Source organism: Corvus kubaryi, unplaced genomic scaffold, assembly GCF_017639235.1.
Source record: "Corvus kubaryi isolate FWS band 111438036 unplaced genomic scaffold, C.kubaryi_AGA036_p1.0 130, whole genome shotgun sequence".
In the NCBI taxonomy this organism is placed as follows: Eukaryota; Metazoa; Chordata; class Aves; order Passeriformes; family Corvidae; genus Corvus; species Corvus kubaryi.
Window position 1 is genome coordinate 3,729,305 of NW_024580665.1, and position 64,454 is coordinate 3,793,758.

At 42.8% G+C, this 64,454-nt stretch overlaps 3 protein-coding genes across 18 annotated transcripts; 2 read left to right on the forward strand and 1 right to left on the reverse strand.

Moving 5' to 3' along the window:
* Nucleotides 1-15,976: 15,976 nt before the first annotated feature.
* LOC121664927 (phosphatidylinositol-binding clathrin assembly protein-like) lies at nt 15,977-45,049 on the forward strand. Of its 13 annotated transcripts, none has more exons than XR_006016170.1 (23): nt 15,977-16,400; nt 24,114-24,256; nt 25,447-25,522; nt 26,341-26,443; nt 26,638-26,731; nt 26,836-26,947; nt 27,982-28,088; nt 28,699-28,740; nt 32,095-32,180; nt 33,267-33,390; nt 34,033-34,169; nt 34,466-34,569; nt 35,394-35,540; nt 35,981-36,040; nt 36,139-36,249; nt 36,903-37,034; nt 37,151-37,181; nt 37,650-37,770; nt 39,687-39,710; nt 39,838-39,894; nt 40,224-40,379; nt 40,901-40,955; nt 41,150-45,049. XR_006016170.1 is itself a non-coding variant. In XM_042028662.1 (23 exons), exons 1-22 carry the CDS (start codon nt 16,268-16,270, stop codon nt 40,913-40,915), a joined length of 2,067 nt encoding a protein of 688 aa, XP_041884596.1. In that variant the 5' UTR covers nt 15,978-16,267; the 3' UTR covers nt 40,916-40,955; nt 41,150-45,049. The 13 variants fall into 13 exon arrangements, 11 of the variants coding, with proteins under 11 accessions (XP_041884570.1, XP_041884651.1, XP_041884661.1 ...); XM_042028662.1 differs by having other exon boundaries at nt 15,978-16,400; nt 40,224-40,331; XM_042028672.1 differs by having other exon boundaries at nt 15,978-16,400; nt 40,224-40,331; nt 41,153-45,049.
* A 1,138-nt stretch (nt 45,050-46,187) lies between these two features.
* VBP1 (VHL binding protein 1) lies at nt 46,188-55,672 on the forward strand. Of its 4 annotated transcripts, none has more exons than XM_042028775.1 (7): nt 46,268-46,315; nt 48,293-48,356; nt 50,308-50,432; nt 51,030-51,096; nt 51,561-51,659; nt 53,398-53,588; nt 53,701-54,541. In XM_042028775.1, the coding sequence occupies exons 3-7, from the start codon at nt 50,326-50,328 to the stop codon at nt 53,723-53,725; spliced, it is 489 nt and encodes a 162-aa protein (XP_041884709.1). In that variant the 5' UTR covers nt 46,268-46,315; nt 48,293-48,356; nt 50,308-50,325; the 3' UTR covers nt 53,726-54,541. The 4 variants fall into 4 exon arrangements, with proteins under 4 accessions (XP_041884685.1, XP_041884696.1, XP_041884709.1 ...); XM_042028768.1 differs by having other exon boundaries at nt 46,270-46,315; nt 48,293-48,376; XM_042028751.1 differs by lacking the exon at nt 48,293-48,356 and having other exon boundaries at nt 46,188-46,315.
* Nucleotides 55,673-56,870: 1,198 nt separating this feature from the next.
* RAB39B (RAB39B, member RAS oncogene family) lies at nt 56,871-60,486 on the reverse strand (the record flags this gene model as incomplete). Its single annotated transcript, XM_042027390.1, has 1 exon — nt 56,871-60,486. A coding segment is annotated over one exon (447 nt), but the record flags the coding sequence as incomplete, so codon positions are not given.
* Between the last annotated feature and the right edge of the window lie 3,968 nt (nt 60,487-64,454).

Consider the following 64,454-nt stretch of genomic DNA (forward strand, 5'->3'; position numbering starts at 1 on the left):
CCATAGGTGCAGGTGACTCCGTCAGTCACGTCTTAGGGTATGTTCATTCAGACTGTGAACAATTTATTTTAAAGCACTGAGCAAGCCCAGTGTACTGACACTGGCAAATGAAGTCCACCCAAAATGGTAGGGGCTTCCCAGCAGAAAATTTATCTGGCCTTTGGTGTATATTTTTTCCATGAAGATGAGGCAGGCAGCAGGACAGCAGGCAGGCTGTTTACAGTTCAAAAATAAGAGATGTCTTTTTAAAAGTGTTTTTAAAATAAAAAACAGAAGATTCATCATTTCTTTGGTTTAACTTCCTCCACAGTTAGTCAGAAATCATCAGGAAATGGCACCGAAGGAAATCCGTCCTGTTCTGCCTGGTCAGCACAAGGAATGTGCTCACGCAGACGACAGTGGGGGGGGAGCTCTGTCTCTTCCCAGGCAGAGCTGAGCAATGCACCGGAGACAGCTCAAAAGTGAACTTCCATGACATGTTAAGACAAAATGACAAGGAGACAAAATAAAGATGGATTTCCACAATCAGCACACCCAGAATCTGATTTTTGCACTAAATGAAAATTTGGAATGATTCCAGAAATGTCAGAAATTCGTTTTGCCATGTCTATATATAGAAAAAAAAAAAAGAAAAAAACAAAAAAACCCCCAGAAGCACACTTTACCATCCATACACCACTTCAGACTTTTTTCTAAACAGCTCTGAATCTTAAATGATACCCAACGCTCAATGAATAGATTCATTTTTACTGCAGACCTGCCCATCTCTCTGTGCTCTTCTCACAGTGACCACACCATTACTCCTTCCAAAACCCACAGCTGGACTGGACTGGCTCAAAAAGTGCATGAATGTAGTTGTTTACCTTCAGCCTCTGTGGATCAAGTTGGAAGGAAAGGGTGTTTATTAAGAAATGCCCTAGGGTATATCACATCACCGAGTCCTGCAGCCGTAGGGAGGAGGAGAGAAGATCCAGCAGGCAGGAATTGTGCAGCAAGATTGATTTATTTCATTATTTTACAAACTCTTTTATAGACTTTTTTCTTCATAGTCTAATTGGACAAAGGACCAGCCATCACCTTGGGGGTGATTGGCTAAAATCCTAAAACATCCATTGTCAAAATATTTTTCTACTGTACCATAAACAAGACTTTTCAATGCTGCAGGTGTTTGGTTGTTTACAGAACTCTGCTACCTCTTCTGTGAGAGAGAAAAGTCTCTCACGGACTTAGAAAATAGCAAGAAAATCCTCGCTAGCAGCATTTTTGTATCCACAGGTGTTTTAGTGTTATTCCACCAGGTATGGTTACCTGTACATTCGTGGCTGCAAAACCAGAGATGTGTAAGTGAAAGCCCCATCCTTTTCCATTGGCAACATAACGTTAATCCTCCTAAGGAGCTCTTGCTAAATCTGCTGACCACAGTTCACTGGAAAAAACAGAGGGAAGAGCACATGGAGTGGCTGGTGTCTACTGGGAGGAGGTGAGAAACAGCTATGCAGGAGCTGGGGGCGAAGAGAGGAGCAGCTGTATCCATGAGGATTATTTCAATCCTGCAGATGAGACACTGAGCAGAAAAGGTTGAGCAGGTGAAAAACCCCAAACCTCACTTATACAGGATAGTACAAACCTGTATCTTTTCTAGAAAGAGATCACAGAATCACAGAATAAGCTGAGTTGGAAGGCACCCACAAGGATCATTGAGTCCTGCACAGGACCATCCCCAAGAGTCACACCATGTGTCTGAGAGTATTGTCCCTGTTACTGTTCAGAACTGTACCTGCACTACATTGTTCTACACCAGTGAGTAACCTGTGCCAGGTAAGGCAGCAAAGCATCGTGCATTAGCTCTTCCACCACTCTTTAGCTCTCTCACTTGTGCTTTCCCTGAGGAGACAAGCACTGCCAGGCTGACCCTCATGGCCTCTTTGGTGTCACAGAGAGCACAGCCCCACACATGCTGGCAGGTCCTCAGGCTGCTCCAAGACAGATACGGAAAATACCCTCTACAGACAGAGAATCAGGTGTGTCCCAGACTGTATACAAAGCCTACACTCAGAAAGGGAAAACGGTTCTGAATTGCATCTTGTGTTTATCAGGATTATTTTTGCTATGGCTGCCTTTGATCTGCTTCCTGGGGAAGCAGCAGGTTCAAGGAGCTCTGTGGCATAAGGAAACCCCTGAGGTCCTTCTGCCAGGGAAAGGCTCAGCATGGAGCCCGTGCCTGGCTGTGGGAACAGCTCTGTGTGCCCACCAGCTCCAGCATGGGGAATTGGCTTTGCCTGACATATCCATAAGCTGCTGCTTTTGTGTAGAACCCCTGTGCAAGCTCATTTTGCTCTGTGGATCCAGAGGAAAACACACCCCGCTGCTTGCACCCTGGGGAAAAGTCTCAGTCTTGTACCTGGGTAAGGGAAAGCTGCAGCCTCAGGAGGAGGCAGAAAAAATCATATTCCACCAGAAGCCTTGCCAACAAGTACTATATCTTAGCAGATGGTGGGATGTACTTTCTCAATAACCTTTTAACTCTGAATGGTCAAAAAATACTTAGAAATCAGATTTCTCTGATAACTCTGACACTCGTACTGCAGCCAAGCAGAGTCCTCTGCTTGGAAAATGTTGACATAAAGGCTTCCTGGTGCTGCAGAGCAGCAGTCCGTGGAAGATGGGATCAGTAACTCCAACCCAGGGTTGAGCAACCTGTTTGTAAAATTGTGATCTGGCCACTTCCCCGGGGAGCTGCTCGCTTCCCCTCCCCATCAACCCTCCCAGTGCAAAGGGCCAAGGGCAGGGCAGGCGGGGGAAACCCAGCAAGGAAAGCTGCAAGGCACAGGGTGAGACAGCGCTGAGCAAAAGGCAAACCCTACCCTGCTGTGCCCAATGCCTACCTGCTGCTTCCATGGGGAAATTACAGCCCAGGAGCCTCCAGTGCATCCAATCCCACTTTGGTGGGAGGTTGGCAGCAGCTTTAGGGTGGGCACAAGGTGTCCAAAGATGTCTGTGGTTGAGTGTGTAGGAGCTCAGGGGAATACAACTTCCACATCCCAAAACATTACCTTTTATTTTGGCTTGGAAAGCATGCAAACAGCTGTCCTTTAAAAGGTCTAGAGATAATCCTTATCTGCTGTTCACATCATGTGTGCCCTGGCGGCCGTCACCCCAAACAGCAGAGGGGAGAAAAAGAGGAAACTACTTTGGTGAAAGAGAGCGCTTGGTGCTGGCAAAGGCTTTCCATAGTGGTGGGATCTACTTCGTGCTGTGATTGCTTTTTTTTAATAACCAGCCATGGTGATGAGCTCCCCTGCTTTCTGCTTAAGCAATAGCCACCAGTGGTGGTTGTGATGGTTTTGGACTCTGGGAAGACAGATAACGTCAGTAGCTAAGGGCCATCAGTCTTGCTCAACAGCTGAGGGCTGCTTGAGCATGTGCCAACCAAAATATGGCTGCTATGTAAATATGACCATAAGTCAGTCATCTTGCTCCATAAATAGTAGGCAGCCCAGGGCTTGTTGAGCTCTCCTGCATCACAGCAGGCTGCAGGACAAGAGCTGCCCTTGAGTAGGGACACCTACTCCTCGAGGCTGAGAGAATCCTTGTCACATCAGATGAAGTGAATTGGGAATAAGTGTGCTGAAACTTTGAAATCTTAGCTAAGTGATACAAAGAATTGGCTGGGCATATATAGTCCTTCAGACATAAACCATTGACCAAGTCTGTGTCTATGTCTGGATAAAGCTGCACACAGACTTCCCTGAGAAAGGAGTTTAGAATGCAAGGGGGTCCTTCTTGAGCCTTGTGTCTCAACAGGAAGCTCTCCCTGACGCTTCTGGCTGACCTGTCCTCTCTGCAGTAAATAATCAAGCATACTTTGCCATATTGCTACTTCTCTCCTACAGGTGAAGTGTGTCACTCCATCCACAACACAAATCTCAGGAAGCATCACAAGGCAAAGGCAGAGGGGAGAGAGAGCCAGTGGATCTCTTTTGGCCAGTATCTCCCTCTTGTCCTTGCAGCCAAGACCTGGGGGTGCAGGTAAACCCAAACCCAACCTCTGCTGCTATCAAGGCAGAGAAGAGGAACAGCTTCCACTGCCACCTTAAATGCCGATCTTCCATCTTGTGAAACCTTTCAGGGGGAAGTGGTCGATCTCGAGCTGTTATTCGGAGTCATTTTCATGGAAGTCTCCAAATAAATGTTATGCCTCAGTGCTAAAGATGGCATTTCTTAGGAAAATAAACAAAATGCTGTTGCCACAGACCACATTTAGTTGATGACAGTACTGAAGAGAATGAAGTTCAGCTGTATTCCTCTTGCTCCCTGCACGCCCACATGTGCCCACAGTAGAGGGAAAAAAGTCCAGCAATAACTTGTGGAGCCTTGGGCAAAGCTGAGGGGAAATCCAGGACTCAAGCCCTCAAGTTAAAGCAATTCACCTGGATTTCTTCTCATAAAAGGGCATTTTTCATCAACTGCTTGGTAATGAAAAAAGTTGATGTGCTATTTCGGCTGATGCTAAATTGACTGTAGAATCATTGCTGCAGTTGCCCATTCCCAGCCCTGCAGTGTCCACTGCCAAGGTCCATGATGTCCAGTCTGCTTCTACCAAGGCTGAGCAACCCAACTCTTGGATTTATTGAAGCCAGAATTTCTGGTATGGGTTGTTGTTTGTGACACCAAGTTAGACACACAGGGCAGAGCCCAAGGACAGCCATCAGGCAGGGCTTACCTCCTCCTTCCTATGTCTCCTGCTGTCAGACACCTTCCTCACCATGCTTGTTCTTCACTTCACAACCCATCTGAAAGACTCCCAGCCCTGAGGGGCTGCCAGTGAAATAGTACATACTGGAACTGAAAAACAAACAGACTTCTATCTGTAGAAAAGATTTTTATCTCTATAATATGTGTGTATATATATATGTATATATATATAGCTTGAGGATACATATATCTATATATTCTCGAGAAGCAGAAGACATCTGTCTCTCACACTGGGACACAGAGGCATGTGGGGGCCAGCCTGGAGCTGCACCGTTCCTGTGGGAAGACCAGAGTTTCCATTTCTGTGGCTGCCTGGCTGCCCAGTGCCTGCTCTGCTGGGCCTGTGCACACCAAAACCTTGGAGCCTGTGCCCACCCCCGCAGCTCCCTGTGCTGACTGGGAAAGGGACAGGAAAATCCCTGTCACCTTCTCCTGTGCAGAGCTGCCCCAGGGGCAGTGTCACTACCACCAGCAGCTTGTGCTGGGACAGGGATGATGCAGAACACCAGCCGTGCTGACTTCAATTTTCAGCTGTGTTTGTTGCTATTGGAAATGTGCTCTCTCATGCTCTCAGTATCTTGCAGTCTGAGCCCATGGTGTGGCTGCTGGTGTCAGGGTTTTAAGGGTCGGTTAAGATAAATAAGGTGCAGCCACCCGTAACAATTTTGCTCCTGTTCCCTGATCAGGTCAGTGATGGATGGCTACAGCCAGGTTGACTCATACCTGCTCACATGTTGCCTGTGGGATTCATTGCAATATTGGTCATCAGCTTTGGTTTGCCAGAAGTGGCCACTGCTGCTGCTTTGGGGTGGGATTGGTGACACCAACTCTGCAGCTCCTCATCACCAGCAGTGTCAGTGCTGCTGTCACAGCATTCTGGCACACAGCAAGACAGAGGTGTGAGCACTGCATGAGCTGGAAATGTGTTGGTACAAATATCTCCCCTCCAGTGTCTTGGGCTCCTTGTCCCAGGGAGATAACCAGCAGTATCTGGCTGTGCCCAGGCACAGGGCTGCTCTGAGCGTGGGTGTGCCAGTCACAGGGTGGGAACCTGCCAACACCCAGAGGCTTTAAGGTGGAAGGGGCCTGAGCTGCACCACGGCAGTCCACTCCATGACAGTTTTGCATGCAAGAAGCTTTGCAGTCCCTGTTTTTGTTATTTTTGCCATGTTTTACCTTCTGGAGCAGGCAGACAACTGTCCATGTCAATGCAGATGTTTTTACCCTGTGGCACAGGCACTTCTGCGGTTGTTGGACGGTTCCCCAGACACCCCACGGAGGGTGGTGTTCCTGGGCCCAGACATGGAGATATCCATCGCCCCAGGAGCACAGCGCCCCTCACAGCTAATCCTGGTCTGAAATTGGCCCATTGCTCCCCACTCCAAACCCACAATCTCCAGGGGTGGGTGGCACCCCGGTGAAGGAAGGCCCAACTGATGGTGTCTGCAATAAACACCCTCTCTGGCTGCCTGGCAGCCTCTGCAGCCCTCACAGCCCTACGCCCCGGAGAAGAAAGTGATGCCATTTCCTTCATGAGCTCAATTCACAGGTAGCCCTGCTGTGGCCATGCTGGCACTATCAGTTCTCGAGTGCGGTTTTGCTGCTCCCCCCATGCAGGGACACTGTGTCTTTCCTGGGGATGAAAGAGGGGACACAGGAACCACAGGAATCACCTTCTCTGGTGCAACTTCTGCTGGGTGTAGGGACACCTGCAGAAAAAGACTCTCTTTTCACGACACTGCAGAGCCCAGTGCCTGTGACTGAGTTGCCCTGTAACACCAACCCCACCACTGTGTGAGGAATGGAAGGCTCATCCATCACTAAGGTGGTGTGTGTACTTGCATACTAAACCCCACACTTGCATTCATCAGAGAAAAAAGCTGTCAGAAGTGGGGATTCATTAAGGGTTGCCAGGACTCCCTTTCCATTTTTGCTGATTAATTTTATACACAGAAGGGGAACTCTTGCAAAAACAGGACTGCAGTTGTGCTGTGATGTTTAAGGGCATAGGGATGGTGAGACCCATGGGAAGAAGGGATAATTTTGAATAGGCATGATGGTGTAGTTGGAGAACACAGTAAATGGCTTTTCAGCACACAAATGTCTCTGTCACTGCCTGCACACTGTTTCAGCTGGCACAACCTTAACACTTCAAAATACAATAGCTGCCAAAGCAACTTATGGTAATGCAAAGGCCAATCTATAGCTGGGAAAGTAATAACAGAAGGCAGCTAAGAAACACTTTAATTTCAGCTGATCACAACGAAAGGTGAAATAAACCCATGCTTGCTGAGAGCAAAGCGTGTGCACAGGCTTGAGCTGTTAACATGTCTGTGTTCCACACTTTGGAAATGTGCATGAAATTTGGCCACAGGGCTTTCAGCAGGAGCCAGAGCCTCCTTGTTCCAGCTGCCTATGGAGTACAGGGTGCTGTCCTGTGCTCAGCATTCCTGTGCCTGAAACGTGTCCAGCCCCTGACATTTTTTTCCTTCCCAGGCAATGGGGTGGATAACAAAACATCACCTCCCTAGCCATGCTACCTAGTGAAACCAGTTATTTTACAGCTGATACTTGGCACACCCATTCTCACCTCTGGGATGATGATGGCTTGTGTAAAAAGAAGGGAAGAGCACAGAAAGGAAAGTGGCACTGTCTGCTTGTCTGACTTCCTAAAAATACCACGCTCAGCTCTCTCATCTGCACAGTCAGCACAGCAGATTCTCCAGACCCTGGCAGGCTGATGGGATCTGATTTTCAACATGTTTTCCTCTAAGATCACACTCCATCCGTCCCCTCTGCAGTAATTCTTGAGCCCACTGCCCACCTTATTCTCAAAGTGAATGTCTTGAAAATATTAAGGTCTTGCAAATTTTGTGAGAGCAGGTAATCAGGCTGAGAAAAAAAGAGGCAAGAGAATGAATTAAACCCTGGGAAAAAAAACTTGAATGGGAGTCAGTGGCTATTAGACACAAAAAAAATCCACCCGTCGCTTAAGATTTCTCTCTCATGTGGATTCACTGGTGTTTAATAAAGCGTGAACTTCCATTTGAGTTTTTCCTGTGGTTAGAACATTCGCAATGTGTGGCTTCTCTGATGTCTTTTAAGCAATAGAGTTGTGCTGCAGCCTTGGAGAACTCAGTCTGCCAGTCCTTAGGCAAAAACCCATAGAAAATTATCTATTAGTTTATTTATTGGTTCTGTGGCACATGGGGCTGCTTGTTAGGTGCAGCATTTCCCACAGAAACAGGCAAAAGGACAAGCAGCAAAGGCAGGTTGTGTACGATGGGAGCCACCCCATCCGACAGTACCTGCTGCAACACCAGCTCAGGCTCCTTCCTTCACTGTGACCAGCCCTCATCTGTCTCTAGAGGTTCTCAGCGACCTCTGTGAACACCCCAGTTCTGGTTCAAGTCTTAGTGCTTGTACTAAATGCTAAATTCAAGTATCTTTATTCAGTTTATTTTAGTTTGTATAAAAAAAATTAATCCTGCATTTAAAAAAAATCCATCTCTTGGACAATTTTGAAACCACTGTGTTTCAATGGCATTGACTTGGTGCTCATTCCAGCAGCAAGGTATTGCAAACAGGCATTTCAGTTTCAAAACACTTGTGACTCTATTGTTTGCATCTAATTCTGTTTTTCCCTTTCAGGATCAGTTTTTCAGAGGCCTGTGAGCCCTTAGTAACACAGTGAGACGCCTTGATGGCATCTCACAAGTGCCTAAGCTCATCTGTCCAAGCCTTCTTCTGGTTTGTTTGGGGTTTTTTTCGCAAGTCTAGATAAAAAGTATGTGCTGGCTTTCCTTTATCTTCCATTTCACTGACACACTCAAGGAACTGAAATGGAAGCTTTTCTTTTATAAGCATCTGCAGCTTTGTCCCTGTTTATTCCTGCTTAGCCAAATGTCTCATTTTTATTGTTATTTCTTGTTCCTATTTATTTATTTGGTATGAAACTAATGCCCGATGGGTTGTAATTTCCAGGAGTGCTTTAAACTGATTTTAATACAAGATTGGTTTCCATTGGCAGTGTTATATTTTTTTGGAGGCTGTGCTGCTAGCTCCTTCCTCTGTTGCCATGGCACAGCCCTATCAGCCCCCCCCCACTCTCCCCAGATCCTTTTTCCCCAAGCCAGGTATGCTCCTTTTCCTTGGCAGGGACGGAAACATTGCAAATATGCTTTGGTCCACAATTTGTATAATTTTATTACGCCGATGATTTCAGCTTTCTTGCTTCTCCAGGTTTTATTGAGTCCATGGTTAAAATGATGAGTGTTAGAGCAGGGAATGGCTCTCCTGGTCCTAACCAAGGGTCCTCCAAGCCGCAATCTCTGATGCTTCCAAAACAGCTCCAGCACCTGCATCACACCTTGTCTTATCATCCTGAGTTGCTTCTCACAGAGAGGCCCCTGTAATGAATGCCAAGGTGATGGAAACAATGGATGAATACACTGGTCATTTGTCAACCCAGACCCTCTGGAATGTCTGGAGCAGGGCTAGCCGTGCCATTTCCTCAGGTGGCATTTACCCTTCCTTAGGTGTCTGCTAATGCCAGCAGTGACTGTCTGTATCAGAACTGCTCAGTGGACACACACACACACACAGACACGCAGGGTTCTGGAAAATAAACCAGGTTTGTCCTGGGACAGCCCCTAAATCAAAACTGAGCCCTCCCTCCTTAAACCAAGACTAATCTTCCAAGCCTAAACCTTGATCCTGAATTTGTATGAGATACCCCACTCAGCTCCTGCTTTTTAAAACCCTTCTCATAAACCTACTCAGGAAGCAACAGACCAAACCAGGACAGGCTGGAGTAATTATATTATACCAATTGCATCATATTGGAGTATTTATTTTGCTTTCCCTTTTAAAAAACTACTGAATTGTAATGTTAAACAGAGAAGTCAGGCAAAGGGGACTTCCACGAACCTTGGTCAATTGCTCAGTAGAAGGAACCAGAACAGTTTATTCACCAAATAGAAACTCTTTCACAGGGACGTACTTCAGAAATAAATGAGAAATCTTCTCAAATATGTTGTTATTGACAGCCATACACCTGCAAGGAACATGAGGAGCCTAAGGGCAGGAAGAGCAGCCAGCTGCCGCAATGGGAGCCACGGGAGTTCTGCCTTTCTGCCTCCCAGCACTTTTTGCAACTGTGGCATAGCTCCAGATTAGTTTTTCCTTCCCCTTCTTTCTTTTCCTCTTTCTTTTCTCTCTTCTCTAAACAAAGTCAGCAATTTAAACGTTCAAACTTTACCAGCAGTCAAGTTTGAGAGGCAGAAGTTGGAGATGGCTAAGAAGAGGAGGGACAGGTCCCAGGGCCAAGTCCTGCCCCAGATCACTGCTCCTTGGATGGGAGGGACAGAGGAAACGTGACCTTCCCTCATATGACAGGAGAGGGGAAAACCAGCGTGTGGCTTTTAGCACTCCTACACTGTTGAGCACAAATTTCATGTCTGCAGGGTGCTCAGAAAAGGGGCCTAAAGGCCCAGGGATTGTGTGCAATTTTTGCATCCTGTAGGCTCCAAAAACAGCCCTGTGGCAAACCTAGTCACAGCCCAGGGTCTCTTGAGGTGAGGTCCTGGGGGAAGGGGCTCATGATCTGATCTTCTCATATTTTGCTCTGATTGAATGAATCCAGCTATAAAGAGTCCCAGTTCTGGAGCTCAATTTCTTATCAACATTTTACAACTCAGAGAGAGGGAAACAAAGATCTTTAAAAGAGACTGGCAGAATATAGCACCCATAAATCCAAGCTGGAGAACAGTGCATGGAGTTTTTTCCTGTCATGTCTGTTCAGGTAAGAACTTCTCAACTAACATTGAAACTCCTTCTGGTATTAGGCTTTTTAGATGATACTGATGCCTTGTTTCTCTCCCAGAAACCTTCTCACCCAATTTCAACCACACCTGACAGCAGTAAGGATTCCCAAGGCACTCTGCTTTGGCCAAACCCATAGAAAACTGGGAGCTAAGAAGAAAGAACTCCCGGTGCCCCTGCATGGAGAAAGGCTGGGGCAAGGGTTCGCTCGTTGTTGGTGACTGGAGTGCTGGATCAGGAAATCAGCCTCAAGCCCCCATCTCAGCCCCCAGGAATCCCATGTCTGCTGCTGCCCTGGTTTGTTTCCTTCCCTTGCAAGCAGCGTGGAACTGAGGTGTTTCTCAGACACTTCAGTGGCCTGAACTGTGAGAGAAGCAGCCTTGTTTACAGCTCACTCTTCCATGCAGATGTCTTACTGGCCAGGAAAAATGCTAATGACAACAGTTTAACTCTCCTGGGTTTAAACTGGGATTGAACAAGCCTGAATAAATTTAGTTTTATAATTTTAGATCACAATCACAGTATTAAAAAAAATAATTCAGTAGTGATTTTTATCTCAACTCTATCAGCAAAACAACAGCCTCCACTAAGGTAGGTTGCTCTATTTTGGATTCAGTGCTACTGAGCAGATGGTATTTATTGACAAACCTGCTGCTAAACTGTTTGCATTCCCGGGGCTGTAGGTATAGTCAGCCTGCAGCACATTCACTACTCATTACTAAAATACTCATTTCCCTGGAAAACCATCTGTGTCATTCAGTCATGGCAGAAGCCCAGAAACATCCGTTCCCTCCACAGGCACTATCCCCCAGCACTATTTATATGCATCCAAGCCTGGACCACATTTCCTGTCTGAAGCCTTCATTACCTGCCCCACAGTAAAATGAAGGGCAGAAAAATGAGTGAGAGGTAAATTGTACATATAATTTCCACTTTTCACCTTTACAAGAATGAACTAAAGCATAGATGCAGGAGAGTGGCCAAGAGCAAGGCTTTTTGCATTAGCCTGGGCAGACACCAGGGCCTGAAGGGCAGTTTCTTCCCCCAGGTAACAAGGGACAGGACAAGAGGAAATAGCCTCAAGTTGTGCCAGGGGAGGTTTAGATTTGATAGTAGGAAAAATTTCTTCACCAAAAGGGTTGTCAAGCACTGGAACAGGTTGCCCAGGGCAGTGGTAGAGGCACCATTCCTGGAGATATTTTTAAAGCTGTGTAGATGTAGCATTTGGTGACATGGTTTGGTGGTGGATTTGTCAATGCTAGGTTAATGGCTGGACTTAATGATCTTAAAGATCTTTTCCAACCTAAATGATTCTGTGATTCTACCTGCAGCCATCCACGGGGTGCACAGGATGTCCTGAACCCAGAGCAAGTCAATGCACTGACTGAAGACAAACATTTGAACTCAGATTTGGGCCTGACCAGCACATTGAGTAAAGACAGAGCCATGGCAATGGGAAACACTCAACTCAGGCACTTTTATGTGGAATTTAGGCTTTCTGAAACAGAACAAAATAAGTGAGTCCCTGCTGGGGGAGGAGGTAGTACAGAATAGCTGCTGTGCTTCAGCTCACACCCTCCTTTATTGCAAAAGAGCTCCCCTGTTTAGACAGGCCCTGAGAGATGTACACATTTTTAATGTGTATTTAATCTTTACATCTTTTCTTGCTGTTTTGATGTTCCCTCAGGCTTTGAAGATTCAAGATCATTTTTTCCCCAGAAACTACAACTCTTAAAACAAAAATCAGGCAGTTGGAAATTGCCTGCTGCCAGTCAGACTAAAGCGGTTGTAACTTTTTCCAGCAAAGGAAATGTTCAATAATTTAATATCAGTGACCATGTATTAATGCATTTATGCCCTTAGGTCTATAGAAATCCTTCATTCACAACATTACACACCCCAGTTCATAGGACCACTAATATTTGTTCAGTGTTATTGTGCTTTTCAATGGTATCAAAAGAGACATCTCTGCTGCTGACCCTGCTTGCCTTTGTTGTTCTCTTTACACTTTATCGGGTCAGGCTGGAATGGAGTTAATCTTCCCCACAGCAGCCCTTATAGGGCTGTGCTGTATACTAGTATTCCATTTCAATTTTTTCCCCATCCCTCCAGCTAAGGAGGGGGAGTGATACAGCAGCTTGGTGGGCATCTGGTGTCCAGCCAATGTAACACACCACAGCCCTTTTTGGTGCCCAACATGGGCCCAAGACAAGGGCAGCTTTGTGTGACGCATGCTGCAGTTACAGCAGTTAATAAATTACAAGGTTCTGTGTGGGTCACGGAGTCTGTTGGCAGCTTCCCTATTTTGCTAAGCTTAGGAACGAGCTCTACCCAACCGCACAGGTATCCTGAAACAGATCATGGACTGGCCAGAAGGCAGAGAATTCGAAGCATTGCCTGAGGAGGCAGCTTGTGCCCAACAGGCACCACCATGTAATGAGTTATCAGAAGATGGAAGATGTTATGCTTTGTTTACTGATGGAACCTGTCATGTTGTAGCAAACCTTTGGAAGTGGAAAGCTGCTGTGTGGAGTCCCACATGATAATTCATTGAAGCCACTGAAGGAGGAGGTAAGTTAAGTCAATTTGCAGAATTGAAAGCCACCCAATTAGCCCTAGAGACTGCTGAATGAGGAAAGTGGCCATACCCTGTCTCTACACTGACTCTTGGATGGTGGCTAATGCCCTATGGGGGTGGCTACAGCAGTGGAAGAGGACAACAGGCAGCACAGGGTTAAACCCATCTGAGCTGCTGCACTGTGGCAGGACATGGCTGCACTGCCAGAAAACATCACTCTGGAGGTACATCATGTGCATGATCACATGCCCAAATGCCACATCATCGACAAACATGGAAACTATGAACTGGTAGACAAAACTGTCAAAATTGAAGTAGGTCAGGTGGACCTGGACTAGGAGCATAAGCATGAGCTATTTGTAGCTCAATGGGCCCATGAAACATTTAGGGAGAGACAGAAAATACAGATGGGCTCATAAGCGAGGGGGGGACCTGACCATGGCGGCCATCACACAGGTCACATGTGTGAAACGTGGATGTGAAATATGCTGCAATCAAGTGAGTCAAATCCCCCTGGAAGAGAGGATGCAAATCCTGGCAATGGACTATTCTGGACACAGCCACAAAGACGCCAAGGCGAGTGCTACATATTCACCACGGTGGGAGCAACCACCAGGAATGAACTGGGCTGAAAAAGAGCGAGTTTCACAAGGAATTGAGTGACTGCAATGATGACACAAACCCAGCTGGTGTTGGTGCCCGAGAATTGAACATGCTGCTTCTCCTGAGCACCCATCTTGAAAGATGGGCTCAAACTACAGCCTGTTCTTATGAACATTTGGAGGAGCAGAGGAAAGCCACAGAATGGGAGAGTGTCTATTAAAGGACAGGAGATAGTTAATGAGAATGTATAAACCCATGTGCTGGGTATAAAGATGGTTTAAGTATGCAGTATAAGTTGGTAAGAAGACATTTCAGTAGTCCTTGTTCCCTGTGGTCATCTCACAGTCAAGAAGGAATATGCTGAAGCAGTTAAGAAACACCCTTTATATCATACGAATATTATGAAAAGACAAAATTTTTATGTATAGTGAAATATGCAGTACAGTGAATGCAAGTGTTTCCTGCTTTATTGCTTTTATATGTGTACTGCAATAGCAGACGGTTGGCGTGTGGCAGTCTACCCACATATTTATGGAGTATTTCATTTTAGGGATAATGTAAGCAATAGAGCTTTAATCGGCACCCTAAAATATGAGTTGGCTGTCAGAAGCTGCTTGATTTTTGTTTATAACACTCGTATTCAACTGCCTCCTTTTTACTCTCCTTACTTTTTGTATTTTTACTTCAAAGTAAAAATAACTATTGCTGTGTTCTATTTGTATGAGTGTTCACACTTATATTAGTGTACTATAAATGCAGAAGTTAAAAAAATACTCCTCCATGGAATGGCCTGGGAAGAGTGTTTGTTCTGACTGAGTAGTAGCGATGCTGCATTTTTTTGTCACAGTACTGGGTTTTGCTGGGATGGAGTTAATTTCCCTCATGGCAGCCCTCACAGGGTTGTGCTGGGTATCAGTAGCTGCAAAGGTGTTGAGAACCCACCAGTGGTTTGGCTACAGATGAGCAGGGCTCCACGACATCCAGGCTGCGGCTCAGTCTCATCTCCCAAGCAACAAGTGGTACGACAAGAGGAATTAGCCCCCAGTTGTGCCAGGGGAGGTTCAGATTGGATATTATTCACCAAAAGGGTTGTCAAGCTTGGGAACAGGCTCCATAGGGCAGTGGTGGAGTCACCAACCCTGCAGGGATTTAAAAGACGATAGATGTGGCACCACTTGGGGACAGGGTTTAGTGGTGTGCTTGGCAGTGCCGGGTAAACGGTTGGATCGATGAGCTCCGAGGTCTTTTCCAACCTAAATGATTCTACAGCCCCTTGAAACAGGCTCAGCATGGGAGGTTGGGTTCTTTTTTTTTTTCTTTTTTTTTTTTTTTAAGACGTTCCTTCTGAAAGTAAAGTCCGCAAGAGAAAAGTCATCACCACAAAAACTAGTGTAACCGGGTCTAGCAGGTGTCCCTGCCCACGGCAGGTAGGTGGAACTAGACTATCCTTAAGGTCCCTTCCAACCCAAACCGCTGAGATCTGTGATGAAAATCTCATCTCAATCGTTCCCCTCGTCCACCCCTCGGCAGCACGGCCCCCGCTCCTCCGCCGGTGCTTCTCCCACCGCAAACTCGCCGTGACGACTCGTCAGATTTTTAATTCATACCCACCCACGAAACAAAGAGCCGGCGGGCAATTCCCTGAAAGGAGGCTGTAGCCAGGTGGGGAGTGGCCTCTTCTCCCAGGCAGATAGCGACAGAACGAGAGATCATAGTCTCGAGCTGCACCAGGGGAGGTTTTGGTTGGACATTAGGAGGAATTTCTTCACAGAAAGGGTGATTAGACATTGGAATGGGCTGCCCAGGGAGGCGGTGGAGTCACCGACCCTGGAGGTGTTTAAGAAAAGACTCAGTGCCATGGTGTGGTTGACATGGTGGTGTCCCGTCACAGGTCGGGATCAATGATCGCAGAGGTCTTTTCCATCCGAGTTGATTCTGTGATTTTGTGATGCTGGGGGCGGCGAGTCACGGAGCGCCTCGGCGCTGCGGGGGGTGGGTCCCCACCGCCCGCGGACACCTGAGGCCCGGCGGGCGGGGCGGCCTTGGCTCCTACCCCGCTCCTGCTCCCGGCCCCGTTCCGATCCCGCTGCCGGCCCCGTTCCGATCCCGCTCCCGGCCCCGCTCCACTCGGGCCCCGGCCCCGCTCGGCAGCGGCGGGGCGGGCGCGGGGCGGGCGCGGGGCGGGCGCGCGGTCACCTGACGCCGCGGCCGCCGCCATTTTGTCTGTGAGCGTAAATGTGAAAGGGAAAGCCGGGGCGCACCCGCGGGCGGAGGCGGTAGCGCCGAGTGGCGCCGGGAGCCGAGCGATCGCCGCTCCAAGGAGCAGCGGGAAGAGCCCCGCGGCGGCGGCCGAGAGGAGCCGCTGAGGCGGAGCCCGGCGAGCGCTCCCGCCGGAGGGAGCCGCCGGCGCCCTTCCCTCGGGAGGCTGCGCTCGCCCCCGGCCGCGGGGGAGCCGCCGCCCCGGCCTTGCGTGGGGACCGCGGCGGAGCCGCCGCCAGGGCCGCGGCGATGATGTCGGGGCAGTCGATCACCGACCGCATCACGGCGGCGCAGCACAGTGTGACCGGCTCGGCCGTCGCCAAGGCTGTGTGCAAGGCGACGACCCACGAGGTGATGGGCCCCAAGAAGAAGCACCTGGACTGTGAGTAGGACCCGGCGGCGGGGCCGGGTGGGCCCGGGGTTGGAGCTCCGAGCAGCCGGGGAGCGGGCCCTCCGGCCGCGGGCGGGGGACAGGGGAGAGCCGGCCGCTTGCACCTGGAGCGGGGGGTCCTGTAAATCTGGGTGGACTTGACTGGCGTGATCTCCAGAACTTATTTTCCACGTGGAGGGAGCGAGGTTTGTAACACCCTGTCGCGCCCGGGGAGCAAAAATATTCCAGCCTCATGAGCTGTTGCCGGTGAGAGCTGCTTAGCTCTTGTGCTCTGGATACAGTGGTGCTTTTTAATCCGGCACCTGGGGAAAAGGTGGGTTTGCTGTTGCAAGCCAGAATTTAATTTTTTAAGCGCTGTTTCGTCCTTGTGTGCATCCTGTGGATTACAGCCGTTTAAATATTCCGAACATTTCCTGAAATATCATAGTTTTCTGTCTTACGGCTCGCGAGACTAGGTAAAAGATTAGAAGCGAGGTAAAGGGAAGGGGATAGGTTGACCAGTGCATCTCTTCTGGATGAGAGAATGTTGCCGATAATACATTTAAACTTAATATCTTACAACCCCTTTCTCTATACCAAAAGATGCAGAGAGTTACCCCTGAAATCTACAGAAATACCGGTGGTGTTGCTTGCCTACAGGCTTTAGTAATAGGGTAGCAGTTGGAGTTCCTGTCTGACTGCTCGTAAGTGCACAAACCTTGTACGTTCTGTAGCACACCCGCTCCCCAGCGCGTAAAAGCGAGATTAAGTGTGTGTGTGTGTTTCCATTAAGGAGAGGAAAAAAGGCGTGAAGCCTTTTGCTGGTTTCTTCTAAGACAGGCTGGTAGTTTTGCACGATTCGTACAAGTTGATGGTACTAAAGGAGCTGCTGTTCAGACTCTCAGCAGAAGCGTTCTGGGTTATATTGTTTGAGGATAGTTGGGATGTGTGACCCTGTGACACTGGTCTGCTCATACTGGCCTGTGTGAGAGCTTTCAGTGTGGATCAAACAGTTAAAACCAGCCAAATATGTATTTCACTTGTTACTGATCGGAATGGGTGGGATCCAGCTACAGTAGCAAATATTGCAGCTATTGTGTTGAAATTAAAAGCCTTAAAACTGGGTAACTGACAATTTCTTTTTAAAGATACCTTTCTAAAGTTACCTTATTTCTACTGGTCTTGTGTTCTGCCAGTGGTACAAGTTAATGAGGTAACTCCTGAGTCCAGAAAAGGCAACATAACAGGAAGCCAGAAAGTGGTTACAGTTTGCTCAATAGTTTGAAAGCTGCTGAATCCTAAAAGAGGTAGTGTGTTATTTGAAGATATTATTGAAATAATGTCATCTACTATAAGTCACCCTTAGAAAAGAAGAAAATGGAAACATGGAACAATTCTTAACTTGAGAATATCATAAACTGAGATTGCCTTTTGACTAACAAGTTTCTTTTGATCCCAGTCTGTTTAGAGCTGTTAGTCAGTCTCCTGAAGGTCCCTTTCTGTGCCAGATAAGTTCTGTTTTCTGGTGTGATTCATTTGCTCAGACTTTGACCTAAGACAGACAAAAATCTTGTTGTTGTGACTTGGTATCTGAGGAATGATTTGGTGGGGTAGGGAAAAAAAGATGTGAAATACGGTACCTTAAATATGACGGTAAGGGGTTAAAAAAATCCCAATGAACATGCTGGTGTCTTCATCAAGCGTACCTAGACACTGCTTTTCAAAGATCTGCAGCCCTTTGAGTGGCACTTCTTATTTTGTCACTTGTACACAAGACTTACTTGTATTAAATGCGAGCAGGTAGACATGAAATACTGTAATCTCTGGGGAAAAAAATCACAGAGTATGTTATTCCAAGATACAGTGCAAGTAGTTCCCAATTTAAGTACATTATGAAGGAAAACATAGCTTGGATTTAATGTAAAACTCTGGTAGTTGTACTCTGGTCACTACGTGTGTGTGTCATTCAAAATGCTACACCATCTGGTATTATTTGTAATTGCTGCTCAGGAAAAAGCTTTACCAGGAACATTTTTTTGAGAGTTGCTGTAGTTGTATCAGAGATTGTGGAGGAGTATCAATTTGTGCTCTCTGTTCAGATTAATTCTTAAAATCCCCTTACTGCCAAGTTTCCTCAGTAAGAAAAACTGGGGTATTACAATATAGGTTTTTATAGAAATATGTTACATATGCAGTGTCTGAACTCGTATTTAAGAGTCTTGGGGTTTGACTACTAATTGCTGAGTAGTATAGTCATATTTTACTTTAAGAGTGAAAAAGCACCCACAAAAAAACAACCCCAAAAATCTAAGCAATGTCAGTGGGAATACTTGGGGATTTACCTTTCAAAGTAGGTCACAGTGTCCTAAATAAGTCAGCAGATCTATTTCTGTAGTATTTTGTAATATTTTTGGATAATATAATAAGCTATATAGAGGCTGATCATTCCTCTTAGTGGAGCACCTGAACGTCTTGTCTCTTCTTTCCTAGTGTGGGTCCGCTCACTTCCCTCAGCCTTCTGAGTGTGGTTTGCAGCAGAGTGGGGCTGTTACGCTTTTGGAGGCAAACCTGCTCTTGTCTAATACTGAAGAGTCACAAGAAAAAAGAATAAGTTAAAGCTGTAGCCAAGCTGGTAACTGGAAGAGTAGACTTGTGTGTAGACCAAAACTTGGAAAAAACAAACCCCTAAATTAATTGCAGCTTAAACTTTTAAATTAACACAGTAATGAAAAAACAGCTCCTGTTTAACTTGTATACAGCCCACTTAAGAAACGCAGGGGAGGGGAAGGTAGTTAATGTTGCTAATCAAGACTTAGAACTTCCATATGTATACAAGCTTTGGAAACCTTCTAAGTAGTGGTAATTCTGGCAGTGTAATTCTGGTACTGCCCATTCTTTCTTTTGGCAGCCAGAGCTTTTTGACTGTCAAGTGAGTGGTGATGCAGTGTGATTCTTGCAGAGATGTGTAAGTTGTGATACAGGACAAAGGCAGTTTCTTGAACTCTTTACACAGACTAGTGGCTGTCATTAATTTGAAGCTCTTTAGCAATTTGTGAAGTTTTTCAGTACAAAAATTGAGGAAATTTAACTTGAACAAAAAAAATAGGTAATATTGTTGGAATCTATATATGGGGGTTGTATATAGCTTTTAAAAAAAAACATTATGGGCTGTCTGTCCTGTATCCTTGTTTAGTGGGGGAGTGGAGCAGAATAGCTGAATTGCTTTGCTTCTGGTAAAGTAACTCAAAATTCAGATTTAGCTGTTATTATTTAACTGAAGCTTAAAGATTGCTCTCAAATGTGCACTACAAGAGCACATTGGCATAGCAATGTTTGTAACAGTTGAGTGCTATCTTTTAAGTCTTCCAGCAAAACTGGTTGCATTCCTTGGCTAACATTGAGAAAATTGGCTGAAGTGGCTCTGATGTTCTACATTTTTGTAATGTGCCATTTATGATGCAACTTTCTAGAAGAAAATGTATTTTTTTTTTTAAGATTGCTGGGGCTGAGGACAATCGTCTTAATTCTTACATCTGTCTTAGAGCAGCTTCAGTCCTTCAGTTCAGCTTCCAAAATGGAAGAAATACATTCATATTAAACCTCTATGGTTGCCTTTAACTTATGTATGTACAGCTCTCTGGAGAGAGATTCCTGACTCAAGGAAATTATTATTTTTCCTGTTACTTAAAAGTTGAAAAGTGTGTCAGTTTTTGTTGGTGCCTGGCTGAGAATTTTCCAAAAACCTGATATATGTATATTTTATTTTGTTTTTAATATCTGGATTTATGCATGCTGTTCTCTGAAGAGCTATATAGCTTCATAGATGATGTGCCAGTATTTCAGATGAGTTGTGGAAAAGAAATACTCAGTACTCTTCTAGGCAGTAAGATTTCCACAGCTCTTCCAGGCTGCTTGGAAGCCCCTATGGTACTCTTCTGGTTTAAAGCTGTTCAATTTTTTTCAATTTTTTTTTTCTTTTCTTTTTCCTTTTTTTTTTCCTGTGTGATGTTAACATGTTTCTAAATTCCATTCTAGAAATAGCACCACAGTTTCACTTGCAGTTGAAATGATTCCTCTGGGTAATTGGCAAAATGCTTTGAGTGGTGAAGTGTTTATGTAAGTACTGCGATAAGAAAATGAGCATCACTCACCCTATGCATTTCATTCCAATTTTTGCTGCCAACATCCATGTTACTGTTGCCCAGCTGTCAGTCTCTCAGGTGCATGTGTTCCTTTTTACTTCCAGATGTATGGGGATAATAGCCTTTTCCTTCTGTGCTACCAGCTGTAATAGATCCCTACAGTTGTCTCTATATAGATACTCCTGTTGCAGGCTTAGAAGAATCATATTAGAGAAGGGGCACTTTTCTTTTTATGTGTCTCAATTGCAGAATTAAAATGTAATGCCAGCTTTATTTTTATTACTAGTTGTAAAACAGTAATTTAAAAAAATACCCCAAGTAGCCTTATTGAAGGCTTGAAGTGGCCTTATTTTTAAACTTGTGCTTTTGCAACACACTCTTAAGAAAGTCTAGTTTTGTCTTAAAAAATGCACTGAGATTTTTTGCTTTGTTTAGTATTTTAGAGACGTTTTGTTTGTCTAAGCATGTGTTCTTCAGTATTGGTAACTGTGGCTTATTTGTTAGGGTGTTGAAGGAGACTTTGGAATGAAAGACCATGCTGTTCTGACTACCCCCTGTAAAAATTGTCTTCAGGGCAGCCTGTGGGTGTTGTCTTCAGCGCGTGTCTCGAGTGCATGGGACTGGCAGCTCACTCAGGCCCTCGAACCTCAGTCACAGCTTGAATTAGACTCCCAGTGGCCCTGCCTATGTGAAGTATTTCATTTTGGTTGCCTTTTGAAATGGACAGACATGTATCTTACAGAAGCCAGTAGCACTTGCTAAAAACTTACTAGCACTTCCACAGAAGTGCCCACACTTGAGAATCAAACAATAACGAGAGCTTCTCAAATACAGCAGAGCTCTGTCAGCTCCACTCTGTTACTGTCACTTGACAGAAGACATCTGCATGGCTTCTTGTGGAAGTAAACCTTTTTCCTGGCATAAGCCAAAAAAATGTTTTGTCTGTTTTATGAATGTGGGGCTTAAGGAGGGTTCACGAGTTAGAGCATTGGATGCAGGTGCTAACAGTAGGATTCCTGTCACATTGTGCCCGAGCAGCACTGTAAGAACACTCAATAGCAGTCGCAGACATTAGAACGTGCAAAGGATCTCCCAGTGTTAGCATCATCTTGGCGTCTGCTGGAACATCTGCTGGGAGACCTTAGCTTGAGGGAAGGTGACAGGACTGAAATCTCTCTGGAGAGCGCTGGCAAAATATGAATGAAAATAGCTTGGCTAGCTTGACTGGAGAGCAGCAAGATTTTAGGTTTTAGCCTGGATCTTCCTTCCTTTCATCTGTTATTTAATAAGCACGTTTAATATTGAAAAATCTTCAGTGAAAAATTTGGCTTGCTTACTGCTTATGTGAAGGAAAAGGATTTTGTGCTGAATTAATATTTTTGACAGGCTGTGTAGTCATTGACCTCAGCAGATCAATGGAATTTCTTTAACTGTTACCTAGTGTTATAGGTATCACATTTTATAGAGTTCGTGGGATTTTTGTTGGTTGGGTTTTTTTTGTTGCTTGGTTGGTTTTTATAAACTAAGAGTAGGACTTGTAGTAGTCCTGTAACATTTCTGTGCTGGGTACAGACACATCAGCTGCTGCTCTTAGACACTGCTCAGTATTTTCCATATATCTCTATAATACTTGATTATAAACTGATTGGATTTAGGAAGACTTAGTTGCCTTAGTGTATTTTGAGAGAACTACTTAGAAATGTCGTAACAAAATCCTCATTCCGTTGATGAGGCTGTTGAATTACAATTTAGTATTTTTTCTATGTATAAATTCTGGGATTGGGACTTGCTTCATTATATGGGGCAATAATTGCCTGTGAACTGTTTGGACTTCTAGGTTAAAGTACTTCTTAATTTGACAGAACATATGATGATATAGCCATGAGTAGGGAGAAGTAGCTAAAAAATTACATGGGTTTTGAGAAACTTCACATTTGTAAGTATTGAACTATTTGAATACTACTCAGCAATAACGTTTTGATGTACAGCTTGCTTAAAGCTTCTTTCCAGTGCTCTTCTTTTTGTTCAGTTATTTCAGCATTTTTGTGTGTTGATAATGAGCGAAAGTTTTCATCCCAGCTTCCACATTTTGTACATACTTGGAAACTTCTGACACCTGAATGAAATTAGTAACTTACTACAACTTGCATTTTATAGCTTTTTGCCTTGATGAGATACTATCTAAAATTCTTTACTCTGTTAAAATTACTCTGGTTATTAAACTATTTTAAACAGTGATCCTTAATCAAAGGATTTTGTTCTTAATAAACTGATCTTTAATTAAGGTACATCTGTAATATACGCTGTGCACTAGAAAGATAAAAATCCTAAATGCAGTATTTCTGTGAAGTACTTTGTCCTAAACTATCGATGTGTGAGTTCTAAGTTCACATTTAAATTGCTTACGATGACACGGTCTGTCCTCTCCGTGCTGCTTCCAAGGCAGAGGAGTTGGCTGTTTCAGTGGTGCCAACACCCTGGAATTCAGTTGCTGCCTGGCTTCCCAGGCACCTGCCCCTCTTCGGGTCCTTACCAGACAAGTCCCACAAACAGCAATGGGCTCTGCTGCCAACGGGCTGCTCACAAGCTCAGCTTAAATGAGAGGTCACAAAGGAAGCTTTTCAAACCAGATGTTTGTTTTACTGGCTTTGCCCAGTCCTTAGGGTGTACTTTGATCACACCTGAGCCAAATTTAGCACAGAGAGAGAAATAAACGTCTGATGTGCATGTCTTGAGGGGTTTAGAGTAGTCCTGGATTCAGTTCTCTGCTCTTTTCTCAGCCAGTACCTTCTTTAGCCTTCTCAGGCAAGTGCTCTTCCCATGTGTCTGCTGGAGCCTGTTCTGGTTTTGTACCAAATTTCAGGCAGAGTCTTGAACCTCTCTGTCTCTGACCTCCCAAGTTAATGTTCTACTATTGAGTTTATTGTCAGTCTAGGACACAAAGGGCTTTTTTATATGAAAGCCTGAGACCCACCATGATCCACCGCAAACTATTCAGTAGGCTTGTGACCAGGCGTTTTTTAAGCTAAGTGGAAGGGTGGATAGATGCAAATTCTTGCTCTTAATTCTTACAGAAAAGAGGCTTATTTTACAGATTTGTAGCATCTCATTTGCCATCATGTGTAAGTACTCAGGCGTAGGTCAGAGTGGCAGGCTTGTGCTGCCTGTTGATCTCACGAGGTTGGGATGTCTCAGCTCTTCCTTGCTTCTCAGATTTTCACTCTTTTTGCTAGATTGAGTGGCCTCAGGCATTGAGCATCCAGAAGGTTGCTTACATTGGCTTTCAGAGACTAATTTGGGCTCCCTTGTGTATCTAATGGAACAGGTTATTTATTGATAATATAAGAGATATTGGGACTCGGTAAAATTATTGAAATATCTCTGAAGTTCATACATGGAGTCTTTCAGTAAAATGCAGTGAATCTGAGTAAGGAGGGTAAAGGAGCTCAATTATTTCTTAAACAAGGAACTGAAGTTAATGCTTCCAGTAAGAATTCTCAGTGTAAAAAACACAAAATAACATGTTGATCCTCTGAGCATGTAACTCATTGTAATGCTTTAATTCTTTTCCCCTTTAATTTAGATCTAATACAGTGCACAAATGAAATGAATGTGAATATTCCACAGTTGGCAGATACACTCTTTGAGAGAACTGCAAACAGTAGCTGGGTTGTAGTGTTCAAAGCTCTAATTACAACACACCACCTCATGATGTATGGAAATGAGGTAAGACATGATTTGTTCTTTTAAAGTCTCCTTGACAGCTTTTAAAAAATTGTGTCAGTCTGTAAAGCATTAGATATGTACTTCAGTTTTTCAAAGATTTTGTTTTTCCTCTGCTGATGGCTCTAAAGTATTTGTCCAGAGGGGGAAAAAAAAATATTTCTTCATGATTTCAATACCAAAATATATCAGTGTTTCCAATTTACCTGCAGCTATCTTGGTTGGTCTGTGAGGGAATGAGTGACCTTTCTAGAATAAAGACTTGAAAAACTTCTGATGAGCTTTACTTCATTAGGGTAGCGCTTATCAGTAAGAGTACAGCAGAAGTCTTGTTAGCACTCCATAAATGTGCAGCCAACCTAATAACAGATAAGAAAGAATACTTGCTAAAGGGGACAGGAATATGGTGACTAGAATATTTGATCTTGCAAGACATCGTCTAATGGGTTGAGTCTTCATATGTTGTTGCTGTTAACATTCCTCTGAAACATCTTTCTACTGCATTTAATTCACTTAATTTTTTTCATCACAATTTTTTAAAAGCTTCCTAGTCAATAATGTGGTGTTAGAAATGTAGCCTCTCTTGCACAAGCCTTATCTTAAAAGCTAAACTTTGGTCAGGTGGCAGTCCTGAACCTGTGTGTGGTCACTGACCTAAGAAATGATTGTTGACTACTGGTAATATTGAAGTGATGATTCTTAAAAGTGCCTTCCAGCCATTAAACTGCTGGGAAAGCTTGGTGATCCTCCTCTCTGCAAAGCTCTATGAACTTGTTTGAAATGACCTGTAAAACATAGTGTGCTCTTCACACTACAGCACTTAGAGCTGTGTCAAACTTCAGGAGCTTGGATAATGCAAGTAGTATTTTTGTTTTGTGTTTTCTAGCTTGTCTGTTTTAAAGTACAAAGTTAACTAAGCAGCTTCCTCTAGGATTATTTGTATTTTATTCATGGGCAGTGATGTCTCTTTGTTTAGTTTAAATTTATATTTTTGCCAAATGGAGTTTCGGGCTTAAGAGGCTTTGCTAAGAAGTATTTTCAGGTTTTCCTCCAAATTTTTCCCTTTTAACTAATTTTTATTGTTGATAGAGATTACTAGAAACAGTTACAAGGTAAATGTAGTTTGCTTGTAATATGCTTCTATATTTTGACTCCCACAACAATTAAATCATCAACTTTTTCTTCACCAACAGCGCTTTATCCAGTATCTTGCATCCCGGAACACTTTGTTCAACTTAAATAACTACCTGGACAAAAGTGCCATGCAGGGTAAGGATCTTTCACTGAAGGAAATAACTACTCCTTTTTTCTCTGAGACGGTACATGTATTGATGCACACTAGGAGCCAAATGACATTTAAATGGAAGGCTATTTTGAGTTTTATTGCATGAGACACCAAAGAATGTCCAGAGAAGAATATAGACACAGGGAAAGTGAGATTCTGAGTTACCTAGGTGAGTGCTAGAAATCTGTTTGTAATGTATGTAGCATTGCTCACACAGCTGTAAATTTTGCTAAGTGAACTCTTGATGCTCATTAGAGTAAACCTGATGAATTGTCAGCACAATAATAACTTTTGTTGTTGCATTTTAAAGCCTCAGGAGTAAATATTTACTGTTAAGGTGCATGGAATGGTAACTAGGTTGTGCTTACAATTAGGGAGAGCTTCTTCAAATCTCTGATAAGTCCTTTAATTACTTCCTAATGGTAGAAAACATTTTTAGGTCTTTATGTGGGTTTTGAGGAATGGCAGATAAGTTACCAAACTCTTCAGCATTTTACTAGGAATATATTTTTGTTCTAATTTCAAGAACATCTTAACAAGAACTGCTTGATGCTTGCCTAATCTTTTATGCTTGGTTCTTGTCTAATATTTTAATGTGTTCAGGTGTTTATTCTCATAATTGCAACAATTGCTTTCCTAATCTTAGCAACTTGGGAAGAAACTAACATCGCATCTCAAGACTCTGGAAAGTGCCTAGGAAGTACTTTTAATGTAAAATAGGCTAGTAGGAGAACAGTTCTTGAAAAGAACTGAAAAACAGTACCCCTTCAAAATGTCTAACTTACAAATGCTTAACTTTTAGGCTATGATATGTCTACCTTCATTAGGCGATACAGCAGATACTTGAATGAAAAAGCACTTTCATATAGACTTGTAGCAGTTGACTTCACCAAAATGAAAAGAGGGTAAGGCTACTGCTGCTGCTTCTGTTTGATCTTTTTCCTATTGCAGGGGGCGGGAGAAGGGGGAACACAGTTGTTCTTGAGCTTGTCATAGAACGCTGTTCTTTTGGCACTTTGAAGCAATATTGTACTGTTGCAACAACACAATGTGTGCTGAGGTCTCTGTATCTTGTAAATGTGTGTCTTTTACTCTGCAGGATAGATGGAGTGATGAGAACTATGAATCCTGAAAAGCTTCTGAAAACCCTTCCAATCATACAGAACCAGCTTGATGCACTCCTTGATTTTGATGTAAGTACTTTAAGCTCAATGTTAAGTAACACTCTCTCATTTTGAAGTGAGAGTTTTATTATTTTGTTAAATACTAATTTACTTTTTCATTGCTTTCTACACAGGCAAATCCAAATGAACTAACAAATGGTGTTATAAATGCTGCCTTTATGCTCCTCTTTAAAGATTCCATTAGACTTTTTGCAGCATACAATGAGGGGATTATTAATCTTTTAGGTATGTGAGAATTTTTCTAGCTTTTGAATTTTTGTGAAAGATACTGAGAAAACTAAACAACATAGGCAATTTCTGACTGCAGTTTCCTAATAAATTGTCTCTGCTCTATTGCTGTTAAATGAAGCCTGTCTTAGTTTTAGTGACCAGGAGCATAGGATTACACATCCACTTCTACCTGGAAGAATACATGTTGAAACAGAAAGTGAAATGAGAGGATGACTGGTGAGACTGGAACAAAGATACCATAAAAGTGCAATGGATAACCTTTGCAATTGGACTGTAAAGGTTTAGTGAGATACATGGTGTTTTGAGTATTTAATTTACTCACAGTATAGCTAAATTCTGTTTTCCTGTACTTTCTTTAAAGCTTGACTTGTCACCTTTGACTGGTACCTGAATCTGCCTGAGCTGATTAGATGAAATGTAGGAGTTTTTGTAGAAGGGTGATAAGCTCTTAACAAAGCTTTTTCATTCCTATTTAAGCAAATTTATGAATGAAATGATCAGTTTGTTCTGTTCATCCATTAGTTTTTACTCAGTTACGTAATTGTAAGTATATAGGTCAAAACCATAAGAAGTGATGGATGTGGTTGATGCTCCTTTTGGTAGGTCAGTTCAGTATATGTAGCCACCTCAGTATCAAAATATATTGATACAGGGTCTAAAAAGGTAAATAAATACCAGGAATATTTTCAAATGATAAGATCATTTGTCTCATTGCCAGCTAATGAGCTGACTTTCTGAAAATATTCACCATAATACCTAATTTAACAATTTGCACTGATTCACATCCATGTTTAATAAATTTTTGCATTATCATGTAATACACTGAAACAGAAAAATCTGTGGTTTTGTATTGACTGACTTACTACAAAAGGTTTCAGGTATTCATGTAAGCTTGAAAATCTGAATAGCTTTGAGTTACTCCTGTCTGTTCTCTTACTGAAGCTTGTCTCAAATTAACTTCTATAATACAGTGTCAACTTTTTGCTGGGGAGGGTATTATCTTACAAGAGTTCTATTTGCATCCTCAGAAAGATATTTTGATATGAAGAAGAACCAGTGCAAAGAAGGCTTGGATATTTACAAAAAATTTCTAGCCAGAATGACCAATTTGTCAGAGTTCCTCAAAGTAGCAGAGGTAAATAAATCTACATGTATGGAAAGGATATAATTTAGCTGTCTGTATTGGTACAGCATCAATATTCATAAAAACACCTTTAAACAGATTGTTTGTTTAACTTCACTATAAAAGGAAGTATTCTAGAGATTAGGTATTTTAAAGATTGTATATGCTTATTAACATGGGGTGGGATTCTGGGGTATCCTTTTTATTAGCCAGACCACAGAAAGCTTTCTGAAGTATCATTATAAATGTTATGGATGCTCCAGAACGTATAAACTGTATGTTACAGGCTATTTAAAGATATTTATAGGGCTCTCCTGTACTGTAAGTGCTAAAAAATGAAGTAGTTTCAGTAAGCGGTGTAGCTGTTTCTAATGCTTTTAGTAGGCTTTTCTGCATGGAAATTAGGCTAGATGAAAAGCTGAGTTTGCCTTGAGATGCATTTTAATGTCTTTGTGACTTCTAAGGTGTGTTCCTAGTGAAACTTGTACCAGTTCAAAAAATTATGAATATCCCTTTTTAATATGCTAGCTTCTATGTCACATTCGGACACTGCTGGGTTTTAGTTCCATTGCCACTGCATGTAGTAACGTACTTTTTTTTTCTTCTTTTTTTGTAAACCCAGCAAGTTGGAATTGATCAGGGTGACATTCCAGATCTTACTCAGGTCAGTGTGCATTGCTTATTGATTAACCCAATTACGTTGTTCTTTGTGTTTTTAAAGGTTGGTGTGTACCATAGTAATCATTCTTCTCAAGACTGTATTCTCTTCTGTGTATTTATAGATGGGAAATAAGTGAAGTAGCTTCTCACATGCATTAAATGTAATCAATCCTTATGCTTTGCAGCTCTTAATGAGATGTTTTGATTTTTAAAGCAATAAAACTCACAGAAAAGAATACTTTTCAAGAACTTCTGGTTTTTATCACAGGGGATTCCATGGCAGGTAAGCCAGAAGTATCTTGCCATACCTAGAGGAAAACCTATTTCACTGTAACTTAATGACAGTGAGCTGGTTCAGTTGAAATTTTTTTCTGTCCCTTAAAGTCTGAAGAATAAATTTGATGTTTCTATATCATGCTGGCTTTGATATTACTCAGTAGTATGAGGGTCATGCACAATGCAGGTTGTGTGCTGGAAAACTCAGTCTGAAAGGTGGAATGCAGGGAAACACTTTCCAATGAGGATAAACTGAGGGGCAGAAGGGAGGTGAGAAAATGGTTTGACCTGGTGAACAGGAAACACTGATAGTCCACAGAGGTCAACAAGGTTATTCTTTGTGAGTCCCTTCAGTTTATAGGGATGTTTCATTTCTCACCTAGGGCCAACCCAACAGAGCAGAGTGTTTGGCTTTTTTCTTTAGCATGGAGTAACCTGCTGAGTGGAATAAACAGCCCCAGGAGACTCGGGCATAAACTGCAGTGCCTTAGAGCTCAATTACTGGAACTGTTGAAGTGCAGCCAGTGAGAAACTAAAAATTTCATGGGTTAATCATGAAAAATATATCTAGTGGGAAGATCTGTGTAAACTTAATCAGTGTCTTTTTAATATGGAAATCAAACCTAAGTCACAAACTTCCATTGTCGCTGGTGTTCATTACTGACTCTAGTATGATTTCCATCTGAAGCCATGCATGCTTCAAAGTATAAATCTAATGCTTGCTCCTAGCATTTAATATTAATCACTTTAAGAACTTGCCTATGTGGTAGGAAAGATACGTGACTGAAACCATCAGGGTAAGAGCAGGTAATGGTTGATCACAGTAGTTTGATGTTTTCTGTTGGTGTTTGATCTTAGTGTCATACTTTGTCTTTTGATTAGTACTGCGGGCTGTATTATGCTAATCACATTATACTCAAGTCTGAAGTTATTTATACCTCCTGGGTTAGTGTGCACTTGTCCACTTAATTTGGTCATTATAAGGCTTTTGAAAGCAGGTGAGGGTTTTTTATTTACTGAGAATAGGGGTATTTAACTTCATTTTGCTGTGGTTTTTACCTGAAACTTTCAGTGACAAAATCCTTAGTATCTACTGTGCCCACAACATTTTATTTCTAATATCTCAGTTGTTTTGTTGTAAGTGCACTTATATTAGAAAAGCAATTCTGAACTGGTGGTAGACCTCAGCATCCTGTGCATTTTGGCAATTTCAGTGCTGCTGTTAAACATTCCACTTAGACAGAAAATTTCATGGCATTTAATGTGAGTTGAATAATTGTACATCCATTTTGTGCCTCTTCAAAAGGATTTGCTAGGATTTCTTAATACTGCCACTTTTGCCTGTTTCTATGAAGAAAGTATTTTCCTTTGTAGGTGCCCTGTTCACAGGGATGTTGCTTTCTGTTTATAGCTGTTCCTGTATTTCATGAATGTAACTGGGTCGTTTCCCTCTGTATGGATGTTACTCTGTCATGTGTTTTGGGGGTGAGGAATGGAGGTGAATCATGAAATACAGCCTTTCTCAAGTCAGTGGCTGGATTAGCCCAGGTGTATTTCCTGACATAAAACTACCCTGTTCACTCAAAGTCTGACATTTTGTTGGATGTCTGCAGTAGTGAGAAAGTTCACAGGAGGTTACTGGATTGTTGGGTTTAGTTCTTGTCGTTGAGGGGGTTGTTCAGAGGGTTTTAGAAAAAGTAATTACAGAATATGCATTTCCATACAAATAAGTTTGAGTGGCTTTGGGAGAAAAAAAAGACAAGGAAAAGCTTTCTGGAATTACGGCAGGGTCTCCTGTTACTAAGATTATCTGAGTAGCTGTGCCATGCAATGCCTTTTGCAAGCTATTGTGCCTCCTGGAAGACAAAAGTATGGGGAAGTTCGGTTGGTTGGGTTTGTTTTGGTTTTTTGGTTGTTGTTTTTTTGTTGATTTGTTGGTTTTTGGGATTTTTTGTCCCTGATACCTTTCCAAAAGGATATTTCTAAATGTCCCCCTTCTGGTTTAGCTGTCTGGGTCAAACACTGAATTTATTCATGACCTGTTGTTGAGGGAACTACGCTGTCTTAGCTTACCTTGCTCTGCTTAAGAAATACAAGGTTACAAGGTCAGGTCTTCGTTTTAAGACAAGCAGTTTTATAGGATTATTCTAATTGCCTTTTTTTTTTTTTTTTTTTTTTAAATCTCTTGACTCATCTAGCTTGAATTGGGAAGCTAGAATTGTGCTCAGTATTTCAAAGGGGAGCCTGCCAAAGCATTGTGTAAATAATATTTTTCCTCTTTCCAGGAAATGTCTTGTTCTAGCTTTTGGTACAGAAGGGCTAGCAAGGGCAAGTTTGTTTTTCCTCCAAACAATGCCTGTCATATCTGTTCTACCTGCTGAAAGTTGGCAAGTGGTAAGAGAGGCTTAATGTCTCTGAAACCCTGCCAGGTGAGGAGGACTGAGCTGGCAAATAGGTTTAAATTTTAGAAATACATTCCCTTAATCTAAATCAGCAGTAGAATTTATTTCACTAGAGTAATAGAGTTGGTTTATCATACAGTTACATGTTGAATAGCTACTTAGTCTGCAGTAGTGTCCTTGGGAGCAGATTAAATTTGATTCCCTGTTTTATCAAACCTAACATCCTGCTGTTGTCAGGCATTTCCACTGCAAGTCTTTGACTGTAAATATTTGAATGGAGAGTGATTGGGTTTTTGTTGTTACGTAGGAAAGTAGATCAAAAATGCCAGGTCTTTGCTTTGGGACTTCTGTGAGTTTAAAGGAGTAGTGCTTAATCATTTCTGGTTATTCAGTTAATTCTAACATAGCAAATGCTGTTGCCAAAACCAAGAATCTAACTTGCATGCACAGAAGCAGAGCCACTCTGGGGGAATCCTTCCTTTGTGCCTCTGTGTTCCCACTCTTTTTAAAGAACCATCACTGAGTAGATAGAATTTGGGTGTGTAGGATGGTAGCAAAACCCAAAGGCACAATTACTGATGTGTGAGGTTGTTTGTTTTTAGTTGGTGAGAAAACTAATCTGTGTACTAAACAGTGATGTGTTGATAGAAGCAGTGTTTTATAAATACTTCCAATTTTAGGCACCCAGCAGCTTGCTTGAGGCACTGGAACAGCATTTGGCTTCTGTGGAGGGAAAGAAAACAAAGGAAGTCTCTGCTGCCAGCAGGTGAGCACCCAGTGAATTACAGCAATGCTCGTAGTTAAGATTTGTCATTGTCATTCTAACAATTTTCAGAATTCAGTCATGTGGTGTTCTTGATTTTTATCCACTTCTGAATGTATCTTCCTAGAAATATAAGTGAAATATCTAGTGAGTAATAGTCTGATAGCTTAGCCACATTTGAAATGTAGGTATGTCTGCCTGTGTCTCAGACAGACTTCTGATTATGCTGTAATAAACAACTGAGCTGAGACCTCGTTTATTATTCTTGTCAGCTTTTACCTGTTTAAAGTCCTTTGACTTGTAAGATTGATAAGGTGTTTCGATTTTGATACTCTTCTTACCCAAGATAGGATGGTATTTATCTAAACTGTTATTATTTATCTTTATATATTTATGGTCTACCTCTCAGACCATGAACTTATCTTGAACTTCTCATAAAAGTTCTTCAGTCCCTCCTCAGAACAGCCAAATTAGCTTAGATATGTTGTGCTAAAAGAAATTGTGTTATTCTTTCTGTCAAATACGGTATTGGGATGTATGAAAATACTTCTGACTGAATAATGAGAGATCTCTTTTGGCATAGACATTCTCCCACAGCAACTTGGTAAATATTGATAAATGTACCAGGCTGAGCTACTTTCCCAGTTTGCTGTCTTTCTCCTCAGATTTTTTTTAAAGAATATAAGGGTTCACTGCCACAGTATTCTGTTCATATATATAATAAATAGGCAATAACTGCTGTGGTTTCTTTGCTGTTACATAGTGTACAAACAACTTTCTGTGCCTCAGCCATTTGAATAACATTCCAGTCTAGTCTAGATAACTTTAAAGAGAAAAGACAACTGCTGTGTTCTGCGTTTTCCAGTTCCTACCTGCTGAAACTCGAGGGAGTGACTCTGTACTCGTGCCTCTTTGTCACCAAACTGTTTTTGGGATGTCTGCTCTTATGTACCAGACAGTAAGGGAAGATGTGACTGGGAATGAGGATAACACATGACTAGATAAGGCACTTGATGATTAAGCTGTAAATTAGGTATACCTGACTGTGGTTTTTTTAATAACATTTTTTTAAATTATTGCTGTTTTTAGAGCCAGTGCCCTATCCAGTGCTGTTTCCACACTTGCCAATACAGGAATGTCATTCAGCCGGATGGATGAGAAAGAAAAGCAGCAGGCACTGGAGGAGGAACAAGTTAGACTGCAGGCACTGAAGGTACAAAGTTTTTAACAAGTTTTGTATTCCAAGATTTTTATAACTGGATAAAATAGTGAGGAAGCTTGCAAGGTCACTTAGTGCTCTATGTGAGGAATGTGAGCTGTGTGAAACATACACCCATGCTTTGACCAGTGCTGTAAAAATGCAGTGGGTGTATCTAGAAGTGTGGGGGATGTAAACCTGAAATGAATGAAAACAAGGTTATGATGTTGCTGCCTTATTATTGGGATGCACATTGGCACAGTGGTTTCTGAACATCTCAATTGAACCATGATGAGACTCATAAAGTAGAGAGATGAGTCTTCCTGTGCAAAGGTCCATTGAGCTGTTTCTCTGAGTGACTATGGAGGGAGCCTGGAATGTGTAGCTTGACTAGAAGTAATTTACATCTAGGCAGTTACGGATTAAAAAATAATTATTTAAAACATCAAATCTCACCTTGGTTTTTACATGCTTTGTTAAAACAAATACTCTTATTTCTAATTTCAACTATTTCTCTGGTTTTAGGACTTTACAGAAGAATAACTGTTTTACTTATTAAGACCATAATTAAAAGTTTCTTCTTGGAAAAGGTCTCCAGGACTCAAATGTTAATAAACAAGTAAGACTAAAATGCCAACTGTCTCTCTCATCTTTCAGGAGCAGCGATTAAGAGAGATCTCTGTAGTGTCAAATTCCACTTCCACATCAGCATCCCCAAGCACTTTGTCAGGAAAAAGTGTGAATACCACTGTCGCTGTTGACCTCTTTGCTACACCAGCACCCACAACAAATAGGTGAGAGATACTTTGCTTTCTGAAAGAAGCAGAAATTACTGCACCGGCCTGTAGCTGCACAATTGACTTCAAAACTGTGATCCTAGTTACCTCTCAGGTACCTTTTGCTGATGCTTTCTTGGTGTACCCACAGGAATTTTGTCAGTAAGTGCTTAACGACCAGTTTGTTGTACCACTATTGTTGATGGGCTGCTAGTGAATAAGAGAAAATGAGATTGGTGTGAGGGTTCATAAAAGCAAGAATACAATGCCTGTTACATATCTTCATATTTCTCTCTCTCTCATTTCTTATTCAGCATGCCCAACCTTTCTAGCGATCTTTTTGATCTTCAGCCTGCCTTTGTTCCAACTGTGCAAAGTACTCCAGCTATATCAACATCAGCAAGCAGTGCTTGGGGAGGTGAGCTCATACCTTGATTTGACTGTTTAAATGATGAGGGAATTCTTAGAATACAAGGTTCATACTTAATTGAATCTGCATCTTAAACCTTAAATATTTTTGCATCCAAACATTCATAAAAAAAATGAAGGAAATAATCTGAAAACTGACAAACTTTCATGAGCACAGCATTAATGTTGATGGAACAAAAGAGTGGAACTGTTCAGTAAAGGGGACAGGGAGAAGAAATGTAACTAAAGATCAAAGTTGAAAAATACTGGGAAATAAAACCATAAAATAAGCAGGTGTAACTGAAAAGATCCTGGACTAGTATTTCCATTTAATTAAGCAATATTTAATATACTTCTCATTTAAAAGGTGTTGGTAACTTCAGAGTTCTTGTAAAAAAGCTGTGGATTCCAGTTTCTTCACCCATCCTTCCAGAGAACGGTCAGGTTAGATGTAAAGAAATGGCTTAAATGCCAAAAGAAGTCAATGTTAACACCATGGTAAATGTTAGTGTTTTAATAGGTGGAATTGCTACTCTTACATGCTATTTAAAAGGTAGATTATTGAAGCCAAAAATGTAGTGTCTGACTTCTTTGATATATGATCTGTCGTTCTCCCCCTCCCACCCAATGTCAATACTAGAAATATTTTCCCTAATAGAGAGCTGTTAGGATTTTTCTCTGAAACTAAAAATGTATATCTAAAAGGGCTGACCATTAGGTGGAGTATTTACAATTTGACTTTGTCTAGAGATTCTCATAGTCAATCATTTCAGTCTGTTTTTCTTTTCCATTATTTGTACTCTGTATTCTTTCCTTCACTTCTGCGTCCGAAAGGTCCTTTCTCGTCTTCAAATGGTTGTGTTGGTTCTCCACCTCATCTGGACATCTTTGACATGAAGCCAGTTGAAGAAGCTGTAAAATCTGCCACCCCTTTCATCAATTCTTCTTTTTCCTCCAAACAAACAGTGGAACTGTTTAGTGGTAAAAAAAACAAACCCCATGTAATTTATTTGCAACTGGAGATAATAATGCTAATAAAGTGGGCCATGGAATCTTCTTGTGGTTTGGGCCAACCTTCACTTTTTATTAACAAGTGAAAGTAGTGCATTAATTCCAGGTGTAGTAAATTATATGCTTCCTTAAACGTTTATTTCAATAGTCAAAATAAATTATTATTTTGTTCTGCTTGCCCAGTCTAGACATCCTAAGACTTGCAGTGTTGCTGAAATCTGCTGATTTCTTTCAAACTGCAACCTTTCTATTTTGTAATGGGGAATGCAGGAGTTACTTGACTTTTCAAATCTGTAAAATAAAAAAAACCTTTTTATAATAGTAAAAATTCTTAACTGCAGACTTAATTGTTGGGCTCCCTCTTCCTTTTTCTCTTTAAAACTGATCTTTTCTTCTCTCTTTTTGCAAAGATGACTTTAGTGGTCATAAACCAACATATGCTTCTGTGTACCATCCTGTGACTGTTGATGGTAATTTGATTTTTTTGGTTTTTTAAAACTTTCTGGTTTCACTGGAATGAATGATATTACTTCATGGGTGTATTTCATTATTCAAATTTTTTTTTCAGGTTTTCCTCTTCATTCAGCTCCTCCGAGTACCACCTCTTCAACAATTAATGTGGACTTTGATGCTGTTTTTGGAGGAAAATCTACAGCACCAGAGTACAGGACTGCAAGTGGTAAAAGCTGCCTTATGACTAATTTATACCCTACAGGCAACAGTTGCTTAACAATTTAGCATAATGGCTATTGTAGTTGAAAATTTAATAACTTAATATATTTGCAAGGTGATTATGGGCTGATAAGAGGCAATCAGTTCAGTTCTAGTTATTTACTTTAAAATTAGCTTTGACTGATTTAATTCTCTGTGTAATAATTGTTTCCTCTCTCTCTGGGGGAACAAACTTTGAACGTGGCCCACTGGATGTCTCCTAATGGGTAAGCGCGTGTTCATTTGTCTTCTGTGCTTTCTCTTGATGCATGATGATGACTTCCCTCTGACTCCATTGAGAGGCAGAGCACTTGCAGAAGTGCAGAACTAGTTGTGTGTGTTGCTTGAAGAATACCTGAGTTAGTTTTTCTCTTCTGTAAAGTATTGTTGAAGTACAATTAAAGATTCTTTTAGATTAGTAGGTACAATATAGTATTACATGAAAAATAAGTTAAACTATGCTTCTATCAAAGTCTTAAATACTTTCATTATGTTGAACCTTCCCATATAAATGCTCAAATTAGTGTTCTATAAAGAAAATACCTCCCTGGCCTATGGATGTAGTTTATTAAATGCAGTGTAACCATTCTGTTAACAGTTGCTTTTATTTTCTTTGTTTAGGTTTTAACTTCCTAGATGATGTGTTGCAACCCACAGTACCACCACAAAGTCAAAGAGCCACTGTAGCCAGCCAGCAAAGTGGAAAAATTTTGGCAAATGACCTTGATTCTTCACTTGCTAATCTAGTAGGAAGTAAGTGTGAAACTTTTAAAATTAGCTTTCCCATTTGTTACTGAAAGTAAAACAAGCTTTTTTTCCCTCCCAAATTAAAACACTTAAGGATTTTGTCTGTTTCTTTTCCCCCACAGATCTTGGCTTTGGAGGAACTCCATCCAAAAAGTAAGTGCATATATGTACTTAGAATATTCTCACATGACTATTTGATAGTCTCTGGCACTAACATGGCAAGAATCTCAACTCTTGAAATAATCTGAAATAATTGAGAAGTGCATTGGAACATAGTGTTTGTGGTCAGCCACTGTAACACAGTGAAGTAGCTCACTTTAGTTAGTTTTGCAATTCCTGTATTTTTATTGAAGTGTTTTTATGAAACACTCTTAAGAGTTACATCAGACTCCAGTTATTATATTGTACAGTGCAGTACTGATAGTTCACTTTTAACATAAACAGAACCCCCAGATTTCACACTTACTGGAGAACAGATACATAAGTAATTACTGAAAATCCTGAGTGTTTCTTCAGATTTCATCTGTGTGCATGCATTAAGGCATGTTTTGGTTTCCTGTTATGTTGTCTTACTCTAGCTGTTGCCCCTCCATGAAAACTAACACCGTGGTTTCATTTTAGGTCAGATATGCAGTGGTCTCAGCCTACAGAGAAAAAACTTACTGGTGGAACAAACTGGCAAGCAAAAACAAGCACATCAACCACATGGAACCCGACTCCCTTACCCACTATTCCACACATGGTAATTTCTGTACTATGCAATCACACTTCATTCTAGCAAATTCTGCTTCTCTGCTTGAGTTAATTTATAAAGGACAAAAAGGCATTTGATACAAGACTGGGGGTAGCAGGGAATGCTCATAGGGTCACACTGAATGAGGTAGAGATTTTAGCATGCATTACTTCCCCTCACTGTAAACCTTGTCCATTAAGGACAAGTGAAAGTCTGATTACCTGTCTCAGTTCATAAATTCTTTTTGGATTGAAATAAATGATCCCAGTCCAGAAAATTCCTGATGTGCATGTTTGAAATACTCCCATTCCCCCTCCCACGCACATGTGCACACAAACATTCACCTTTAAGAATCCTGAGAATGCGTTTTAAGGGCAAAACTGCTGTTCCTTCCAGTCTTTGTTCCTTTTTCAGTTTTATCATTAAAAACTGCTGCAACCCCTGCAAGGCACCTTAATAATGAGGTCAAGCAGCACTCTGGACTTTTGATAATGCTCAACAGCAACTTCGTATTTTTAACACAGTACGAAATGTTAAGTGTATCTTTTATAGTTACTTAAATGAAGAATTTTCATTTCTAGGAGGGATATTTGTAGGCAACTGACTTTTCAATGCTTTTAAAAGAGATTTTTCAAGTGTGTTGTATTTATAATATATTCATATAAATATGAATCACTTCTAAAATATAGCTGTCTTAGAGGGAAGTAGAATGTTCATCTCAGTTATGCATACAACTAGGATAATTACCACATTTGCTGTGAATTTTGGACTGCTGTCTGACTTAATTTTGCAATAAGAACAGTTCTGCTCTAATGCTTGTTTTCCTTGTCTTACATGACTATGCTCATTCAGAATTAGAAAAGTTGAATACAGTATTAAGTCCAGTATTGGATTCAAAAATGAGACTTAAAAATTTTGATGAGAGGGCACAGTTTTATTGCACTTCATGTAAGATTTTTTTGAGACCATATGATCTCTTTATCCTGTCTAGGTGCTCTAGAATGTGTTGTTAGAGTGCCGATGCATTTTTAGTTCTGGAACATAGGGGGGTACCTTACTACCTGTTGATCACTGTGGATTTAAAGTTATGTTTTTATATCATGTGTTCATCAGGTCTAAGCATTTGAGTGTTTTATGCCAGGTGTCTGCTCACGCATTTGCCTGGAACTCCCAACAATTAATGATGTGAAGATCTAGCTCAGCTACAAGCCTCATTAAAATCTGTGCCCCAGAACTGCAAATGTCTCAGTGTCCTGGCTGGGCCTCTGGCACTCAGAACTGACCCTCCAGTTCATGTACCACTGCATCCTATCCCATTGCCAAGTCTTTCATCCAGCACTTGGGTTTCAGTATAATTAGCACTGCTTAACAAAGCATGGCCTTAAGAAGCACATGCATTGCTGTGCTTGTGAACATACCCTGATATAAGGTATTTCTGGCTTAAAATGCTCTTCATTTTTCTTTTTTCATATTGTGATATGTTGCTGACATCAGTTGTTAGTATGTGGGCAACACTGACCTGATTGAACATCTGTTGCTATTCACTTCTTAAGCTGAATGGTCACTGGCTTTCTTGGTTTTTTTTTTATGTCCTTCTCACATAATGGGAGGAAGAAGGAGCATTGCATGCCATGCCCTCTAAAAGCTTCTCACACACGTGCTTGTGCAAGCAATATGCTCACATGTGGCTAGGTGTAGTAAAATTTCTAATTTTGCTGTAAGTTGTACTAGTGGTAGCTTTCTAAGCATAATTGCTGATGCTCCTGTCCTTGCACTTTTTTTCCTCACGCTTTAATTGTTTTAATAAATGAGTCAAGTGTAGTTACAGACTATTACAGTACTGGACTTGAATCCATCCCTGAGTTAGAATTTCCAGCATAAATACCTATTAAATAATTTTCTGTCTTATCCTTTTGCTATGCCAGAATGGAATACACTATCCTGGATATGTAAGTCAGTTTCTTGTAAATACATTGGTTATTTTAAGTACTGAAAAATGTGTTTTTCAAAGTTTTATATATATTACCAAGTATGCATGAGTTTCTCTAAAATATATTAAAATTTTCTTGATTAAAGGTACCTGCTCCTATCACATACCCATTGACCACACCTCAAGTGCCTGTATATGGAATGGTAAGTAACGTGCTTTGTTTTGCATTCCTGAACACTTTGTTGTCTCTGCCAGTACGTTTCATGTCACGCATTGTGATGTTCAAACCACCCTTCAAATTAAATGTATTGGCAATAGTGTGTGAAATCTGGTATGTTTCTCATACTGCATTGAAAGAGATCACTCTGAGGTTTATATAGCAGGGGTTTTTAAAAAACTTTGACTTTATTGTGTGTGTGTGTGTGTATCTATATGTTTATTTTCTACTATACCTAAAATGCAAAAACATGTATTTTCTGGAAGTAGTTTTAATTTTATATATTTGTTTTGTGGGTTTTTGTTCTTTTTACAGGTACCTCCTCAGGTTGGAGCTGCTCCTTTGATGGCACCCCAGTCAATGATGTATACACAGCCTGGTCTAAGGCCAACAAATCCTTTTGCACCTGTTTCTGAAACTCAGGTGAACGGTGCTCTTTAATCTTGTGATGACATTGAAACTTCAGCTTTGGTAAACACAACCAAATGCTTCATAAAGGGCTGCTGGTGTATTTCTCCACATGAAAGTGAGGGGTTCCTCAGTCAAGGGCAGGAGCTTTTGCTGGTGAGGAGGCAAATTCAGATGATGAAATTGCAGGAAGCAAGGAAGAAAGTAAAAAGCAGATTTTTGCCCCTCACTGTTTCAGTATTAAGCAAACAGGGGTGGTGAAGGTATGTAGGTTTCAGTCTCCCTATGACATTAGCTGGGTACTTGGTTTAGTCATACTGACCAGACCAGTGTTGGAAGCTTCCTGAAGGATCAGGTGATGGGGGATTGAAAAAGACATGGACAAGAGATCATTCACACTGGAGAAACTGTATTCCCATCATCCAGATACCTTGGTCTTAATATTCTTTGGGTTTTTTTTAAAGTGCCAAAGCCAATAGACTTAACTTAAAAGTAACAAGGCGGTCAAATAGATTCATTATTCTAAAACACTGGGAAACTATTTGTTATGTAAGTGGCATTAATATGTAATCTTTGTTTCACAGATACAGTTTATGTAGAGCCACCAAAGCAACAAGATGTGAGAACAACCAAATACTGGTAAAAAAAGAAAAGACTGAATTTCAATCTTTCCATGATGTATTCCTGAACAGGGCAACTGTTTATTCCCTGTATAATACAATATTATTTTGACCTGCAATGCTTTAGAGATTCTTGTTTATAACAGTCACTGCAGTGTGAAGTCATGGTTGTTCCCTGATTTTTTTTTTTTTTTTTTTTTTTAAACTGCTCAGCAGAAAACGTATTTTTATTGAGGTTGACTCAGAAGGTGCAAGCTGGATTATCATCTTCAAAATTGAGGAGAAGGTCACATGATTGCTCTACAACCTTAATCATCAGTGGATTACTTTAGGAATTGACTGAGGATGTCAAAACTATTTATTTTATCCATCAATTCTGTGGCTGTTGTAACCAAGACACAACATAAATCAAGTTGAGCAATAAAATTTTTATGTGCTCTAATAAATACTCTGGTAGGGCAATGCTTGCATTATCATAAAGCCAATATTGTGTGAAATCAGACAGCTTTTTCACATTAGAATAGCTTATAGTAATTTGCAAACTTTATAATGTGAGTTTGAAATGCTGTGAATCAACAAGAGACATATTACATAGATAGATAGCTATAGTAAAAATAATAAATTGCTCCGTTGGTATGTCAGTATTACAGGGCTAAGTAAAAAGAGCCAGCAGCTGCAAGGCTGCAAGTCTGTGGTGGAGCAGGGGAAACGAGAGTGGCACAGAACAGCTCACACAGCCTCCAGCAGGTGCCAGCAGCTGCCCTTCCATGGGTGCCTTCCCTGAGGTGGCATCTCCCACCACGGGCTCAGGGAAGAGCAGCCTTGGGAGCCAGTAGCTGTCGCTGCCCCAGCCACAGCACACAGGAGCAGTTTGAGAGTCTTGTTGATAACTGTAGTAGAGGCAAGAGAGCCAATTCTTCTTTCTAAAGTCCATTAGGTCAAAAGAATCAAACCTTGCAATCATGCTGACACTTGTGAACTGCCAACTATTTTGAAATTATCCAGCTGTAGAGAATAGCTTGTGTTTCTTTTTTGAAATAAGAACCTAGTTATAAACCATATAAAAATAATTATTTTTAAATGTGTAAATATGTGTAAACTTTTAGATAATTGTTTCTTTGATGCTGCAGAAATCTTTTTCTTCTGTAGTAATTTCAACGTAAAAATGCTACGTTAAGAAATCCAGACTCTTTTTGAGAGGAAAATCTTTAAAATCAACTAATTTATGAAGAATGCTGTTCACAATGGGTCAGATGTGTGCAGACTTCTGGCACATATTTTGTATTTAAGAATCTTCCTCCAGAACTGAAATTGGCTATGAAAATGCCTTATCTTGTATTTTTCACTGTCTGATAAAAAGTGGTAGCATTAAAAAACCCCAAGTTATAATTAAGTAGATAGAAGTGGGAGCAACCTTTCCTCCGGAAGTTTTGTGGCAAAATGCAATGAAAAGCTCTCCTGTAAAATTACTTCTAATAATGATTCATATTACAGCTGAGTTTTCTATTGCTACAATAAAGAGACCTCCAGAGCAGTATGTCTTTTATCCTTTGGGGTGTCTGTAATTGCAGAAATACCTGACTCTCACCATAAATGCAGATAGGCCTGAGAATCTTGTCAAACTCCCCTGTAGATTCCTCACAGTGAGACAACCCTTCTCTTTTTCCAAATACTTCATTCTGTCCAAAGAGTGCAAAAGTAGTATTTCTTAACCCTATGGTAAATATTTTGCCAAATGAATCAATACAAAAGAAGCAAAATAAAACTCCACTCCTCAACCCTTGGAATCTGTAACTGCTAATTTCCTGGAAAATGAAACCCTGCAGAAATTTAAAACTTGGTGTTCCTTGATGTGTATTGATTTTGAAAGAATTTGGACAAGTATATGGCAGTTTAATGTTCAAGTTTGAATTACTAAGGGCTTCAAGCTTTAATCCACCTTTATTGGGTTGAACAATTGTACAATTTTAAGCCAATGAGTTCTTCAGTGCCTATAGTTGCCCTCCACATGATGAGGGAATAGATGTCCTTTAGAATGGGTCATTGTGTTGAGGGGACTGTTCATTTAAGAAATAGTGAATTCCATAGATTTATTCAGCAATCAAAAGTCTTGTGTTCAAATAGACCAGTCCATGTAATTATAAATGTCTGGGCATTAATGGCGGAGGTGAGAGTGCTACAAGCAGGCAGTTCTTGTAAGCTGTTAGGTTTTTTCTTATACTGAGTTGTATAAGTAATAATTTGTTATTTTAATAAAATGTGCAAATAAATGCCTGGCAAGCAGTATATATTGTTACAACTTCATTGCAGAGCATTCTGAATATCTGGAAGATACTTGGCTCAGAAATGGATTTAGTACTGGATAATAGTTTGCACTACTTCTGATTTATTTGCTCTGGATCTTTTAATGGTTCTTCTGGTCTGCTTTCTTGTAGCAAAGCTGTCTGATACCAACTTAATTAGTATTAAAAAAGGAGAAACAGCCACAAAGTATGTTTTAAAAACTTAATAACCTACCTTCTTTTGATGCTTTGAAACACAGCTTTCAGCTTGATCCTTGTGAAGCAGAGATCACTTTGCACCTTCTCTCTGCACATGAGTGCACAGGACTGGGTTTTGCCCACCTCTTCCTTGTGCATATATTGGAACACATAAAATCGCAGAGTATGTGCTTAAATCATATACATGAGAAGTGAAAACCAAGGACTTAGGATGCTGTCAAGGCTTGTTATGGCTCAGAACTTATTCTCCACAAAAAGCCCCACTTTGTTGTTCTTGAGGGTGACTGTATCCAGCCCACAGGAGCTGCGAATAGCAGTTGGGATGAGTGAAGAGAGATGTATATAAATGTGACTTTCCTTCCAACTCGTTGGATCAGAATCATGTTCTGAATACTTCAGGAAGCTGGTAACTAAGGTGTCTTTCCATGTTTGTCTGAACAAGGAAGGAAGACTTTGACGTGTGCTGTACGCTTTGCATTATTGTGCTTTAGTGGGTCACTTGAGCCTCACTGTTGGGACTTGATGCTGCACAGGCAGGCTCTCTGTCATGGAATAGGATAATTTCTGAGGGACTTTGGAAAGGTGGACTGTGTGAGGCCTCTTGGACTTGGGTGTGTACCTCTCTAAATAACTGGGGTTTTCTAATGTTCTCTAGATATAGTTTGACTTTGCCTCCAAGAAGTTATGGATTTTTTTAAAATAAATTTTGGACATGTGTACTGGAAAAATCTCAGTTCTGTGCACATAGTGGTGGAATATTTATAGGTAAAAATTACAAATGGACTTCTGTTTAAGGAAAAAAAAACAAAACCAACAGCAAAAACCACACACACAAAAGTAACAACAACAGAACATCTGACTACAAGATTGAATACAGGGTGTATCTATTCCCAGCTGGATTTTTTGATGTGTGGCAGGGAGGGGGGGTTACAAGTAGAATAGTATGCACTGTGGATCAGTGCTTAATTTGTACATAAAAAGGAAAACTTTGTTTGGGGTAGTTTGTATTGTAAGGATAACATCTAAAGGCACTGTATCAGTCATTTATTTCCATTTAAAGATTATATTTTTGAGCAATGGAAACTGTACATGTTATCATTTATACATTACTGATAGCTAGGAATATAGAAAACCTGTTGCTATGACTCTGAGGATGTATCTGACTTGTCATTGATCTGTACATGGCAGCATCACTGTTTTATGCAGACTTTCATGATCATTTATTTAAAGAGATTGTAGTAACTGGTACAGTTACAACAGGAATTGTAACGTCAAATCTTTCAGTATATCTCAGATGTGTATCCTTGTGATTAAGCTTAATCCTTTACCAAATGTTTGGCTGGAATTTCATCTTGGAGCAATGACAAAATAGGTGCTGGAACAGATTTCCCTCACCCCAACCCACACTTTATTTATTTAATAGGTCTTGTTTTGTACGTTTTGTTTTCCCCCATGACAGGTTTGTGCCTTTTACTGGATATTTATTTAAAAGGAGCTATGATAATTTAGGTTGCTTTTTTTCAGATGTATTCTTGTACAGCTGTTCCTTTATGTGAGTTCCTTCATTTTATAAGAATACAGAATGTGTGAAAAATACACTAGCCACAAACCGGAAAAAAAATCCAAGGGTTTATGTTCTATGAATAATTTTTTTAAAAAGAAGCCTAAGCACAAGACTGGCTGTGTTGATATTTTCATTGTGGAACTTCACAGTTTGTTAATACGCAAATTGTTCATTTTTTTAAAAATTGCTCATATCCAATGATTTGATGAAACAAGTTTTGGAAAAAAATAAACTTTGGCATATGCAAGGTGTGTGTATGTGATCATTTTTTGTGTTCTCAGTTTCTGTAGGGCTGATAGCTATGGCTGAATTAGGGTGCTTGATTAGCTTGTTACTCCTTTGTGTTCACATTGGCCAAGAGACGGCTCCGAGACTGAGTTCTGGTTGAGTTTGCCTAGAGCTGGATTCATTCCCAACCATCATCAGTCCAGCAGTGTGCAGGGCCTGGAAGGGCCAGGCTAAGGATGCGTGGCTGCTGCAGGTGCTCCTTGTTTCTAAATTCGAAAACGCTATTTTTAATAGTTGTATTTTTGTTTCTTTAGGTTGCAGAGACCTGTTTTCAGTTCTGAGCTTGGACTACTTAATAGTTGGTTCGTGTTGTGCCACACTTCCGTCTCAGTGCAGAAGCACGGGGCAGCAGCAATGAGCTGTGGGGCCTAGGGCCCGGCCTGGCGCTGGCACAGCGGCTCGCTGTCCCTCCCAGGAGCGGCAGGAATTCACTGAACGCACGAGCAAGGGGAAATCTATGCGCGTAAATACAGGGCAAGCAGTATTGGTGATCCTTTAGAAATGTTTATTGTAAATTGTTAGAGGCATTGCTCCTGTTTGTTGTATCTGGCTTGTTCGACAACGTCTGCGCTCAGGGAAAGGCTGCAGCTGCGTTTAGAAACAACGGCGCTTCCTCCATAGGCAGAAGCAGAGGCTGGGATAAGGGACACCCCGTTCCCGTCTTTCCTGCCCACCGGTCTATTGGCACGGGACCCCCTCCCCGGGACGGGGCAAGCAGGGCACTCGTAGTTCCCGCCGCCCCAGGCGGCCCTGCTGCCGGAGCTTTCCCCTTCCCGCCCCGCCTTCCTCGCCCTCAGCGGCCCTGCCCCGCCCCGGCCCCGTCCCACCACCCATGGGCGGTGCCCTGGGGCTGCCCCCGCCTCGCGGCCGCTCGGCGCCCACGTGATGACGAAGGGCCCCGGCGTCCTGGCGCACGCCGCGCACGCCTCTTCCGTTTCCAACATGGCGACTGCCGAGGGCAGCGAGGCGGCGGCGGCGGCGGGCGGGAGGCGTGGCCCTCTCGGCATCCCGGAGGCGGCGTTTGTGGTGAGCGGGGCCGGCGAGCGGGGCTGGGCAGCCCCGAGGCGGCGTTCCTGGGGAACGGGGCCGAGGAGTGGGGGCTGTGCTCCGCCAGCCGGGCCCGGCCCCCGTCAGGCGGCACCTCGGCGGAGTCACGGGCGGGCGGGCGGTGCCCGAGGGGCGCGGATGGCGGAGGCCCTTCGCAGCCTCAGTCCTGGGCCTTTTCGCGGGCCAGTTGCCCTGTTTCTATCCCGGCCTGGCGTTACTGAGCATTATGCACCTTACAAGAAGCTCAGCTCCCCGCGTTTAGCAGTGTCGCGTTGTTGCACTGCCGCACGCAGGGCAGTGAGCAGCGTGTTGTGAGAGCGCTCCTGGCACACGCTGCGCGGGGCACGCCTTGCCGCTCCTGTTCCACGGATCACCTGCCGTGCTCCAGGCACCTTTCCATACATCTTCCTCTCTTAAAAAAAAGTTTTAGACTGCGGACAAGATTCACTTTTCAGAAGCACCCATGTGTTCTTGAAAACCAACAAATGTGTCCTCTGGAAAGCAGGCAGAACTTGTTTATCTGACTTTAAAAACTGATATACCAAGCATTTGATGATTCTGTTGAGTGGCTGAAAAGGAGTCAGTGGCTTATGCAGTGACATAATCTCACAATCATCTTTTGTTCACTTTCAGCTCTGAGCTTACTCTTGGTACACTATCTTGATTGCTGTTTTATTTCCATTGATCAATAACTATTGATCAGAGTGGCTGAACCTGGCTGCCTTGGTGGTCTCAGGAAGTGCTGGATGTCTGCCCCATCTGATACAACTGCTTTTATAGAAATAAATTGGTTTGATTTGCATTTTGGTAGTGCTTGTACTGCTGATGTGTCTTGTCTGGGCATAGGGCCTGACCAGGCAAGTATGGTGCGTTTGCTTTCAGTGGTCTAGTTCCTCCTTTTCCTTTAAGGTTTTTTTAAAAATAACTGGGATCTGGCAAATCCTAACTGGGCTGGAAAACCATTGCTGCTTCCAGTTGACTTCCTTCCATGCCTTGTGGGAGACCATCATAGATGAAAGTGAAAGGGAATGGCCGTGTCTTTAGCTGTCCTGTGAGATCTCACTGATCCTGACAGAGGAGAACTTGTGGTCTGGCTGACTGCAGTGCAGGTGGCCACCCTGCAGGAAACAGGTGATTAGCCTCAGCAAACACTTAAAGGCATCTGTCACATCCCTCATTCCATGCTGGGGGCTGCCTTTGTAGCTGTTGTGTTTAGTTCCATGTTTTTTCCTTTCAATACCCATGTCTGAAGTATCATGTGTGCTGTACCACGCGGCTCTGAGAGTTCTGGGGCTGTGCCTTAGTCCTGTGCTTCTCTTCAGTTCTTCATAACTTTATGTCTGGATCTAAATGTCTTGGAAGTTTCCTAATTCTCAGTTTTGAGAGGTGCTCTGATCAAATACAGGTGTGTCTGCAGAAGAGCTCCTTGATGGTGATCGTAGAGTACTTGGATGCAGATGTTAAGATAGACCTTCTTTTATTCAAAATAAGCCTACACTAGGAAGTTGTAATGGTATTCTGCTCTGCAGAGTGAAAACACTTCTGTCTTGAGGGTAGGTTTTACAAGAGCTTTTTTCCTTCAGAAAATAGGTTTCTATTTCAAAAACATTTAAAGACCTGCTGATCACTTGCTTGACATTTCCCCCCTCCCCCTCACATGCTGCATGGGCAGCCTTACTGTGAATCTTGTCTTCAGAGATGTTTTCTCTAAGTGTCTTTGTTCAATAGAGGCTCTTCACACAATTTATGGCTGATGTCTTATCTGAGGCAATTGATCTGTGAATTCTTGTCCCTCTCCAGGTTTCAAATGATGTTAAGCACTCAGATTAAGTAATGTTAAGACACGAGGTTTTACTGGATAACATACTCTCCAAACAGAACTTTCGGCTCTGGTGGTTTTGAGCTGTTGCCCAGACATTTCCAAATAAAATGCCTTCTTTGTTCTGCCTTCTTCAGCAGGTGTGAGGATGCAGATCTGCAAACTCGTGTCTCTTGTCATGTTGTCTGCACATGCCCCCAGGTGATGAAGCTCTCTGCAGAGTGAGTGCCTGCAGCTCTTATTTGGGTCATCTCTCAGAACTGTAGGGACACGTGGGAATGCGCTATCCTGCTGCATTTCAGGGGTTCTACAGAACATTCCTGTGGCTAGGCTTGAAGTTTGCAAAATGGTGTTTTGCCAGTGAATTTTCTTCCTAAAAAGATAGAGATGAGTTTTGGCAGGTCCTTGCAGAATCTGTAAGGTGATTCTGCAGTAGAGGTGCTGTGGAATGCACCACAAGGTGGGGATCCTAATGGCTTTGACAGCCAGCTGTGCCTCAAAGCTGTTCTGGTCAAGCTTAAGGAAGCAACTGTGCCTCAGCCTTGCAGATGTGGAGGTGGGACAAGAGCCTGACCAGCAGGCTTGGAAGCTGGAAAACCTTGGGAGTAAATCTGAGCCCACCTTGAAGTGGGGCATTATGTAGTGGAAGGAGATCACCAGTATATAGGGGGCCTGGACTTGCTTCTGGATTCACTTCTGGGCATCTGTGTTTCAGGAGGATGAGGACTGTGTCCCGTCCCTGTGCACAGACAGACGGGAGCTGAGGCAGAGCTGGGTGCCGGGCAGGCTGTGGGGGGAGCTGCTGCCCACCCGCTTTTGCTTTCTGCCCTGGATGATTTCAACGAGCAGAGCTGCTTCCACAAGAGGGAGTTTCATTTCACAGTGTCCTCAGGCCTCACTTCTACAACATTTTCCCAAACCTAATCCTTGTTTTCTTTGTTGAAAGCTTCTCTGTGAGCTTTATCCAGAGGCAGAAATGCTTCCTAGACTGTGAGGTAGCTCGAGGCATTCCTCAGGCAGTCTGAGGCGTGGTCTCTTGAGTTTGGATCTACCACCTGGACAGTGCTGTCTGCTGCAGGGTGTGGAGTTTGTGTTCTGCTACAGATTTCCTTAATGATAAAGAAGGCAGGGACTTCTTACCAGATTCAGTCATTTCATAGTAAGTTTCTTCAGCCAAGAGAGTTACGGTGTCATAATGAGGGGGAGCAGCTCCATGTCCGATATCACTTCAGTGACATATTGCAGTCTTTTTCTGGTGTGAAACTTCTGGAATGGAGACACCAAGTTCAAAAGGAGGAGCTGACGAGGCCTGTGGTAGGGCTTCTATCAGGTTTTACTGAGCTGTGTAGACAAGTAAGGGCAGAATTACCTCAGTGGGAGAGTGGGGTCATCTATAATTATGTGTGTAAATGGTGGCAAGGCCAGAAACGTGTGGTTGGTCCCTGGACTGATGTAACTTTCAGAGGCTGGGAACATTGTCCCCAGGCAGGTGAACTGCTTCCTAGGATTCTGAAGGAGGCACATGTTGAGGTTGACATCCTTGCTGGCTTGGGTCTGTCTTTGGCAGCATTTCCAGCTGATGGTAGGACTGGCTGGAGTTGTTCTCTAGAGGTTTCTGTAGCTTCCTGCTCACTGCAGAAGGAGCTTTTGAAACCCAGCTGTTCAATTCCATAGTGCCTGTCTGAGCAGATACCTGAGCTTTGCCCATTTGCATCTTTCTCTGCTACAACATGCTTGATCAGGCAGTGACTCTTTTCCTTCATCAGTTTTATCCTAAATAGTTCATAATCTGGTTAGCCATGGAGAAGCATTATCCCTGCTTTACAGGTAGGTTTAGCCATGCTCTGTGGATACCCACCCCTGTAAGGTGTCACTTTACCTCAGGCAGGACTGAAAGCACCACTAGCCATGTACCCACAAATATGGTTATGAAATAATCCTTGCACCTATCTCTTGGTTCCCTACCAAAAAAAAAGTAGGGGGAAATAAAGAGGTGACTAAAAAAAGAAACAAAATGCTTTTGTACTCCAGAAAACGTTTGTTTGCATTTCAAACTCCCCCTGGATGTAGCTGCAGTAAGTTGATAGCATGTCTATGTCTAGGATTTCCATAAAACTCTTCTAACACTGAGGGTTTCTTTCTCCCCTTAAAGGAAGATGTAGATTCCTTTATGAAGCAGCCTGGAAATGAGACAGCAGATGTAGTTCTTAAGAAGTTGGATGAGCAGTATCAGAAGTACAAATTTTTGGAACTTAATCTTGCTCAAAAGAAAAGGAGGTAAGTCATAATTTTTGCAGAACTGGGAAATGTTTAGCACAGCTCTATTTTTTTTTAAATAATAAGTCTAGTGGCCAGGAAGGCCATGGGGATGCCAGTGCCTCTGCCAGGGCTGTCGGGGAGAGCGATGCCTTCAGCTCTAGAGAGCTTTTGCTGCAGAGTCCTGTGCCTCTCACTGTCTGTCAGAACAGTCCATGAACCTCAGAAGGAACACTCTTGTTTTGTTTTACCTGAAGTGGTTTCTACCTATATTTCTGCTGAGGTTTCCCTCTCCTCTGGGAGGTGACAAATACGCAAAATGTACCATTTCAGTAAAAAGGGTCTGTTACTGTTCCTGTTGCTGTGTGTTGTGAAATCTGAATGGATTGCTGTGCTTCCAAAGCCAGCGAGCCTCGGTGTTGTGAGGGGCAGGTGAAGCTGGAGCTGAGCTGCCTTTACATGCCGTGTCTTCCTGTATTACACCTGCATTTGTAAGCCTGGAAAAAGCTGTTAACAAGTTTTTAAATGGAGGGTGGACTGTATAATAAAACTGATCACTTGTTTAGGAAACTTTGTGTCTCTGTAAAATAATAAATTATGACTGTTGTTAATTCACAGGCTAAAAAGTCAGATTCCTGAAATTAAACAGACATTAGAAATTTTAAAACACATGCAGAAGAAAAAGGTAAACTATTTTGAATATCTAATGAGTATGAGAAAAGCTAACTACCTTTCCACCCTAACAGAACACATTGCAAGAAATGTTTTGGAGAGCACACTTAATATGCCTTTATAAATAACAGAATTGTTTTTAAAGGTATGTAGTACTTTTTGAAAGCTAGTTCAAAAAAAGTTTAATGTTTGTAATGCAAACTTGACTTTTAATAGTGTATAGATTGCAGCTAAGCTTTGACTTCATCTCCATTCTTTATAGGGATTTCTGTATTGTTTTTAAATATATCTTTTAAAAATGCATTATTTTGGGAGCTCTAACTTTAATGTTGAAGTAAAGTTACATAGAATTCCACCCAAGTTAATACTGTATCAATGGCAAAAAGAAGAAAAGTGTGCTCTTTATTCTAAGTTTTTTGTCTTTGACGTAAGTTTCCAGTGAAAATAGCATTTGTAAGTTTTATCATTTGTCTTAAGGATTCCACACATCCAATGGAAACCAGATTTTTATTGGCAGATAATCTCTACTGCAAAGCTTCAGTTCCTCCTACAGATAAAGTTTGTTTGTGGTTGGGGGTAAGTAAAATGGAACTTTTTCTGAAACTGTTTCAGTAACTTACAAAAGGCTTGTTAAAGAGAGTTTTGGTTGCTGTCTCCCCTGGTGGTAGTGGGCATGATTCTATTGATGGGTGTATGGTGGAGCTGCACCCTGGCAGCAGAGCACTTCTAACCAGGCAACTTCAGTGTGTTAGTGAAGATTTCTTGTTCTATTTTATTTGGTTCCTGAACAGTAAGACTTCAGAGAATTGTCTTTTTGCTGGATTGTTCTTTCCAAAAAGCTTGTTTGTATTCCCCTTACCCTTTCTGTCACTTTTTGGTTCAAATTACCATCCAGCATTGCCTGGCATGGGAATGTGCTCAGCAAAATAACTTAGTTTGGCACGTAGCTTCCCATTGTCTCTATGTTATTTGTATTCAGCATCTTGCTTTCCCTTTTCATGCACCTTTTTCGGGAAAGATGGGATTTCTGTTACTCATAGGTATCTGTCAGCATTTATAATGGACTTTGCACTAAAGCCTGGTGGGATCAGGATTCACACCCCAGATTCCCAAGTACTTAAGCAATGTCACGTTGGGGTGTTTTGAATGTAGAGGCTTCATTATAAGTGGAGATTAACCTGCTGATGCTTCTTTTGAGACTTTTAAATCATGGATGTTCCTAAATCCCAGTGTTGGCTGCCCAACAAAACCTCTTGGTTAGGACAGAAACACTGTTGACACATGAAGCATCCAGACTAATTGGGCAGTTGCTCCCAACCTCTCCCATTTCTATCATAAAAAGAAAAAAAAAATCTGATACCTGTTGCTCTCAGGAGACCATCTTCAGAATTCATAACACTGACTTTAATGGAGCATCCCAGGTTTATTTTCTAACAGAACATCAAAGAAAGTTCATGCTATTGACAGTTCGTACTGAAAAGCTGTAATGAAATACCACACACAAACAGTTCATTTTATTTAGGTGTTCTTGGCCTTCTGCCTTTCTCCTCCTTGTTGCTTACAGTCTGTGTTGGGCTGTACATGTCACTATTACTGGGTATCTCTGCCCTCCACTTGCTTTAAAGAACAGTTTATCCAGCTCTGGCAGCTCAGTGTAGCCTTCCCTGGGGTCCTGTCAGTCACAGAATGTGCCTCTGCTCAGGGCACACTTCTTGAATGGGACAAAGCTTCACTGGGTGCATTTTTACCTAATACTGCTCTGTTCTCTCGTCCTGTGGTAGCTTCTTACTGAAACAACCATGTGTGGATTAAAGACCACCACCACAGCACCAGAGAGGACTTTTATATCTGGTGTATCTTTAAACACGTGTAGTAGCTCTTGTTACTGACACTGCCACCTGTTTGTCAGCATTCCACACAGCCTGAGGTTTTTCTTGAATCCATCAAAAACTCTTTCTAGAGTTGTGTGGCACCTGAAAGATGCTGCTAAGAAATGTAAGGTCTCTCACTTTTCAGATACAGTGAGGATGAGATGCTGATGCCTGAAAGGCTGAATGTGATCCACAGGGGAAGAAATCCCTCCTTGCTTAGCTATAGAAAGAGAACTTTAAGTCAGTAGGGAGATCTGTTTCTCAGTTACTGAAGGGGTGGAGGCCTCAAGTGGATTCTGACATTGCCTGTCCTGCATCTTGTTGTCTGGCAGGACAGTCTGCTGCTAACATGATTAGTTATGAACAATAGCCTAAAATAAGCTCAGCATGGCTTAGTCCTTACAATGCAAGAGTAAGAGCTTTTATCAATCTTTCTTTTTTAGGCCAATGTGATGCTTGAATATGATATTGATGAAGCTCAGGCTCTGTTAGAGAAGAATTTGTCAACAGCTACAAAAAACCTCGATCTTCTAGAGGAAGACCTGGATTTTCTCAGAGATCAGTTCACCACTACAGAAGTCAGTATCCTTTTTGTTCACGGGGGAGGAGATGTATGTGAAAGCCAACCATCCAGGTGATGACCAACTTTGTGATGTGTTTTTATCTTAGACTGGCTGCCCTCAAAACTCTGTAGCACCTGTGAACTTTAACTGTCCTAGCAATGAAATGGAATATTGTGTTTGCAGGGCTGAGTTGGAGGTTGGTGTGTGAGATGTAGCAAAGCTTGTATTTGTGTCATCATGAAACCTACTGCAGTGGTTGCAACTCAGACTGACTCCAGAGAGAGCTGGAAGTGTGGATTGATGCCCAGGTGACCACTTCAAAGCACAGTGAGCCTTCCTCTAGAGCATATGAATATTGTTCTTCGGACTGTCGCCCATCACACCCTTTGCAGCTGCCTCCAAGCAGCACAAGCCTTACTGCAGCAAGCCTGGGACTGGCTTAGGCTGTGCTCAGTGGTTTTTTAATTTCTTCATACTGTCATGAAACACCTCCTAGGTGTGTGGGGTTGTTTTTTATACTTAAAAACTGTTTTAATGAGTGTGGCCATTAACTGAAGCATTAGATTTAGTTTAATGAAGGCACAACTGCTTGTTCTTTCAAGTTGACCCTTGAGCTGTCTTAGTGTTGCAGGAGTTTGGGATGCCTGAAAGAGGCAAATACAGCTGATATGGGCAGCTTGACTGAAATCAGCAAAGAATTGGGCAAAACTAAAAGTGTGTTTCTCTGCAATATCTTTATGGATGTTTTTTAAGTAATGATATAAATACTGCAATTACCAACAGTTACTAGTATTCTTGAGTGTTGAAGCTTTGCACCAAGTCAGCCCTTTCATGAAATGGTTTCTATACTGACTGTTACAACTAAGTGGCCAACTCTGTAACCTGCTTTTACTCCTTTTTTAAATTTTTTTTTTTTCCTCTTTTCTGATAGCATGAGCTGTTTCCTTAATTCCACGCCCTCAGATATGGCTAGAGTTTATAATTGGGATGTAAAGAGAAGAAACAAGCAAGACCCTTCCAAAAACAAAGCATAATTTTGCCAATTTTAAATGTGGTTTCAATTTCCAAGTATTTTTTATTTAAACACCCCCAAATTTCATTCAGGACTGAGTTACTTTCAGCATTTCAGTAAATGGTAAAATATATAAAGATTAATGGTGAGCACCATTTTATTTATTTGTAAACTCAAAATTTGGTTTCATGCATGCTTCATGAAATGAATTATTTGAAAAGGCACCACACAGTCCAGCAAAGGACGTAGTATTTTGATCGGACCAGTCTGTCATAAATAAATTCCTACCTGAAAGCCTGTCTGAAAAGCTGAGGGGCATGTATGAAATGGAGCCTTACATGTTTGCAGGCTAAGGCAATGCAGGGGTTTTCTTTTTCATCTCTGTACAGCTGATGAAGTTAACTTTGACTTGGGCTGGGAAGATGTGCAGCTGTAATGTTCTAGGAAACAACAAAACTAGAGTGGAATCATGGGGTTTGTTTCAGTCAGTTAATGGCAGCACCAGTCTGTAAGCATTCCTGGATATCCACTTTGGATAAACTTGTAGTAGTAACTGTGGGTTAGCCAACTGTTACTGAGCTCTCAGCACTTCACATGCAGCAGTTTGTGGTTTCTCCTCAGAGGGCAGTGGGAAAGGAGTGAGCAGCACAGGGGATGTCAAGTCTGCAGGTCTCACCCCTTCTATTTCATACATGTGCACACGTTGGTTGTTTCGGCAAATGCATTGAACAAGGACACCCAAGAGCCCACAGCTTATGAGAGCCCACAGCTTATGAGAGCCCCCCTTGGCCCAGATGTCCAGTTCAAATGTCTGAACGCAGCCTCCCAGGTGGTGAAACCTGTGTTACATCGGGATGGTTGACTGGAACATGGCCTCTGGTGGTACAGCTGGAGTATTTTTTTGGTCCTTACAAAGCCTTGCGAGATTGTTGCCTTTTGCCTTAGCAGTTTCTTTCTAAAATGAAATGCTCAGTGGTGATGTCAGTGGCTAATAATCACATTCTGTGACTGAGAGTACAGGTTTCACTGCAAAATAAATGCAAATGTTAACTGTTCAATCTTCATGTAAGAAACAATATACTGTAAATTTTTTGTACTTTTATTTCATGATATTAAAATAGTAAAACTAAACAGTTGTGGCAACCAGCTGTTTTTGTGCATCTTTCTTTGCGTGAAAGTCATGAATGTGATGTGAGAGCTTTTATGTTTCCCTCCCTTAACTGGGCGTGGGGGGTGAAAAATTCCACTGAAGCAGCAGACGTGAAAAGTGTGGCTGCTGGATCCTGAATGAAAGGGGGAGTGTGAGTCAGCACATCTGAATTAGTGACTGAAAGCAAGTGTTTTACCAGCACTGTGTCTGCCAAAGAGTGAGCTGCAGGGAAGGGCAGAGAGAAGGTAAACCCTCAGCACTGGTCACCAAAAAGAGCCTGGCCTCATCCCTTCCTTCCCCAGGGCAATGCTGTTCATTTCAGTGGCTGTGGCTGCGGCAGAGCAATGTGGAGCTCTAATGTATTCTCCAGCAGGTTTCTGCTACAGCAGTGGGACTTGTGGCTGGTCAGGCTGCAGGCTGCTGCTTTCCATTTTCTTTTCCTAGCATCAGCAGTGATGGAAAGGCAGCTGCAAACACATCCTGATTTCTCTTACAGTTTTCAGTTTGGATTAATGAGATCCCAACAGGCTCTGCTCCCTCCCGCCGCCACCCCCAGCTGGTCCTAAGGCAGCAATTGCCTGCCTTTGTTGTGCACAACGAAACGACCAGTTAAGCATTTTTGCACAGCAAAAGCAGAACCGAGCAAAATCAGCGCCGTGTGCCACTGCCAGGAACCTGCTGCTGTGTGTCGGGGGGACAGGGTGACAGCCTTGGAGCTGAAATGGCTCCTGTGTTCAAAGGTGTTTGGCTCCTGGGGGATGGGAGATGGCTGTGGCCATCACAACTCAGGGTGTGGTATTAGTGTGTTTGATCTAAGTAAAAAACCCCAAAACTCACAGATGAGCTCAATGACTAATCCTTGCCTAGGTCTGCTCTGCCCTTTGCTGTTGCAGCTGCCATGCCACCAGCCCTGCAGAGGCCTCCTGGAGGGGCCAAGGCTGCGGTGGCTGCAGCTGCTGGGAGCAGGGGGTGGTTCTGTCTCAGAGTAGTTGGTCTGGTTTTTCTCAGAAAGGCAGAGGGCAGGTTCTGCAGAGTGAGGCAGGCTCTGCAGGGGAGGGTGTCCAGTGGTTGTGAGGCAGTGTCTGGGAATGGTGGATCCAGCCCTGGCCAGGAGTACAGAGCGGGGACAGGGAGCAGGGAACACACTCAGAGAGAATGGGCAGGGGGAAAGGAAAAAAAAAACCACCGAAGTTTCTTTACAAGTTTTGAATTTCACATTATCACGTAGTAACCATTTTGCTAAATACAAGCATATTTTCAGTCACATACAGACAGCTAAATACAGCGTTATTTTCACATTTCGTTACAGTGCATAACAAAGCGAGGACAGTGTATAGTACGCTTTTATTCTGGAGGTTCTGAGCAAGTTCAGTCTAACATGCAGATTGTTTTTAACATGTGGTAAAGACCACAGAAAGTTAGCTTTTGCTTTTTTTTTTCTCTTTTTGTCCTAGAGTATAAGAGCTCCTGACCTTTAGCCTGTGAGAGGTATCACCTTCTGGTTTCTCAAAGTCCCTCTAAGTCAAAGCATTAAAACCAGTTGTTAGAAAAGAATTCTTAGCATATCCTATAAGTTCATCTTAGAAAAAACATTCCAAATTTTGTACAGGTGAATCTACATTTCCTATATTTTAATAAGCTGTCTAGAAAATGCAAGGAATTAGAAAAAGATGTAGATAATGATTGCTCTATCATTTAATGTAACAATTTATTAACTCTAAGTAGTTAAGACTGTGTACATTTTCTTCTGTACTGTTCCTCTTTAGAATTACAACACTTCTGTATTTAAATTGAAGATTTACTCTGAAGGCCTGAATGCACTTACTGGCTTAGGCTTTCTGGAATTTCTCCCTGGGAGCAGTAAAGGGGAATGTCCAAAACCCATTAAATAAAATATTGTCTGTCTCATGAAAAGTGATCTTCCCCCTCTGGCCAGGTTCTCACACAGGGAATTAGAGTATTTGACTATTGCTAAAATGTTTGATCCAACTCCTGATCCGACTCCTCACTGTCCCTCATGTCACACTGGCTCTGCCCTTGGGGCTGCTGCTATCCTCAGCCAGACACCCCAAGACACACCTTGTGTCCAGCTGGCCTCCGAAAAGCTGAAGCAGCTGCTTGGTGGACTTTCCATCCAGGGAACAAAGAAACTGACCGTTTGGTACTGTCTGTTGGGCCTTTGTGAAACGCAACTGACTGAGCTGCTCTGAGCAAACCCCGTGCTCTGCCCTGGCAGCTCCTGGGGTGCTCCCTGCACCCACCTGCACTCACCAGAAACAGATTTTGTAAAGGGGATACTATTTTTTTTTTTTTTGATCTTTAGGGCACTCAACTCAACCACCGGCCTGTACCAGGAGGTGTTGGATACGTTCACGGCCTATTCAAGCAGAGAGAAGCGCAGTGAGGAGCGCCAGGCCGCTGCCACTGCCCTTCCTGGCGTTTGCTCCCTTTGCCCTCCCAGCAGGGGCAGTGCTGCTGCTCCCCTGCAGACCCCAGGAACTGGAATTGTTCCTAGAACACTGAAAACAAGTGTTCAGGGTTTGGGTTGTTCAGTTGGGTTTGCTGTGGGTTTGAGCTTTTTTTACAGCTTCAATATGGAAAATATGGAAATATGGAAATATGGAAACATGGAAACCACAGGTTTTCTTCTTAATACAGACCTGCCCATGTACTGCTGCAAACTGCGAGAAGTTTCCAGAAGGAGAAACAGTCTGAACTCAACAGCAATCAAGACCCGTATTTCTGTAGACAGGGCAGATTAAAAAGCTGAAACAAATATTTTCTTTTTCTATACTCAGAGGCCTAAAATAAACACTAGATGCTTCCTGTGGCTTTTACCTAATCCCCTCCTCCTGCCCATTGCAGTTTGGTGTATAAAGCTTTCAAACACAAGTAAAAAAAGTCACTATAGTTTTGTTTGTTTGCTTTTAATAGTCTGAACTTCCCTAATTGGCTACAGGAGCGCAGTCACCCCATTGCACTTCAAAAGCTTGGGTTAAAACTTGGCAGAAGCAAAGCTTCTAAGTGGTGAATGGCATTCCCAAAAACATCCACCTACATACAGCTTTTGTGACACGGCTGCCATCCCATGATGGCCAACCTGAGATGGATCCTCTTTTGTCAAACTAAAACACGGAGGAAAACAAATTTTACCCTTGAGTGTGTCTTGAGGCTTTCCTTTCCACCTGCTCAGACACTCCTGCTGTGTGTCCCACCTTCCCAGGGCCAGTTCTCTTCCACAGAGGCCAAGACAGAAATGACACTTTAACAGCAGAAAGTACCAATGGACACTGTTGCTTCCAATGCTATTTAACTTCTTTAAGAGCAAATCTCACCTTTTAGGATGTCTGATGCACCTGAGTTAAGCTTTTCAAGTTTTTTATTTTGTCGGGTTTCTTTTTTTCCTCCCTCCTTTCCATTCCTCCTTGTGACCTGGCTGGTAAGGTCAGCACAGCTCTGTTACTGAGACAGAAATGCTGGTGTGTCCCACCTGGCTGCAACACCCCAGCCTTAAGACATAACACCTGAGGACATGGTTCTCTCTTTATGATCTTGATCACTTAATTCTACTGGAAAACCCTGAACTTTGGGTACTTTCAAGGTACTCACCCAGGCAGTAAATGAGTAAAAATTGCATTGAATAATCCCTACTGCAGCAAGAGTTGCCACTTAGAGTCCTGGTTCAGCACAGCAAGAGAAGCACTGTTAAGGGAGGGATAATTTAATATTTAATTACCAATCAAACAACTACTGTTTTCCTCTTTAAATCGCACAAAATATTCTTTGCTATCAAACTAGGTTCAAGAACATAAGAAAGAAAACTCAGAAGTGTGCATACCATGTCAGTAAACTTCTCCTGTGGAACTGACCTTAGGAGGAAATGGTACCTGTGCTGCCTTTACACCTTCCTGGAAAGAAATGGCTGACACAAACCAAGATGTCCTCCTGCCTTCTTTTTGTCTGCCCATTTGTCATACGACTGAGTGTCCATCCTGTGGCTCCAAAAGCCTGCAGGGAGCTATGGATTTACTTAAAAGAGGACATGTACAGTACCCTGGCATGTACCAGCCCATTCAGCTCTGTATACTCTCTCCTGTGTTGTGCAGCCCCTCATTTCTGCTTCCTGTCTCCTTACAACATCCACATGCACCCTCACTCACTCTCCTTCAGGTTTGTAGCCCCCAGTTCTGAAAGGTTATTTGGAACAGAACATTTCTTTCCAAGGTCTGTTCTGGTGTCCAAAACAATGTGGGAGGCTGTTCACAACGGGAGTGTTGCTCTCCCTTCTGTCACACTGAGTTCACTTAGTAAAGTACGTTTGGTTAGTAGAGTTCATCACCACTCGCCTCACTAGAGGAGCTCAGCACAAGCACCGCCTATCTGATTTCACCACTTCTTCTGAGGAGTGCACTACGTTTGGGACAAACCCACTCTTTACCCCTTCCCATCCCTCCTGGATGGAAATGTCCCCCCTTTTCACCAGCTCGTATATATCACGAGTCAGATCAGTGAAGGCCTTCTCCACATTAATGGCATCTCGAGCTGAGGTCTCAATGTACTTCATACCATAGGCAGCAGCCAGTTTCTCCGCCTCGTGCCTGGTCACTTGCCGCTGTGTGTCAAGGTCACACTTGTGACCTACCAGAACAAAGACGATCTGGTACGGCTGGACATGCACCTTGGTCTCCTCCAGCCACTCGTGGACGTTCTGGAAAGACCTGCGGTTTGTAATGTCAAAGAGGAGGAGTCCTCCAACCGAGTTCCTGTAGTAGGCTCTGGTGATGGACCTGCAAGCCAAGGAGCCACAACAGGGTTAAGTTACAGCTGTCTGAACATATGACCTTTAAGAAAGCAGCATTACCACCACCCTGTCTACCCTGCAGAACACAAGGCAAGAGAAGGCCATTCAGGCAATGTCTTAGGGCTTTTAGCTTGTGCTCTGTAGAGCTTTTCATTCAAAAGGAAAACTTACCTTGGCTTAACGATTTCATGCTTGGGTAACTGCCCCACTGATTCATTATGGCTCTGTCCAAAATCCCCCCCCCCCACCACTTTTTTCTCTCATGGATTTCTGTATGCCCCTGGCTGTTGAATCCCACCCCCATCATGTCAGTTCTGTGGACACTTCATCTAACCCACTGGTTTAGAAGCACTGTGACAAATCAAAGGATTCAGTTGAAACCAAACACCCGCTCTCTGACAGACACACAAAAGCAGGAGGTCAGAGATTTGGAAGGTTGACCATGGGGTTGTAGCTCCACTCCATATACCCAGGCATAGGGACATCCACCCTACACCTACACCTTCTCCCACTACGCCACTGGATTAAAGTCACATTGCAATGACAGGACACTGTTACTCTTAGTGGCACTGACAGGAGCAGCCCATCTGACCTGAGAAACAGCAAAATGATACAAGAGCTTCCAAGGACAATCTGCAGTAGCACTGGTCGCATTCCTGCCAAATACTGACAACATTAAACAGTCACCAAAAAGACCCCAGAACTGCAGGCTGGGAAACAGAGCACATCTCCCACAGCTCGTCGAGCCAGGCCAGCCCAAGGCAGCCAGACGCAGCACAGGAAATCAGCAAATGAGGTGATGGAGCAAAGCTGAGGCCATGAGGCTGAGGAGAGCTACAGTTCAGTGACTACTACATCAGGGAAAACCAAGAAGCTGATTAACAGTGGTGTTTCTGCAAGTCACGGATTCGCTCTAAATCCAGAAGCAATGATCGATTTCAGTCCCTGGAGGAATTCACACTCAAGCCTGAACTTTTCTTGCTGGAGTAATATAAGCACTGCTGCATTTTTACCTTAGGACAAGTCTTTTTTTGGCAATGCAAGACTGTTGTTAGGTGCTGTTTGGTCCTGTAGTGTGTGTATCTGTCAAAATTGCCCCAAGAAAGGAGGAACCAGAGTTTTCAATAATTGTTTTACCAACAGACACACAGTGATGGGTGAAAATTCACAGACGAAACTGAAGAAAGCCAGAAGCAGGGAAAAAAACATAGTTGGCTGTGTTTGGATCATTTCTCCTCTCCAATTGTTTGGCGAAGGGACAATAGTCACTCTGGACATTTGGCACTGAGGGAATTAGATCTGCCTTTTGCCATCTGGCCAGCTGCAAACAGATATTGGCACTTTGAATTCACCCCCACACTGTCACAGATATTTCTGCTTCTCCCTTGTGTTCCATGCCATCAGCCCTGGCTCCTCCTGCCAGCAACAACAATGCCTCAGGTACTTCTGAAAGACATGAGGGGATCTAAGCTGAACGCTGCTTCAAGGTAAAACTAGGTGAAGGTCTCAGTGCCTTTTCTTAAAGCCTTTTCCACAACTATTTTCCTCACTGATCTGCAGGAAGCAAAGTATATTGCCTTCATGCTGCACATCCCTCTCCAATTCCCTTCTGAGATTTTTACCTTCCCTCCTCCTGCCATGCTCACACACTGATGCAGAGCAGTACAGGGACTTGAACCTATTTTGGCCAAGTTTTAACACAAAGGCAACATCTCTGTCTGGGAACTGTCCCCTGCTCTGTACCCACGGTGGGGACTCCTGCACCCAGGCTCTGTGCCTGTTTGTTTGAGTATTTCCCTCTCAGCCAAGGGAGAGCTGCTGGCTGGAAGGAAACAGCTCTTCTGTAGGTGGTGGGACACAGTTCCAGGGAGCGAGGGCTGCACAGGCTTTTGCTTTTGCTAGCATTACACAACATCACGTTTCAGACAAGGAAATAGCAGTATCTGAGCAACCAGGGATGGGCAAAACCTGCTGGATCTGGGAAGAATTGGACCATACTCTTCTACAGCTCCAAAGCAGCCTCAACACTGCCCCAGGCAGCATGTTTTGGAGCCTGGTCTGGCAAAATAGAGTGGCACATGCTTAACGGTAATTTAAGCCTTGACTGCACAGAAATTGCTACTAATTTACGGAGAGTGAAAGAGCTCACAACAGGGGGTGAGGAAGAGCAAAAATGTAACACAGCTGCTGCTCAGAGAATGCCAAGGTGTTTTCAAAATAACTACAGCGGTTTTGTCCTCGTGGGGCAGCTGTTAAACTACGCAAAGCAGATCAGAAATGCTCAAATCAGAGAATTCTGAAAAAGGGAAGCTCATTTTTATGGCTTTCCCTCTTAAGAAATTCCCTGTGCTTGACAAATTACAAAGCTTAAGGTTTCTGGAGGGCACCTACTCAATTGTGCTTCTTGCCTATGACAAGTACAAGGGGCTTTGGCTTATTCCAGTAACAGCTAATTCTTGTCTCTGGTCAAGAAACATACCTTGTAGGAGGAGCCCAAGAGTTGTCTTCATGGGGCACAATTCACCACAGGGCTAAGAGTGATTCGAAAGGGATAAACACAAACCAGACATTTTACCTTTTTTTTTTCACATTTCAGAGTGCACCATAAAGGCCCCTGAGTCTGTTCATTTCCCTCTACCTTTTCACATTTGGAATTCAAGTCTGCACTTTGGCAAGGGCATTTCAAAGTTGCACAATGGGTTTTTTGTAATGTCACTGACCATTCCTGCCCCTTGCACTCTTCATGCCTTTGCAGGCTGCTGCCCACCGCAGCAGTGCAGCTGCCCTTGTGCTGAAGGTCGCCTGCTCATCATGCTGACAACCCGAGTGCCGGGCTAGGTCAGCCCTCAGCACCGAGGGCAAGCAGCCTCCAGGGCCCCAAACTTCCTAACGTGTAAAAGAAAGGAAACTGAATCCATCCTACAGCTCTTGCTCTTCACAGCAAAGGCAAGAACAGAGAACAGCACTCAGGTGTGTTTTCTACAGACCTCAGCCAGAGAGCCAAAGCTGGAAGCTGATGCAACTGCAAGCTAAAGCACCTCCTCTCTCAGCAGAATAAAGCGCCAGCTCCTCGCCTGCAAGGCTTCAAGGTAGCAGAGGAAAAACCTGTCAGCGGATAAGGACCAACTACTGCACATCCTGGGCCAGATGCCAGTGCCACAGATGTGAGGGAAGGTGGTGAGAGGGGTGGGGGTAGGGGAGTTTTAATCTACTGAATGAAACCAAAACATTCCTCAGGCGACTCATTACAACACAGAAGTAGAAGCTCTGTGATGCTGCACACAGATGTGGAACACAGGAAGTGATCCCAGAGGGAGCAGGATGGAAGAGTGGATGAGGGTTAAAGACACATGAAAAATACAAGCAAACAGGAGGCCAGGAGCTGCGGGTACACTCACCCCCCTTCTAAATGAGCATTGTCTGAGCAGCAGGTCTGAGCCCCTCTTTCACTGGGGCAGAGCCTGCTCTAACCAGGGCTGCTGTTTTCCCCATACAGTCCTGTGGGGAACTTGGCACGGTCCCACATGCTGCCTTTATTTTCCTTCATCGAGACTTGGTTACTGTTGCTTAAGCTCCCAAATTGTCTGTGCCCATGCAGCGCTCGGCGTGGCACTCTCCAGAAAGCACCTGTCATCCCTGCACAGCCACAGCCAAGGGTTTGTCCCGACCTTTCTCTGTCCTACGGAGAGCTGGGCTCTGCTGTCGCAGCAGAGCACCAAAACACATATTCCACTGCATTTCGCGAGCCTCAGCGTAAGTGTTCGGTTGTGAAACATCCTGGTCACTGCCTCCGCACCGGGGGGAGCAGGCTTTCCCTGCCAGCTGCATCCGCCGATGCACGGACACCTCCTGGCTGGTAAAACGCGGACCCAGCGCTGCCTCGGGCCTCGTCTCCCGCCCCAGCGGCAGCGGGGCCGCTCCTCGACACCCACACCTGCACATCCCGCACACCTGCACGCCGCCGTTTGGGGTGG

Bases quoted from the DNA above. Each gene is read 5' to 3' on its own strand.
- VBP1 (XM_042028751.1), top strand. From the start codon at position 46,232: ATGGCGACTGCCGAGGGCAGCGAGGCGGCGGCGGCGGCGGGCGGGAGG. The intron at 46,316-50,307 runs GTGAGCGGGGCC...CTCCCCTTAAAG, and splicing joins TCCCGGAGGCGGCGTTTGTG to GAAGATGTAGATTCCTTTAT. The intron at 51,097-51,560 runs GTAAACTATTTT...ATTTGTCTTAAG, and splicing joins AACACATGCAGAAGAAAAAG to GATTCCACACATCCAATGGA.
- LOC121664927 (XM_042028636.1), top strand. From the start codon at position 16,268: ATGATGTCGGGGCAGTCGATCACCGACCGCATCACGGCGGCGCAGCAC. The intron at 26,948-27,981 runs GTATGTGAGAAT...TTGCATCCTCAG, and splicing joins GGGGATTATTAATCTTTTAG to AAAGATATTTTGATATGAAG. The intron at 28,741-32,094 runs GTCAGTGTGCAT...TTCCAATTTTAG, and splicing joins ACATTCCAGATCTTACTCAG to GCACCCAGCAGCTTGCTTGA.